Source organism: Eucalyptus grandis, chromosome 11 (assembly GCF_016545825.1).
Source record: "Eucalyptus grandis isolate ANBG69807.140 chromosome 11, ASM1654582v1, whole genome shotgun sequence".
NCBI classification, from domain to species: domain Eukaryota; kingdom Viridiplantae; phylum Streptophyta; class Magnoliopsida; order Myrtales; family Myrtaceae; genus Eucalyptus; species Eucalyptus grandis.
In genome coordinates, this window is record NC_052622.1 from 22,969,567 (window position 1) to 23,040,064 (window position 70,498).

The 70,498-nt window shown below is 38.3% G+C and overlaps 6 protein-coding genes and 1 long non-coding RNA gene across 12 annotated transcripts; 3 read left to right on the forward strand and 4 right to left on the reverse strand.

Annotated features, from left to right (window-relative positions):
* The first annotated feature begins 6,490 nt into the window (after positions 1-6,490).
* On the forward strand, positions 6,491-26,592 carry LOC104425470 (DNA-directed RNA polymerase I subunit 1). Its single transcript, XM_039304245.1, is given in 23 exon segments — positions 6,491-6,611; positions 6,764-6,933; positions 7,100-7,182; positions 7,185-7,265; positions 7,490-7,806; positions 9,208-9,483; positions 9,602-9,772; positions 11,959-12,115; positions 13,088-13,278; positions 14,794-15,057; positions 16,165-16,253; positions 16,346-16,493; positions 16,575-16,787; positions 17,002-17,349; positions 17,453-17,591; positions 18,111-18,319; positions 19,802-20,004; positions 21,653-21,851; positions 21,935-22,206; positions 22,958-23,098; positions 24,612-25,261; positions 25,264-25,376; positions 25,760-26,592. Coding segments are annotated over 23 exon segments (5,046 nt in total). The 5' UTR covers positions 6,491-6,596; the 3' UTR covers positions 26,357-26,592.
* On the reverse strand, positions 25,900-27,460 carry LOC120289404. Of its 2 annotated transcripts, none has more exons than XR_005547367.1 (3): positions 27,436-27,460; positions 26,732-26,828; positions 25,900-26,335 (listed from the first exon to the last, which is right to left on the reverse strand). It is a non-coding gene; the product is annotated as an uncharacterized LOC120289404 (long non-coding RNA). The 2 variants fall into 2 exon arrangements; XR_005547366.1 differs by lacking the exon at positions 27,436-27,460 and adding an exon at positions 27,084-27,429.
* A 4,462-nt stretch (positions 27,461-31,922) lies between these two features.
* Positions 31,923-34,152, forward strand: LOC104425472 (zinc finger A20 and AN1 domain-containing stress-associated protein 8). 3 transcript variants are annotated; one of them, XM_010038156.3, is made up of 3 exons: positions 31,923-32,084; positions 32,256-32,304; positions 33,295-34,152. In XM_010038156.3, exon 3 carries the CDS (start codon positions 33,321-33,323, stop codon positions 33,837-33,839), a length of 519 nt encoding a protein of 172 aa, XP_010036458.2. In that variant the 5' UTR covers positions 31,923-32,084; positions 32,256-32,304; positions 33,295-33,320; the 3' UTR covers positions 33,840-34,152. The 3 variants fall into 3 exon arrangements, with proteins under 3 accessions (XP_010036458.2, XP_010036457.2, XP_039160787.1); XM_010038155.3 differs by having other exon boundaries at positions 33,309-34,152; XM_039304853.1 differs by having other exon boundaries at positions 33,317-34,152.
* A 3,130-nt stretch (positions 34,153-37,282) lies between these two features.
* On the forward strand, positions 37,283-39,427 carry LOC104425473 (zinc finger A20 and AN1 domain-containing stress-associated protein 8). Of its 3 annotated transcripts, none has more exons than XM_010038159.3 (3): positions 37,283-37,501; positions 37,634-37,680; positions 38,543-39,427. In XM_010038159.3, exon 3 carries the CDS (start codon positions 38,569-38,571, stop codon positions 39,085-39,087), a length of 519 nt encoding a protein of 172 aa, XP_010036461.2. In that variant the 5' UTR covers positions 37,283-37,501; positions 37,634-37,680; positions 38,543-38,568; the 3' UTR covers positions 39,088-39,427. The 3 variants fall into 3 exon arrangements, with proteins under 3 accessions (XP_010036461.2, XP_010036462.2, XP_010036460.2); XM_010038160.3 differs by having other exon boundaries at positions 37,305-37,501; positions 38,565-39,427; XM_010038158.3 differs by having other exon boundaries at positions 37,310-37,501; positions 38,557-39,427.
* Positions 39,428-42,022: 2,595 nt separating this feature from the next.
* LOC104425474 (probable polygalacturonase) lies at positions 42,023-44,945 on the reverse strand. Its single transcript, XM_039304164.1, has 3 exons — positions 44,284-44,945; positions 43,260-43,591; positions 42,023-42,710 (listed from the first exon to the last, which is right to left on the reverse strand). The coding sequence occupies exons 1-3, from the start codon at positions 44,889-44,891 to the stop codon at positions 42,226-42,228; spliced, it is 1,425 nt and encodes a 474-aa protein (XP_039160098.1). The 5' UTR covers positions 44,892-44,945; the 3' UTR covers positions 42,023-42,225.
* Positions 44,946-48,714: 3,769 nt separating this feature from the next.
* LOC104425475 (exopolygalacturonase) lies at positions 48,715-51,644 on the reverse strand. Its single transcript, XM_010038162.3, has 3 exons — positions 50,941-51,644; positions 49,938-50,269; positions 48,715-49,390 (listed from the first exon to the last, which is right to left on the reverse strand). The coding sequence occupies exons 1-3, from the start codon at positions 51,552-51,554 to the stop codon at positions 48,906-48,908; spliced, it is 1,431 nt and encodes a 476-aa protein (XP_010036464.2). The 5' UTR covers positions 51,555-51,644; the 3' UTR covers positions 48,715-48,905.
* Positions 51,645-55,832: 4,188 nt separating this feature from the next.
* Positions 55,833-56,342, reverse strand: LOC120289838 (tubulin beta-5 chain-like). Its single transcript, XM_039305198.1, has 3 exons — positions 56,184-56,342; positions 55,982-56,117; positions 55,833-55,897 (listed from the first exon to the last, which is right to left on the reverse strand). The coding sequence occupies exons 1-3, from the start codon at positions 56,340-56,342 to the stop codon at positions 55,833-55,835; spliced, it is 360 nt and encodes a 119-aa protein (XP_039161132.1).
* Between the last annotated feature and the right edge of the window lie 14,156 nt (positions 56,343-70,498).

The following is a 70,498-nucleotide window of genomic DNA, read 5'->3' on the forward strand; positions in this document are numbered from 1 at the left end:
CTGGTTCCGCAACCGCTCATTCTTCGGTCACCGTCGCCTCTGGCGATTCACTGTCGCAGTTCCTCCTCATCGGCCACAACTCAGTTCACTTCCTAATCCATTTTGGCTTGTTTTACATGGTAGGGTGTTGAGATATGGCTTTTGAGACTGCTGGACGATGGAAAGTCCTTCATGTGAGTTTTCTCGAAAAGTTCTTTTTATTTGTTATGTCCGTGCCCCCATCTATCTATATCTTTTTTTTTTTTTTTTTTTGGAATTTATTTATATGCTCATGCTCCTTATTATTGTGTTATTTTTGTACTTTTGCTTTCTATCTTTCATATTTTTACAAAAATGGGCGTTTAGATGAACGGTATTTTAAGTGTGAACATTAAGTTGCCCGCTTAGTTCTTGAAATGCTTAAGTTCCACTCTAGGATTCAAAAGGTTTAAGATTCCTCGTCTAAGAATTTGAAATGCCCAATCTTAACTTAAGATGCCTAAAATTTTTCGTCTCAAACTTTGAAACTAAGGTTTCTCACCTGGAACTTAAAATGCCTAAGACTACTAATTTTGGAATTTGAAATATCTAAGGTTCCACATCTAGGACTTAGAAACGAAAACCAACTGCTTAAGGCGTATGGTAAGGTTTATATTTCAGGAAATAATTTCTTTACATAAATAATTTTTTTTCTATTTTTACTCCCCGCAACAATTTTTGAATAAAACAATGCGTTTGGTAATAATACAAAATTTCTTTTCTTGAAATAGAAAAAGAATAGGAATGCATTTAGTACGATCCATAAATTTTTTGTATTTTTTTCATTTTTTCCTTCTTACTCACCTACCACCGCCATCTCGCCGACCGCTAGCTATTTTTCTATAGAAATAGAAAAATTAGTTAACGTTACCAAATGAATTTCTATTTTTCTTTTATTCCAAAGAATAAAAGAATAGAAATTTGGAGCAATAGAAACGTTACCATGCAGATCTTTAAATTGTTTGTACCACTTGACAAGGGCAACACTTAAGATTAGACCATGCGATACTTATGGTGCGTTTGGTTGGGCATTTAGAATAGGCAAGTGTTTAGAGAGATGTTTTAAGGGAGAAGGTGCACTATTACTTAATTATTGTATGGTTAAACGAGGGAGAACACTCTATTTATACATAGGTTATCTAATTATAACCATCGATTGCTAGTCAATCCAACAAAATCTAATTGCCCCATCTATCAACTATCTCGTCAAATACAAGAGATATTTAGAATATAAGTATACAATTCCTATATTGCCCTTAAGAGCATTCTAAATTCCTCAGGAAACTCTAGATCATTAGGCTACGTTAAGCAGTCAGGATAAAATTCGAGATAAGATAAAATTTATCTTATCTTGTGTTTGGTGTTTGTTCCAAACAAAATAAAGGGAGATATAGACCAGATAAAATTATACTATAGGGGTAGGATAAATGTGGATAAGATTTCTAACATTCATAATAAGAAAGTTATTTTCCTTGAATGACGAACTTTTTAATTAAAAAAAAATTAGAATTATATCTCAATACAAATAACATTTGAATTCTAATATAAGAAATTCAAAATAATAAAAAAATTAGCTATTAATTTAATCTTATTTTTATTTTATATATTTGAATTTAATTATATTTTATAAAATAATTTCGATATATAAATTTAAACATATATTTATTTTTATTATATACTTTAGGTATTTCAGTATTCTAGGTATATTAATACAATCTAGTATGTGATAAAATTTTATTAGAGAATGTGGGAAGGAAAAAATAAAAAAGAAATTAATTAATAAAAGAGAGGAAAATAAAATAAAAAGCAAACAAAATAAAGTAAGTAAGAGTGACACGGAGATAGTTATTTTTTCGAAGAATAAATTTGTAAATTAACAAAGTTAAAATTATATCTCAATATAAATAATATTTGAATTCTAATATAAGAAATTCAAAATAACAAAAAAATAACAATTTAGTTATTTTAATTTAATCTTATTTTTATTTTTATATATTCGAATTTAATTATTTTTATAAAATAATTTCAATATATAAAATAAATATATATTTATTATAAATTTGGGTAGTTTAGTATTTTAAATTAACAAAATTAAAATTACATCTCAATGTAAATAATATTTGAATTTTAATATAAGAAATTCAAAATAACAAAATAATAAAAAATTAGTTATTTTAACATAATCTTATTTTTATTTTTATAAATTCGAATTTAATTATTCTTATAAAATAATTTCACTATATAATATAAATATATATTTGTATTATATTTTAGGTATTTTAGTATTTTTGTTGTATTAGTACAGTCTACTATTTAATAAAATTTTATTAGAAAATAATGGGAGGGGAAAAATAAAAAAGAAATTAATTAAAAAAAAAAAGAGGAAAATAAATAAATAAATAAGCAAATAAAAATAAAGTAAGCAAGAGTGTCACGAGAGATTTTTAGTATCTCTGTTTGTAAAAAATTTTGTTCAATTTTACTTATGTGTCGTTTATACCAAATAATATACATGATATGATGTGAATATATTTGACTTTATTATTGTAATCACCAAACAATACATCAAAATCCTCTGGATTTCATAACCTATCTTATCTAGTCCTATATTAATTAGAAATGTGGACAACCAAATGTAGTCTTAGAGGTTTCAGGCTTGCTTAGTTATCCGGGCCATCTCCTTGGCCTATTGAGCCTTGAAGACCTCCAATTCAAGATATGCGCATGCAATGTGCCATTGTTTTTGCACCAAAAGTATAACAATGTTCATGCCCGTACTCTAAAAAAGTCACCTTTTTGAGATTGATTCTTTTAATTACACTGAAAATCGTTATAGGATAGGGTGTTTTCTATATTCTCTTTGTTTTTGTCTTTTCCCTTTTTATACAAATAGACAAGCGATGCAAAAGTTAAGGGTAGTACTTGTCCCGAATGATTTAATAAGTTGGGGTCTTTTAATTTCATTTTAAAAGATTTAGATGTTAGCTTCATCGATGTCATCAAAATTATGTGCCGTTTCCTTAGAGCTCACACCATATAGCTGAATCTTTGATTCAGAAGATGACGAAATAAACAACTTCGATGGGATAATGAAGCAAGAAGGAAGTTACTTTAAGAGAAAGAAACATGGGTTTAAAAATTGAAAATAAGTAGAGATGTTTTTGAGCGATTATTCAAGGAAGTAGTGGAAATTGCAACGGATTTAATTAATCCAACATGTTAGGGTTAATAATAAGCACTAACCTTTGCACACGCTCGCGCTTTGCACCACAACTAAAATAACCATCATGTTCGAGAAAATAGTGACTATTTTGATTTATTTTTGGCAAAAAGATACCACCGGATGTTAAATTTTCTTTTTCGAATTATTCAATCAAGTTTTGAACTATTTTTTTGTGCAATTGGATCCTCAAATCATGCCTTTTTGTTCGACCAAAAACCAAGCCGTCGATCATAGGGGCCATGCTTGGCCGGGCATCGATGGGTCACCAAACCCTGGTAAGATTTGGCCTTGGGTCACATAACTGTGGCATGATCTTTTTTCTTTTTTTTTTTAAGTTCCTTTTTCTTTTTCCTAATATCTATTTTTTTAATATTCCTCATTTCTAAGTCCATTTTTAAAGCCACGTAAGATACTATGTCAACATTTAAGGGAGACTTTATGATGTCTTCTTAAGGTATAAAGATACCAACTGACGCTTTTTCCAAGTTGTTCAATCAAGTTCTTGAACTCATATAATTTGGTCAATAAACTCTATGATCTTTCTTGAACATACCAAAAAAGTGTTATATATCCAGCATTGTTTATATTCTTTTCATTGTTTCCATTATTATTTTCTATACATATAAAAACATGTTGGAAAAGTTAAGCAGTATTTGTCCCAAATGATTAATAATTTGTGCTCCTTTAGTTTAACTCCAAAAGATTAGATGTTAGTATTGTCAATGTAATCAAACCCTTTAATGTTCATTTTCCTCATAACCATATATTTTCAAATCTTTATACACTCGAGAGATGGAGAGGAAAGTAATGGGATAATAAAAGAAAATCGTGTAAATTTTTAGATAAGTCAAATTTCCTATCATGTCAAGGTTAAATCTGGAATAAAAGTAAAATAAGAGGCAAATTCGTATGTTTCCCGAAATAATAAAATGTCGTGTGCCTATTTTTAAGGTCAAGTTCCTCCGGCCCGGCCCACGATTGCCGTCTTCTCCGTCAGATTATGATGAGATAAAGAACTTCCGTGGGATGATGAAGCAAGAACAAGAACAAGATCATTGATGCTTGACGATACCAAATTACTAATTGTTGCTATGTTCTTTTCATGATATCTGATATCATTTGGTTATATCTAATGATCTCGACAGACCTTTTCTTTCGCAAGAAAAGTGATGGTTTTACATGAAATGAAAAATTCATAAGCTTGTGGGTATTTATAGGCCATTACTGGCGAGCCTCCCGTGTAAGGCAATTTTCCCTCTGAGTCCTGCCACACTCCGCTGAGGGAGCCATTGCTCCTTGGAAGGCCATTGCAACCAACAACATAGCCACCACCATTACTGCATTCTACATAGAACTTTGCCACTTTTCCTTCTCAATTTCCAGTTCTTCACGTGGCCTCTTATTTGGGGTAGCGAAGGCCACGTTAGGCTCTCTTTTTTTTCTTTTTTCTTTTGAGAGATAAGTCGGGAGGCTTCATAATCGGACTTGGCTTTGCATGTTAATGTATAGAGATCTTATTTGAGAAGCTGCTCGTTTCCTTACAGTTGCTAATTTCCCAACACCACTCATTATGGGAAAGTGAGAATACCGGGAAAAGCGGGCGCCCCTTGAGAAAACCCGGAAAACCGGTGAATGGGAGAATACCACTCATCTCCTCGCAAAAAGAGGGTATCCCTCAGGACCATTAGAGGTTTTACGGCTTTCTCAGTTATTCCGGCCATCTCATTGGCCTACTGAGTAGAGCCGTTAAACAGGTGGGTCGAGTCGAGTTTGAATCGAGTCATTAATGGTTCGACTCAAATTGACCCATTAACCCATTTATGACCTATTTATGTTTAATGTAAATTTTCAACTCAAACCCGGCCCGACCCATACCCAACTCATACCTGACCCGACTCAACTCATAATAATAAAATATTTTCATATTTAACCAAATTTAAAAAAATTTATTCCTATTTTTTTAAAATATTATATTATTAAAATACTTCCAAGCTTTTATATATATATATTTTTTAAATTGTATTGCTAATATAGTTTTATACAACACAAATTTAATGGACAATTTTTATAAATTTTAAAATAATTATTTTAAAAAAATCGAAATTTAATTATTATTTTTTAAAAATTTTAATTTTAATTATTTTATTTTTATTTTTAAAATATAATTTTCTTTTTCTCTTTTCTTTTTTCTTTTTCTCTTTTTCTTAAACCAACCCATTTAAAAACCCACTTAAGACCCACCTATCTTAAACATTTAATTGTGAAACCCATTTAACCATCTTTTGTTATAAACAAGTGACCCATTTTAACACTTCTACTACTAAGCCTTGAAGACCTTCAATTTGTGACTTGCGCATGTGCAATGCGCCATTGTTTTTGCACCAAAAGTAAAACAATGATCTTGCTCGTGCTCTAAAAAGTTAGTTTCTGTGGTTTATTTTTTTAGTTACACTGAAAATTGTTATGGAGTAGGGCGTTTTCTAGATTCTCTTTGTTTTTGTCTCTTCCCTTTTTTAACAAATAGATAAGCGATGCAAAAGTTAAGGTAATACTTGTTCCAAATGATTTAATAAGTTGGGTTCTTTTAATTTAATTTTAAAAACTTTAGATGTTAGCTTTGTTGATGTGATCAAAATTGTGTTCTGTTTCCTTAGAGCTCACACCATATATTGAATCTTTTGAGTCGGAAGATGACGAAATAAACAACTTCGATGGGATAATGAAGCAAGAAGGAAGTTATTATAAGAGAAGGAAACATCGGTTTGAAAATTGAAAACAACTGGAGATGTTTTTGAGCAACTACTCAAGGAAGTAGTAGAAATTGTTTATTATATCAGGCCATTTTTTATATTCCATTCGTTGTTTCCTTATTATTTTCTATACAAATAAAAATGTGTTGGAAAAGTTAAGCAGTTTTTGTCCCAAATGATTAATAATTTGTGCTTCTTTAGTTTAATTCCAAAAGATTAGATGTTAGTATTGTCAATGCAATCAAACCCTTTAATGTTCATTTTCCTCATAACCATATTTTCAAATCTTTATACACTCGAGAGATGGAGAGGAAAGTAATGGAATAATAAAAGAAAATCGTGTAAATTTTTAGATAAGTCAATTTCCTATCAAGTCGGGGTTAAATCTGGAATAAAAGCAGAATAAGAGACAAATTCGTATGTTTCCCGAAATATAACATATCGTGCGCCTATTTTTAAGGTCAAGTTGCTCCGGCCCGGCCCACGGTCGCCGTCTTCTCCATCAGTGCCGCTCGCAAGCCTAAAGAAGCGTAAACCCCAAACGCCAAAGCGTCCCCCCTTAAACCCTCGCGCGCAGGAGCTCTCCGCCAAGAATCCCCACCGCCATGGCGACGGCAGAGGTCGCGCGCTCTCTCTTCCCTCCCTCCCCGCTTGTTCCGCCGCGCCCTAGCTGCTGCTGCTGCTGCGGCTGCGGGATTTCGAGTTTTTTTTTTGCCTGATTAGCTTCGTGCGTCGACGGCGTCGTTGAATCTCTTCGGGTGTTGTTTTGCAGGGGGTGTCGGAGTTCGTCGAGTCGGTGAGGTTCGGTTTCCTGACGGACGAGGAGGTGAGGAAGCAGAGCTGCGTGAAGGTCACCAACACGGTCTTGCTCGACAATGTGGAGAGGCCGGTGGCCGCCGGGCTCTATGATCCGGCGATGGGGACGCTGAACGACACAACGGCGTGAGTAGAGTACTCTGCTGCTTTTATTTACTTTCTGCTTCTTCTTTTTCGGATGAGAACTGCGCTAGTGACGGTGCGCCGTGCACCGGGGCTGTGTGCGTGGTGTTCTGGTGGCATTCGAGTGGTGGGGTGGTTGATGTTCGGAATGGCTTTCCTCTTTTTGCAGTTGTAAATCCTGTGGCCAGCGGTCGTTCAATTGCCCCGGTCATTGCGGTCATATCGACCTAGTTTCTCCGGTCTATAACCCACTGCTTTCAATACGCTCTATAATCTTCTGAAAAGGACTTGCTTCTTTTGCTTCCACTTCCGGGAAAGTAGGAGCCAGGTAATTCGTGGCACGTGAGTCTTGCTTTTACTCCTAATCACGGGAAAAGAGTTCATGATTAGCACTGCTGCTTGTTAATTTGGTTTTTGGTTTTTGGTTTAGGGGTGAGGGGTTGAGGGTGTTTAGGGATTAGGGTTTGGGGTTTGTTTTGATTTACATTATAGTCCTTAAATGTTCTTTTCCTCTGGACACTGTGACATGCTTCTTGATGCTGCTGTTTTGTACAAAAAGGTCGATGCATGTTTTCCAAATTGGAACTCATTGCAAAAGGCAATGTTGCTGGTGCAAAAGAACTGGATTCCAAGTGGGCTACCAATTCTTCACTGCGAGAGGCTAGTAATGGGGGTGACGTATCATGTTCGACTGTGAGATCTGATTCGCAGCATGACAGTCCTGTGAATCAGAAGCAAGGAGAATGGACCTCACTTCAGTTCAATGAAGCAATGTCAGTTTTGAATAAGTTTTTGAAGCCAACGTATAAGGAGTGTAAGAACTGCAAAGCTAAAAATCCCAAGATCAGTAAACCTACTTTTGGCTGGTTCCACATGGTATGGCTGTTGAGATATGCCTTTTGAGAATGCTTGATGAGGAAAATCATTTATATATGCGATTTTGTTTTTTTTCATATTTGTGGGTTATGACCATTTTGATTCGTCTGTTATTATCATGGGTTCATTGTGTATGATATGCTGGACTGTGAGTGGACTTATAGCAACTCTAAGATTTCCATTTTTAATCAAGAATAAATGCTGACTGTTAACATGTCAGAAAACATAAACCCTAGTGAAAAGGAATAAATATATGAAGCGGGCTTTGGTCTTCAATGCTAACTCAAGTAGTGTGTAGATACTTGGAAGTTTTTAAAGAGTCTGAGAAGAAGAAAGTGACCTGTCACCCCAAAAGCACATTATCTTGGTGGCTTGAGTTTTTGTATGGTCTCCATCCATGAGTCTATGAGCAGAAGTGAGTGATTGTAGTGTATCTTGTTTTTCCTTCAGTGATTTTTAAAGTCGATTGAGAATATTCAGAAGGTGAGTTGAAACATAGTGTGGAAAATACATTAGTGAGGGAGCCTTGTAGAAATCTGGAACCTTGACCGTCAAAAAATTTCTTTGAACAAAAGACTCTTGGAGAAAAGGTTTTAACTTTTGAGGCTACCTATGTCACTCTGACTTTTCTACATTGGTGATGCACTGATGGCTCTAGGATTTGACATTAGTGCGGTGTGCATATTGGAACATAAAATTGCGAACTCCACACTTGTAAGTTCATGTATTACTGTAAAAAATTACTAAAAATGTAAACCTCCCTGAAAATTACATGAACAAAGATTTTAAAACATGCGTCATTTGAGTTTTACATGCATATATGGCAAGTTCATGTCCAACGGTCAACATGTCCTACATCATGATAAATAGACAAATCAGACACCAAGATCCATATTCGTACTTGGGCACTTCTACTTGAATCTGAGTGGCATAGGAGGCTACCAATAACTTTGATCATTAAGCAGCTGAAGTTTGATGTTTTTCGTCTTAGTCTTAGCCATCCTCATTGAGCAACTTCTGTATGCCATGTCTATTGCCCTTTGATGACACATTTAACATAGCCTAATCTGAACGTTGTTCTTATCTGTGTGAATTTTGGAGTTCATATCTAAGTGAAGGCCAATTTCAGTCTGGGTAGGCCATGGCTGCATAGTTTCAATTGCTTGCACTTTTAAAATGAGCCTAATCTGCTATCTCTTTTTTAATGTTTTAATATGTTATGTGAATTTCAAGTTCTTTCTTAAGTGAATGCCAACTTTTGACTGGGTATGCATGGCTGCTAGATTTGTATTGCTTACATTGTTGCGTTCGGCTCAAATTGCTACCTTACTGTTTCTTGTATTATGACTGCATTAAAAATTTCCCTGGACAAGTAATTTTTACTTTTGGGTTGACCAATAGAGTGGCATGACTGGAGCTCAAACCAGAGGAAACATTATTAGAGGGAACAAGATGGATGGGCCATTTCTTGATGGAGATGGCGAGATGGAAAGTCTTGAAGGTGCCTTCCTCCAAGATGATGGTGGAAATGAAGCTGAAACTCAATCGTCCACTTTTGCATCTCCCGACAGTATTGGCATTGCCAAAAAAGGGCAGAAAAAAAGAAAGGGCCAAAGTTTGTCTGATGAGTATATTAAGCAGAAGAATTTTTTCTCAGGACCTTTATTACCATCAGAGGTATGCTAACTTCTACCATTGATATGGATTTGCTCTTGTCTGTCTGTATAAGAATTTTAGATTGTCCACATATGCATGGATTCTTCATTTTATTAATGTAGCCTACCTTTTTTCATAGGTTAAAGAAATTATGAAACTTTTGTGGGAGAATGAAGCACCATTATGCTCATTTATCAGTGACATACAGCAGCAGGGTTCTGGGAATAGTGCAACTCACTCTATGTTTTTCTTGGGGACTGTTCTTGTACCTCCAATAAAATTTCGTCCACCGTCTAAGGGAGGTGATTCAGTAAGTGATCTTCATTTCTTCACAAATTTTGCCATCGTTATCCTAGAATGGGGATCTCTTGCTATATGGAGCAGCAACAATAATGTAGCTTCTGATTTTGTTATTGATGAACCAAGAAAACCAATGTTTGTCATTCTCTGTTTTCTAGTTCTAAAATTTAGAATCTTGGTGGTACATACGAGAAGCTCATAATAATTCTAGTAGATATGGAAAGAGAAGGAAAAGGGGGTGGGAAAAGAAGGGAGGGTTGTTCTCTGTGCCTGCTTCCTCTTTAACTGTCCTATTTGTGTGTTGCACTGCCTGTTCTAGAGTGAAGAGAAGTCTGGCATTGTTTTGAGGCTTACGATGGAGATGGCAATGTTTAATTTCTCATTCTCATGGTTAAAATGACATGACCACTAAAAAATGGTTGATTGTGAAATCAATAAGCCTCTATGTGGTTTCCTTTTTTTCATTTTTTATTTTTATAAATTCCAATCATCAATAAAAAGAATGGTAATAGGAGTTCTCCAGGGTTTACCTTCATTCCTTATCAATCAATTTTTTGTCATATAGAACAGAATTTATGTAAGCAGTGAATTAGGAAAATGATTTTATTCTTGCGCAACTAACATTGACGCAAATTAAGTGATGCATCATGATGAGTAGGGACAAGTTGATTGAACTGGTGGACTGAGGTATTTATATTTTGCACTATGTTTATTTTTCTAGTATATATCAAATTAACCCTTTCAATTTTTAGTGCAAGTGTGGAGATATTGATAATTTTCTCACCCACACGAATTAACCCACATGGATGAAATGGAGAAGCACTTTTCAAATTTGTATATTGCATAATGCTTTTGCATCTTGTGGCACTTAAGGTAGGAGGAATTGAAAGGAGGGGAAAGGCAAGACACTTTCAGTTTTCCTCTTTATGTGGGGTAGATTGTAGCAAAATGAATTGAATTGAATTTTGCCTAACTATTGTCTTTTCCTCTATTTTTTAAGTATAGTAAAGAGAATTAAGGGTTTTATTACCTGGAAAGAATTGAAAATTCATGAATAGGAGTTTTAAGGGGCTACCATCATAATGCCAGACAAATAAGGTTCTAAGCCATCTGGCCTTTACATTTGTCTTGGAAATTTCCTCATTTATTGGTCAGCTTATGGTTGGTGTAAGGGATCATTATTGCTGCTCTCTGACCAGTCTAACACATCTTTATCAAATTTAGGAATGGACAATGATGGGTCCATCTAACTGTCAGATTAGTAATAAGTGTTTGACTAGGAAAGGAAAATACTACAGAGAAAATGCACATCCTCCAAACCTGACACTCAGTACTTATAAGTAGTGAGTAACCATCTTTCACTATCAGATAATCTAAATTATAAAAATAGTGATACTATATTCTATTTATTTTCAAGTCTGAGAAATACTAAAGAATGTCTAAATGGCTTCTTTCATATCTTCCCTGATCAGTCGATCTAAGTTATGCAATAGTGGTACTATTTGCCATTAATTTCCAAGCCTGAGAAATTCAAAAGAATGTCCAAATGGCTTCTTTTATGATTGAGCAAACTTGAACAACTCGAAAAGCAGGAATTGTTGGCTTCTAGGACTTCTTTCTGCTGATCGAAATTGTAAGATTTGGATTTGATTGTGAAGTTGTATCTAGCTAGACCTCAGACTCACTCTGCAACATGCTGGATGCTCACCTATGTCTTTTATCTAACAGAGTAAGAATCATATGTTCTCGTCTGCATGTTTGCCTGGTTGTGTCTTCCTGGAGAGGCTGGCTGCCTGAGATGACAATTTAATGATAGGTAAGTACTTGGGCTAAGAAGATTGAGATGCTGGATCAGCTTCCTAGCCCATTGTAGCAGTGGAAAGATTTATTTGCTTGGCCTTCATGACATCCCTTCATAGGTTAACTCAGTATACTGAATTTAGGAATGGAAAGGGTCAAATGGCAAGGCAAAGTCATACTGTTGTAGAATATAAACTATCTGGTCATGTTAGATCAAAAAAAAAAAAACTATCTGGTTATGCTCCTCTGTGATCTCTGTACAATAAGCACATGTCATAAGGCAATATCTGTGTGCAAGCTTTGTTCTATACTGGAATTCTTTCTTGCTTGAAAATTTTTTGAGCTAATTATTTTTTCCGTGAGATTCCACCTTAGTGTTTGGTCCTTTTTTTCCAGGTGATGGAACATCCACATACAGTTCTATTGGCGAAGGTATTGCAGGCCAACATCTCCTTAGGGAATGCTCATCAGTCAAATCGCGCAACCATCATTAGCCGATGGATGGACCTTCAACAATCAATAAATCTTCTTTTTGATAGCAAAACTGCTACAGGTCAGTGTTTTTCTGTCATTTTGTTTCCAATGTAGCTTAGCATCTGGAAGCCTAAGTTGGTAGACATAGCATTTCCTTGTTAAGCACTTTCTTTGAGTGCTCCAACAGTCTAATTGACTGTTCAAGTGCATGGACAAGAAAGAGTAAATAGTTCCTTTCTGTCGTTTTGTTCCCAATGTGGCTTAGCACTGAAGTTCCTAGACACAGCATTTCCTTGTTAAGCAGTTGTTTTTAGTGCTCTAACAGTCTTAGTGCCTCATTCCATGTTCAAGTGTATAGACAAGAAACAGTAAAAAGTTCCTTCTTTGCAACCATATGAAACTGAAGGAAGATTATGTCCAAGGTCTCCAAAGATTGATGATTTTTAAATTCAGTCCCCAGTCTTTGGTTTTTATTCCCATTGGTGACAAATCTAGATCACAGTTCTTGTATGACAGTTAAATCACAATCTAACTCCTTAGCAATATAGAGGTTACAAACTTATCTAAGCATATCCTTGGAATCTCAGTCATGTGCAAGACTTGTGATCCAACTTCAATGCATATGAAGATTGAAGATCAAAATCGCGCCAAAATGAAATCTTAGGGATCATAATCTTAGTATTAAAGACTAGGGAACATACTGAATTAAAGATCCAATCTTTGCAGACTGTGATCCTTTCTCAAATCAAATCATCCTCCTAGTGGAAAATGATAAATAGGACTCAGCAATGAAATTGTAAATAGAACTTTCTTCCAATTTTTATCAGCTTAAAAGAAATTTTTTTTTTCTTATCGCTGTCTTGCAGATTAGAGTCTCATTATTTTTTCATCTGGAAAGCACTATTGTATGCCCATTTAGGTTAGTAAGCATGCTGCAGAAGGAGTTCACACTGATTAAATTGGTTTTTTGGGCTAAAGTGCATGTTTGGGTTCTATTATGCACCTAATGAACTACTGATGGGAAATGAATAGATTTTCCACCTTTTGTTAGGTCAAGGTCGAAGAGATGTGGCTTCAGGTATATGTCAGTTGCTGGAGAAAAAGGAAGGCATGTTCCGGCAGAATATGATGGGCAAGAGAGTTAATTATGCTTGTCGATCTGTCATATCTCCTGATCCTTACTTAGCAGTTAATGAAATCGGTATTCCCCCTTATTTTGCATTGAGATTGACATACCCAGAGGTAAGCATGAAGAATTCTTCTTAATTGTTCATAGATGGTGTATTTTACTTCAGAATCTATTGTAATGGAGTGCAAGTTCTGCTGATATGCAGTGGATATGATTATTGGTCTAGTAAGGTGCTAATGTACCCAAAAGGAAACCTTGACTCCTTTTATGCTTAACTGACATAAACATTATTAGCACAGTGAGGTTGATTAGTGCTTGTTTCACGTTGATTAGCTTTATATGGATTACCAAATAATATGTTTTGAAGAGGTTTCCATATTTTGTCTGGGAAGTGAATCTATGGCTTGCTTGATGCATTGCATTAGGTCTTCATTACCTCTTGTGAAACCTCCCATTCTGTCTTTTTATTATCCGACTGCTATTATTGTGTATACAGACTTAAGAAGTGTGGTTGAAAATTCGTTTGTCCTTCAAATTAAGTTGTAAAATGGGGTTTGGTCTCATATTTATTGTGAAATAAATAAGATCTTAAGGCCCTTTTGCAAATTCAATCTAATTGACTTGGTGTAGCTTCGTTCATCATTAAAAAATTACAGTATGTTTTATGAAACTTTTAATATTTGGAGATATCTCTCTATTTCGGGGTTTTGTCTAGAGTTGTTACTACGAGGAGCAAGGAAGAGTTTTAGTGATGGTCTATCTTCCCAGGGAACTGTTTCCATTTGTACTTTCTAAGTAGCTTCATTCCCTTTCGAGCGGCAGTTCCTGATTATATTGTAAGTGGTACTCTTGATTCAATTCCACCAAACCCAAAAACAGTTCCATAGGAGCTTGCATTCGAGTCCTTTTCTTTATATATGCTATAACTTCTTTCCCCTGCTTTTAGTGAAGTTTCGAGCATGAGTTCAATCCCAAAACCAAAAGTCCATCCCAGCTGTCAAAAGATCTACGTGCGGATAAGGGATGAAGAATGCTTCAAATCCCGGTTATTCCTCTCCAAAGAAATCCCCGTATTCTATTCCTCGAGTCCCACATCGGCTTGATGCCATCTTCATGAAGGAGAATGCCCCAAAAGTGTCTGCTAAGATTAACTGTACAAAATCGGATGCTGTCAAATTTGCCTTAGTGCAGTTACTCTCTTTACTTTCTCTCAGTGAAGCTCCTATATCAGAATCCATTGACAGCTGCATAAATGACTAGAATTTGTTTTTCAATTGGAAGTGGTGCATATTGTGGTTGTTTCAGTACTTCTGTCAGCCTTGCACCTCTATTGAGTAATGCCTGAGTGGCAGCATCAAGTTCTGACCCGTGTATAAAGCAAAGAAATATTTCTCTTTCCATTCACTTTATTAGGAAAATTTGTGTTCAAATCACTAGGACTTTGGATCTGATCTTGAATATGTGGCAATAAAGAGTTTGTATCCCAACCATAACAAGATCATTGATGCTCAACAATACCAAATTACTAATTGTTGCTGCGTTCCTTTTTCATGATATCTAATTTTATTTGGTTACATATAATGATCTTGATGGAGTTTTTCCTTTTGGCTCAACGCCTATAATGACAGAGAGTGACTCCTTGGAATACTGTTAGTTTGCGGAAAGCTATTATCAATGGCGCAGATACTCATCCAGGAGCAACACACTACATTGACAAGTTATCTACTCTTAAACTACCACCAGCTAGAAAAGGTCGAATTTCGATCTCAAGGAGATTACCTTCATCGAGAGGGGTTGTCACACAAGCTGGGAGGAGTTCGGATAATGAGGTTGAAGGTAAAATCGTATATCGCCACTTGAGAGATGGAGATATCGTTCTGGTCAATAGACAGGTACTCTGCAGTAGTACATACATGACCAAATTTATCTTGTGTTGCTTGCTTGGATACTAGAAGAAATGTGGCCCTGCTCTGGAATTTGTTTAAAAATGCTCCTTTGGCTTGTTTTCTCTGGCTACCTTATTTTCATGGACTTATATATCACATTGTGCTTTTCTCATTTGTCATGGATAATGCACATTCCTGCAAGCTAGTACTTTGGCTCTAGCTGTTGTTGAGATGCTGCCTTAAGGATCTGTTGTATTAAAACTATCTGCCCAATTGTTATGGCAATTGCTTCCGCCATTTAATTGCTGCAGAGTGACCAACTCATGACCAGCAGGAAGAAAGATGTGATATTACTTGTACCAATTAACAAGCCTCTTTATATTTTTCTTTTATGCTTGGTTTGACATATAATTTTTGTGGCATAACATGGTAGTTATAATGGGGATATAGGTAACTCAAATAGATTTTCAGTCTTTGGGGAATAAATTTGCTTTTGCATTGAATTATTATTTTAAAATTGACTCTATAACTCATTAATAGTCAGTCTCACATTTTTGGAAGAGACATCGCTCTTATCATATTTATTTTTCAACATGGTTCAGAAAGGTGGGTCAAAGGCACCTCAGCATCATACGTCAAGGCCTCATTAAACAATTTTGGGTCCTACTGTATTTTTATGCGGATTGTATGCTGTAGATATGCATGTGTTACTTGAGCATTCTTCCATTAAGCATTCTTCCTATGAGTCTAGTCAGGGAGGCAATGCGCAAGTAATCATTAATAGTGGGTCTTCTCACGTTTGAAGGGCCAGAATAACTCTTAGGTACAGGGACCAAGAGCTTTCATGTGATAGAGTCCTATAGGGACTTGAGTGGGCCCAAGATTATACTGCGGGAATTAAGATGTGAAATTTCTTAGTATAAAGGCCAAACTATTTTGGGATGTAAGATGCATGGAGAAATGAGAAAAGTATAGCAGTCCTCATATTGATAAGACATGCTGATGCTGTACTACTTGTTTTGCCTAATTATTCACGACTTGAACCATTGTCTGTCAGTGAATGCCTCTGTCCTTCCTTGGCCTTGATGAAGTTTGATATTTTATGCCATGCAGCCTACACTTCACAAGCCTAGTATAATGGCACATGTTGTTCGTGTATTGAAGGGGGAGAAAACACTTCGGATGCATTATGCAAATTGCAGGTTGGCCAGATATAGACTGCTGAATGTTTGAAGGTTCATTTTTCAATTGTTTGTGAGACCTCATTTGGACATTTTTTGGGGTGTTTTTTCAGTACATACAATGCTGACTTTGATGGTGATGAAATGAATGTCCATTTTCCACAAGATGATATTTCACGTGCTGAAGCTTACAACATTGTGAATGCAAACAATCAATATGTTAAACCAACCAATGGGTCTCCTATTAGAGCATTGATCCAGGTTTCATTTTTTTTTGGGGTCAAATCAACTTTCCTTGTTATTAATTTGAGTTTGATGTAAGTATTGTCTTTATTCTGTCAGGATCACATAGTCAGTGCTGCAATTCTTACAAAGAAGGATACATTTTTGAATTACGATGAATTCAATCACCTCCTTTATAGTTCAGGAGTTTCTACAGCTGGATCAGGTTCTTTCAGGAAACTTGGGAAAAAGGTGGCGATTAATTTTGAAGACAATTTGCTCTGTCCTGTGCCTGCCATTTGGAAACCAGAACCTCTCTGGACAGGAAAACAGGTCATAATATGTTACATGGCAGATTCTTTATACAAGTGCTTGAAGATTCATCAAATCAATCTAGATGGGAAGCAAAATAAATTAGAAATTGATGCACTGTTGTACAATAATTTGTCTTTTCCTTTTTTTCCATTCTATAATAGAAAATACATTGGAGACCTATCATGGATTATACATAGAAACTGACAATTACTGTTTCCTCCTTTCTTTGCAGTTGATTGCTGCAGTTCTAGATCATTTAACTAGAGGTTACCCGCCATTTACTGTGGAAAAGCAGGGGAAGATACCATCTGACTTTTTTAAAAGAAAACTTAAACATAAACCCAGTAAGAGAAAGGGTACTAACAAGGATAAACTGAGGGAACAGGACAAAATAGAAAGAAATGAAGAGCCTGGTGAAGATACTGTGTTGATATTCAAAAACTACCTAATCTGTGGAGTCATCGATAAGGCTCAATTTGGTGACTACGGTCTAGTTCATACATTTCAGGAGCTTTATGGCTCAAATGCTGCAGGAATTTTGCTATCTGCATTTAGTCGGTTATTTACAGCTTTTCTTCAGGTAAGTGGCTGTATAATAAGCATGCAAGTTCCATAATTAAATTTTAGTGGTGGTTTTTTCTATCAAGATTATGAACTTCCATAATTTGATCTTGATGATTCAGCTGCATGGTTTCACATGTGGAGTGGATGATCTTTTGCTGAGTAAAGATATTGATGAAAAAAGACAACAACAACTTGAAGAATGTGAAAATTGTGGAGAGGAAGTACACTGCGAGGTTGTTGGGGTTAATGATTTCATAGGTGTGTTACTTTCTTGCAAGTATTATGGAAACAATTACCTTATTTTCTTTGCCTGTTGATCTAGTTGAGCTCTTGTTCCTTTTTAAAACTTATCGTGCTTACAACCAGTAATATCTTATTTGGTATTTCTATTGATATCCTCTTTATTGGGCATAGTGATATCCATGTCTGGTGCTTGAACACTAATTCCTCCCTGCCACAAATCTAGCAGCAGGCTGCCAGATGCATAATGATCTTGTTAGATGTTAGGCTCTTTCTTTTAATCAAATATAAAAGATCGATTTTGTCTGTTCCATCTGTCTAAGTTCCTTTCTTCCTGAATGCTGTATTTTCAGTATCTAGCGATCAAAATGGGTTACAGGCTTTAAATAGCTGACTGCAAGTAGCAGTTTTCAGGATTTTGGCAGGCTTGGTTCGATACTTCTAGATTTAGTGTCGTCATCTTTGTCAGACTTTTGTGTGTCTGTGTTATTGATTATATGCTTGAGATCAGTGGCTAATAATGCAAATGTGTGACAGACCCAGCAGAACTTCAATTGAAAATTGAAGAAGTAATACGCAGCAATGGAGATTCAGCCCTCACCAATCTAGATAGGAGGATGATTAGTAGGCTAAATGAGTTGAGTAGTAAAAAGATTGAGAAGAATTTGCTGTCTGAAGGGTTATTCAAGCCCACTGGAAAGAACTGCATTTCACTGATGACTACATCTGGGGCCAAAGGGGGTACTGTAAGTTGCTTGTCTTCTCCACATGTTCTTCATCTTTGTGATCCTATCCTTGCAGTATCCGGTTAATTTCTCTGTGGAATAATGGTGACATGCATTTTCATCTGCTTCTATGCTTGGATTGATTTCACCCAGTTGTGTTTGAATGTTTTTGGAAGATAATTAGAATTCTTTTGCCTGTGGTTTTCATTGACTTGAGTCTTAGACATCGTGATAAAGATTGGACAGTTTGACTTGACTCGGTGACATACTCTACTCAACATGAACACAAGATCTAGGCAGCATTTTCTTCTTAATCATCTGAGAAGTGGAAAAAAGACTACTATAGGATTTTGGTAACAAAATATCATATGCATAAATAGGAATTGAGCATTACAATATCTGATGAGGCTACGTGCTGGCAGTTTAAAGACTCAACTCTGATTGTCTGGAATGTTAAGAGCTCCATAGGTCCAAGATGTTGGTTATCAACAAATTGGAAAAAATTATTTCTGCTAATAAGCCATTTGCATCACCCTCTTTCGAGTGCCGATGTTATTCTGTTCTATTGGATAATTCTGTAAGTTTACAGAGTGATATTGGGTGCATCAATATAGAGACAAGCAGTTCCTGTTGCTGTTTTACATGTGATCCAATCTTGAGCCTGACCTAGACCAATTCTTTTTCTTTTGAGGGCAGGACATTAGAAGTGTCAAAAGTTGTGTACAGCACTCACTTTAGTGCTAAAAGTTTTCGCCGGCTCACTTAAGTGCCAAATTGGAGAAAAAACAATCACTTAAGTATAATTAAAATTTTATGTTGTTTTTTTTAAAATAGAAAAAAAATAGTCCATGTGCCATTTCCATATGCACATTTCTACCTCCTCGCTGTCCACATCATTTTTTCCTTTTTTTCCTTTTTTCTTCTTTTTTCCCTCTTATGTGCCCTTGCCACTCCACACTGTGCATGCAATGGACTACTCTCACCAGCACTCCCCTATCGCCACCCAGGCCTACAAGTTGCGCTACAACCTCGGATAACCCCTCTTCGACCCTGGCTCCTTGTCATGGTGAGGGTGTCACGAGGCTCGGGTGACCCAAGATGTAGGGTTGTATGAAGACAATGTCAGATTTGAGTTCAATGATGTTGAATTTGGTGTACCGACCAGCTCAATCTTCTTCCTCAGCTCTCTCTAAATTGCCACGTCGGATTTGGTGATCCAAATCAGAGTTGGCACTTAAGTGATTATTTTTTTTAAGAAGTAGCATTTAAATGATCCGAAAAAAATTTTGGCACTAAAGTGATGCCATACACAACTTTAGATACTTATAGTGTCCTCCCTTTTTTGAGTGATCGAGATTGATCTTTGCACATTGCAGGATCATGCCTATGATTGCAATGCTGACAACTAAGCTTATAACTACATATATGTTCATACAAGGATGCTGGGATGGAATGCATTCATGAAATTAATCTCTTAGAAATTCCTTGTTTTGCCTCAAACAGGCGAATTTCCAGCAAATATCTTCTCATTTGGGTCAACAGGAGCTAGAAGGCAGACGAGTCCCTAGAATGGTCTCTGGAAAGACTTTGCCCTGCTTTCCTCCTTGGGATTGGGCATCTCGGGCTGGAGGCTTTATAATTGATCGATTTCTTACTGGTCTGCGACCCCAAGAATATTACTTCCATTGTATGGCTGGCCGAGAAGGGTAATTTTTTTACAAATCTCATTTGTTGGATAATATTTTCAAAAATCAATTGATTATACAATCTTGAGATGGTTATCTGGATATGTTGGCATGTTTATTTTTTGTTTCCCAGGAGTTGTAAGTGATCTTTGGACTTCATCTGAGAATGCAGTGAATATAAAGATGATCACATCATTTTCAGTTATCATTATCTTTTGCTGCAATGGATTCCTCTGTTGAAGCTAGGGGTGTCAATAGTTCGGTTCAGTTCGGTTTTTTTGAAAGACCAAACCGAACTGAACCAATAGAAAAACTTCCGAACCGAACTGAACCCAAACCGAACGAACCAAAATTTTGTTTGGTTCGGTTTTCGGTTTTTGGTTTTCAGCTTTTAGTTTTCGGTTTTTGAATTTGTTTTTTTTCTGTTGCATATATTTTTCGTTTCCAAGAAATAAGCTCTTATTGGTTTGTTGGTTTGGTTCGGTTCGGTTAACCAATAAAAACTGAACCGATAAAGAAATTTCATTTTTTAATGAGAATCGAACTGATAAAAAAAAAAACCAAATTTTTCAGTTCGGTTTGGTTTGTTCGGTTTGGTTTTTGGTTCAGTTTTTGACACCCCTAGTTGAAGCTCATGGTGACTTTTGTTTCCCTTAGATAATATGATTAATAGATATATGTATTAAGATCTAAGAATGAAATATTCATTAAAAATGCTTTTATAAAGCCTTATTTGAAAACGACATGCAATTGCGGCGTAACGTATCACAATAAAATGTGACAGCTTGAGCTGCCGTTTTTAGTGCAAAGCAGTTCTGAGGATTAACCTTTAGTTCTTACCTTGACAAAATCATCAATGTCAAACTGTCAAGGGGCACAGCTGCATCTGTGGCAAAAACTTGTGCTGACAAATCCTTGGAATCATTTCTAAGAAGTCCTTTGGTTTGGGAAGTAGCCTCCACATTATGTCCTGTCTGGTGGCATCAGACATGAAATCCTTTCAAATGGTTCAAGTTTCAGTGCTGTAAAAGTGAACCAATTGGTAGTGTGATTTTTTTTTTTTTTTTTGGGGGGTTGGTGTTGGGGTTTGGTGTTTGGTGTTTGAAACCATGGATCTTTTTGCAAATCTATTTGATGGCTCATGGTACAAGGATTATGGACTGTATTGCTGATACAGAATGTCTCATCTAATTAGTTATGAAATGCAAGTCTACTCAATGGAACAAAAGGGTTCACCAAGTTGAGGTTTTTTTTTTTTTTTGGTATCTACTTTGAGCTTCGGCTAGACCTTGCTTTTAGTTCTGTCTTTCAAGTTTGGCTACATGCTTCCAGATTCCTTTTTCCGCCAGTGAGTAGGAAAAAATGTCATTTGTTTTTGTCTAATATGTTGTCTATTCGGGTGATTTATCTGCTCTGTGACTGCTGTCTACTAAGGCATGAATACTAATTGAACAATTGACTACTTCGAGGACAAATTGGAATGCACATGGGAATTCCTGTTAACCAGAGTTGTATAGTGGGAGTTATTCATAATATTTGTTGAAGGTTGGCTTGAGATGGGCATGCAGATGCATACTTTGAAACTTAATACAGACTACTTACAAAATTTCTTAAGCAAGTGACGTAGTGTCCAATGAAGTTGACATTAATCTTTTTGGCTTTTCCGCAGGTTAGTTGATACAGCAGTCAAAACATCTCGCAGTGGGTATCTGCAGAGATGCTTGGTAAAAAATCTCGAATGCCTAAAAGTTTCTTATGATCATACCGTCCGAGATGCAGATGGGTCCATCGTGCAATTTTATTATGGAGAAGATGGCATTGATGTCCATAAAACAAGCTTTGTGGCGAAATTTGATGCCCTGTTGGCTGTAAGAGCTTTGATCTGGTTGATGTTTTTGTGAGATCTATATTTTCTTTTATCATTGATAATAGCTTCACTGTTATCACACAGAATCATGACATTATGAAGGCGAAGTATTCCACTGAGCTTCGCAAATCTAATAGCTATATCACAGATTTGCCAGAAGCTCTAAAGGACAAAGCAAATAAATTCATTTGTGATAGGAATCTTTCAGTTCCTAGATTAGCAAGGAATGAGATATTAAAGCCAGAAGACTTTGTGAAGTCAGTGGAACAAAAATATTTCTCAAGTCTTGCACAGCCTGGAGAACCAGTTGGCATAGTAGCTGCTCAGTCTGTTGGAGAACCATCAACACAGATGACGTAATTATGGTTTTTGGCTTTCCATGATTTGATCATTCTTGAACAAATATCATGCAGGCTATTTTATTCTTGCTTGCTTTTGTTAAAGTGCATATGGCTGGGGATCTAGGATAATTCTTGCTTGATTAACCGTATTGTTGATTTATGTAGAATTAACTTAATGATCTTTTGTAAAATTGACATAGGATTTGAGATTGAGACTGAGATTGTAGTAGAGTCACTTCAGAAGCTGAAGCTTAGTGTGTAGAATCTAATGATGGTATTGGATTTGTGTCTTGTTGAGATCAGCTTCGTTGTGTCTTATTGACATTAGCTTTCATCACTCTCCCTAGTTTTATATTTGGTTTCTTCCTCATTGAAATGATTTCTCCCATTTTGCTCTGAATAACAAACTCCTGATAAAATTAGAACAATAGAATGAAAACTTATCTGATCTGAAAGCTCTGTGGTTCAATATTTCTCTGAATCCTACTCCCTTCTTCATTTTACTTTATAGTGTACTTTTAGAGAATCTGTTATTAAACTTGCATTTATGCATGTTTAGGTGTAGGCTGATACGGTTTTTGTTGGGGCTGTCTACTAAACGTAGGGAAATTTATCGTCGTTTTCCAAATTAAGAAGAGGAACATTGAATATTTTTCTTACTTGTATATAGACATGATTGTGTATTGTTCTTATTGTCAACACTTGCATTCATCTTGTTTGCTTCTCTCTTCATTTTCTGATGACATGGAACATTGTGGCTTTCCAGATTGAACACTTTCCATCATGCTGGTCGAGGAGAAATGAATGTGACACTTGGAATTCCACGCCTACAGGAAATATTGATGACCGCGTCCACTGATATTAAGACTCCAATTATGACCTGCCCTTTATGGAGAGGGAGGTCAAAGTAAGCTGCTTAATTTAACCTCTATGCTTTAGATAAATATAAAATGTCATGACCTAGAACTTCTCATTGCATTAAACCATTAGAAACTTGGATAGACATTAGAGTTTGGAACTACAAAGAAAAGGTGGGCTTGTCTATTTTTTACGTATGAGACATTCAATGGGGCGGACAGAGAGTGATGGGACAAAATCCTTTTTGCACCTTCGTTTATTTGGGTTGCCTTCACTATGGAGTTCTCACCTCTGTTATTCATATGCATCTTTGTGTTGACCTGCAGTTTTTTTTAATTATTCAGCCCTGTTTCTGAGAAATCAAATTATCAATAGGAATGTGAAGAGAACAATTATCTGTGTCTATGATGATTTACTCATCTTTTGCAAATTGCAAGGGATAGTTGAATTTGTTCATAGTCCTGTCTTTAAGCAAATATTCAAACTTCAATCTGCTGCACATAGCTTTTGCCCCAATTGCTTCTGAGAATTGAAGAGAATGAATTGTTGCTCTGATTATATGTCAGTGGTCCCTCTTACTAGTTTGAGAAGCTGTAGGTTGAAATTTGAGGTTTCTTTTTTTTTTTTAGTTTGAGTGCATGTCACTGGTCACTTCCACTTGTAAGCTGCAGGTTGAAATTTGAGGTTTTGTTGTTTGGTAATAATTCAGGGTCATTTATGGCCTAACCTCTGAATTTGTTGATGTAAGTTTTAACTGATTTACTCATAGTAGAGAAACATCATATAGAAAAGACAGAGGTGCCTATGAGTGAATCGGTGTACTGCTTTCCCAGCTGACAAAATATCCATTGCATTTCCACTTTCAAGCTGTTTGTTGTGAGAGGATATTTAGAGGTGGTTGAAGTAGATACTTGAGTCAGTGAGTTGGTGAAGAAACATGTGTGTATGAGTGTGTGCACTCATGTGTGAGAGAGACAGAGAGAGAGAGGGTTAAGAAAATTGCAGAACCTTTCACTATTTTAGGACTTGAAAGCATTTTCTCCCTGTAGAAATAATTCAGTGGTCTTTAAAGTTTGTGCTTGCAAGCATAGTTTAAGTGTTTGATGTTACTTATTGCATCTTAATGCGTATTTGTTGATTTTTATGCTTGTTCCTTAAATTTAAAGAACTGTCATATCTTCTCAGTATGTAGTCACCTGTCTTATCTACTAATGGAGCATACTCCCTGCTTAGCCATTTAAGTTATTTCTGGGGTTCAATTTGTTATGAACGACTGCAGCATGCATTAGCTAGTGGCTTAATTTCTGTACTCATAAGTGAAATTTTTAATGTATTCCCAGTTTAGGATAAACATATATCATATAAAGCTCTGCTGCTTTTTGTATAAGTTTTTAGATGTCAAAATTTTTAGATGGCACTGATAACAGGCTGATTGTTGAAGCCTCAAGCCATTACAAATTGAGCGGTTTTATGCTTACTTTCTGTCCCTTGATTCGAAATATTTTGTATTACCTACTATTTGCATGAGAATGTGCATTGATAATGCTTCGTGTCATTTGTAGGCAGGATGCCAATTCTCTTGCTGAAAAATTAAAGAAAATCACTGTGGCCGAAATGATTGAAAGTATGGAAGTTGCGGTTGTGCCATTTGCAGTGAATAATCACCAGGTCTGCAGCATATATAAGCTGAAAATGAAGCTTAAGAGGCCTAAAGTCTTTTCAGTAAAACACTGTGAAGAGATCTTAGAAGTTGTATACCTTAGGGAGTTGGAAGATGCAATGCAGAATCATCTTCTTTTGCTCTCCAAAATCAGTGGGATAAAGAATTTTACATCAGATTCAAGACCCAAGACATCAAGCGAGACTGATGAAGATGCATCTGGTTTGGCTTCACAGCATGCTGAGGAGAGGACCGTAGATGACGATGCTGATGATGGTGATGATGATGGCAATGACAATGATGATCTTGGTTTTGATGGGCAAAAACGTAAAAGACAAGCTACAGATGAAATGGAGTATGAGGATGGTTATGAAGAGGAGCGGAATGAACCGGAGCTGTCTGCTGGATTAGAAAGTGATGGTGATCAGGCTAATGATGTTGATATTGGTGAAGATGGTGATGGACCGCCTGGGATAGCACCAGAGATTGTGAGCCCTTCTAAAACAAAGAAAAGTAAGAAAAATGCAAAGTCGGATGATGAAGGAAAGAAGAGGTCAGAACAAAAGTGATCAAGGAATTTGACAGAGCAATTTTTGTGGCAGCAAATGGATTGGACTTCGAGGTCCATTTCAGATTTACTAATGAACCTCATGTTTTGCTGGCCCAGGTAATTAACAGATTGTCCCCCATTATTATTCACAGACTCTTGGAACATGCCATGCTTTTATATAGATGTGCTATTTGTCTACCTTGACCAGCTTTAGGAATGGATGTTCATTTTAGTACTTGTACCCGACTGTAAAATATTGTGTAGCATATTTCTTCTTCTTTGACCTCTCTTTTGATCAATACTATCCTGTCGATGACCTTTTCTAGGACATGCTACGTCCTGCTTCTTAAGGAAGCAGCTTTGCCATATATAATTTTTTATTTTTGCTCGTGTCTCTTGTGGAAATTTCGGGAAATGAGATTTGCTTCTGGACTTGATCTTTGTGGCTATATTATAGTCCCTCAATTATTGTGAAGGTGACGCTCTTGTTTATTATGCAGATTGCTCAGAAAGTGGCCAAAAAGGTGTACCTCAGGAGCTCTGGCAAGATCGAATCTTGTCAAGTGATTACTTGCAAAGAGAACCAAGTGATCTACTATGGGGAAGATCCCAAAAGAAGACAGAAAATTGAGGCCAAGGATAAAGAAGCAATTCCGGCAATTAATACAAACGGAGCGGATTTTTGTGCGTTGTGGCAAATGCAAGATCAGCTGGACATTAGATATATATATTCGAATGATATCCACGCGATGCTCACTACATATGGGGTGGAAGCTGCCAGAGAAACCATCATACGGGAGGTGCAGAATGTCTTCGGTTCATATGGAATATCTGTGGATATGCGTCACCTCACCTTGATTGCAGACTTCATGACCCACGCAGGTGGGTATCGTCCAATGAACAGACTTGGTGGTATAGCAGAGTCCATATCACCTTTCAGTAAGATGTCCTTTGAGACAGCTTCCAAGTTCATTGTCGATGCAGCATATCATGGGGTGGTTGACAACTTGGAGACCCCATCCGCTCGGATATGCCTCGGGCTACCTATGAAGATGGGTACTGGTTCTTTTGATTTACTACAGAAAATTGAGTTATGAGGCGCATGATTTGATAGGAAACTACAATGAAATGGCTATGGAGTTGTTAATGTATAGAGAGTACTGAGGTGGGCAATTTTGTCTGGACTGCTCGCCCTGTTTTTATCAGATGTTGAAGGTCCATGTTAACATTATTGTTGATTGTTTCTCATTCATTGTGATAAGTGCATATCAGTTTAGTGCATATTCTTGAACTTTGATATCCTTTATGACAAAATCGACTTGTTATCATTCAATCTTCGATGTTCACTTTAGCGGAAAAGCGTAATCTGTTTCACAAGCGTGTTTGATGTGTCTGATACGACAATTCACTCTATGGTAATATAATAAAAATCACTATTGAAAATAGATGGCATTCTTTGGGTTGTAATTTACCTGGTGTTAAGATCAGAGTTCAGGTGATCTTATGGCCGTATGCCCTAGTCGAGTTGGCATGTTTGGAGTGTAGCCAATTGATCATCACCATAAAATTCTAGCCAGCACAAGGAAAGTGATCATAAAAAATCTTCAGTCAATGGCATCTCAGAATCTTAATTAGTGCAAAATGAGTACAAATAACAAATCGATCCAATACCCACAATGATTTTCTGCGAACTCGACTAAACCGGCACAGAAAAGACATGGTGTACACAAACATACTTGTTCATGCCAACTCTAAGCACACGGTATCGGTAAGTACACGTCGTTTTATGCTCCAAAAATAAGAAATTCTTCGTAGTAAGTTCACGTGAGCTGAAAAACACCATGAACCAGGATGAGAAGCGCAGTGCAGCAGACGAGAACGCAAGGAACAAGAAGAGCGAAACTGGCTCCGGTTAGCATTGCCGGTAAAGGCGCGATTTCAGAGTCCTGAGCTGCAGCACCCGACATGGAGAGCAACACCACAAACGCAGCAACTTTCATGCCAAAACCCGACATTTTGCTTCGCACAGTGAATTTGTATCCGCGAGAGGGAGAGATCAAGAGAGGTGAATGTGTGGCCGCAGGGAGACAGCAGGAGCACGTGAACATGAACATACATAGAACGAGCATGTTCTTATAAACATAAATGGCAGCACAGAAAGAATCAGATGCAGCACCTACTCATGGAAAAGATCATGGCGACGAGTCATCGAGTGCAGCGCCACGCGCAGTTGGGGACTCGCTTTAGCCAGCTAAAAATCTCTGGAGCACGCACCCGACTGACGTTACCCATCCAACTTAGGGGGACGTACGCACGCTAAGGAAAGATAGGGAAAACACACCATGTGGTTCTACTGGTTTCTTGAAACAGGTGCATCGAAGTTATCACACACTACCATACCTGAAAGAGACTTTTTTCTCTCGTGCGCAGTCTTGTAATGAGGTTTCTTGCCGTTGTAAGACGCTCTTATTGGGAAAGATTTATGTTTTGCTCTTGCATGACTTTGTTTGCCCCGGTTAGCTCGATGGAAGACGCTCGGAAACACTATGGTGAAGTCGGACTTGGCACCGAGTTAGGTGCAGCTTGAAACTCTGACTGTCTCGGCGAGCAAGGGTGGATATTACCGTCAATTTCGGAGGTAGATTGACCTCTTCAGTTTACCTCTTGAGAGCACTGAGGCCAAGAAAAAAAAATTCATCTCAATTAGACATCTTCTGTTCTAGTGCGCAGCCACGAGATGCTCACCAAGTAGGACATATGAACTGCCGGGGAAATCATCACAAAGGGAAGGGCAGAGTGAGTGTCCGAAAGAGGTATATAACCTGTTCAATTTACCTGTCGAGAGGTGGGAACGGCTCGACCCGACCCCCGACCTGACCGAATTCAAGACCAAACTCCCGATGGCAGTATTCAAAACTCACCTATCAATCACCTTACCTGAGATGATATCCTCATTAATGTCGAGTCATGAAGTTCTAAATTACGCCAAGCCCTAAGACACTATATCATTCGTGCTTCCGCCATCAATTGAGACAGTGATTGATACATCATTTATAGCAAAGGTGATCTGAGCCAGATTAGGCCCGAAGATCAAGCCTATCGTATTTCTCAAGCCTGCCCATTATATGTATCTTGCATAGAAATGTTGGGGGCAAACTAGGGCCAAATATGAATGGCTGAACTTTTCCATGGAAGCCTATTATCTAAACCCGCCCATTTGCCTTGCAAGTCTATTCCGGCTGAATTGCATCCCAGCCTGTTGTTCAACCTCAAATTTGTAGTAATCCACACTTCATCCACGTGAACCAAGCCTCACAAAGAATCAACTGGAGACCATCTGGCTATAGGTTTCTACCCATGAATTACTTCCCAAAATCTCTACGATCTTGTGTGGAACTTGAGAAGTTGCAAAGTTCGAAATTAGTTTCTCATAGATATAACAGTCAAATGTCGACATGCTTACTCAATAACAAATTTCGACCCAAAACTTTATACCCGAGAGCCAAAACCCTAAGTCTTTTTACTAGTTAAGCAAAGAATAATGTTAATGATGTCTAAGAAAAATGTATCAAATTGATACAATGAATAATGTGAAAAATGTTCAATAAATATTTTAATTCGTAATTGTACTAGATACTCAATAAGAATGAGTTGCATTACTAATTTTAACATAAGTCTTAGGGTGTGTTTTTTCATAGAAAACTCAAGATTTGGAAAACATTATACGAAAAATTATTGGTTACATCTCTTAGAAAAATTATCTAATGGAAAATTTTTTATTACCAACAATAATTTATGCCTAACTATTTTTTTATTGGTGATGAAGATATTTTGCATTCATTTATTTTTATAAATGATACAAGTGATCGTTTTTTGGAAAATGTTCTTCAAATTATAAGTTTTTTGTGAAACAAATACACTTTCAGTCTACGTTCCATTATTCTTATGCAAAATTTTGGAGTCGGTTGAGATAGAGAATGGAATACATTCTATTATCAACACTCATCAAAACAAATTATAATTCAAGAAAAAAAATGGGACTAGGGCAAAATTTCGATTTGCATTCTCAAATGACATATAACAATCTTATAACAATCTTAACATAAACGATAATTGAGGTCACATTTATCATAAAAGATTAACCGAAAGTCCAATTTTCTTGTCTACGAAATGATGGTCGAGAAAGTTCACTTCTTAGAAATGAATCAGGAAGAAAACTCTGCAACACAAAGAAGAGAAAATAAAAGAGCAAAAAAGAACATGCATCCTAACTCAAGGGATCGATCAATGGACAAATGATTGGAACCATGTACGTTGGATATAATATAAAGCCTCAAATTCGCTCCCTATTCAATAAATCTCATCAAGTATGGACCATAACCAAGTATGAACAGAAAACAGGAGGGTTCAATTTGGTGCGTGAAAATTGTCCCAAGATATCACCAATATTTTTCTTATTTGGAAGCATTGATCGTCTTGTTACACACGAAACATGGTTTGAAAGGACCGAAACGATTTGGGTTTCAATTCTGTAATTTAAATGACAACTCTATCATTGAACAGGCTATCGAGTGAGAGTCTTTACTTCCTTTTTATAGGACATTGAACCGGATGAAGTTTTATTAAGAGAATTAAAAGTGTAATACTCTGGTTTTGCCCGTTTTCTCTACAAAAAAAAATAAATAAATAAATAAATTATATATGAGCTATCATATATATATATATATATATATATATATGCTAATTTATTGAATGCATGAGTGCTGCATCCTCCGCATGGCCCTGATAGACTGGATTTGCACCTGGCCATCACAGACAACTTTTGATTCGATTATAAGATTTTTAAAAAAAAAAAAGATTTATTAGCCAAATGGGACACAGGAGGAGTCAGAGACACTCAATTTAGCAGCATTCCCCCTTTGTCGTGCAAGTGAAATTATGAAAGTTCCCTGGATAGTAAATTCTTGACTAAATTTACTCCTTTAAAAAATTAAAAATTCTAAAACTTATTAAGAAAATATAATTGATACCTAAAACTTTCAAAAATATAATTAATAAAATGATATGATTCGACCAATTTGATAAATTTTAGTACTCGATTGTAATTTTAAGATTTAATTATAATTTTTGACTTATTATACTTTTTTACTAGTTTTAAGACATGTGATGCACTTTTTGAAAACTTTAGAACTTGAGTTTATTTTCATGATAAGTTTTAAGAATTTTAATACACTTATAAAAAAAATGAAGGTGAGTACAAAAATAAAAGGTTCATGCTGTCCAAGAAAAAGGCAAAAAAGTCTGAAAATGCCAGTTCAGTTCGGCAGCTTGAAGTTTGGTCCGATCCATTAGATAAATTGAACTTTCTTTTAAAAATTTCCCCCATTTGTAATAATGCGTTGCGTACTATTAGACGGCAGATTTTGTCTATTTGTTCGATCAATTAATTTTTTTTATTTTTTTCACATAAAGATGAGTTTATTCGGTCAATGAATTAAGTAAATGAAAATAATTAATTAGCAATGTTCAAGTTGGTATAGAATCGAGTTGACTAATCTGATCTGCTATGCTCATTCAACTAGTTCTGGTTTAATCCTGTACAATATCAAATCGATTCCATTTGGTTCTCCATGCATACTCAAAATCATAATAACCAAATATACTGTCATTAAGAGTCTGTTCATTTAAAAAAAAATGTTTGGAGAAATTATTTTCCAACTTTTCTGTATTTAAATCATGAAAAATAATTGGTTTGCAGAAAACGCCTTTCATGGACAAAACAGCAAGCTAAAATCGGAGAACACGACTTCTACTCCTACTCCTAGCAAGAAATAAAACGCTTTTTAAACCACTAAATAAATTAAAACTAGCCATTTTTTTCGAAAATGATTTTTATGTAAAATAATTTTTTTTCATTGCGAAAATTTTTATGAAACAAGCACGCTTTAAGAGTTGTTTTTATTTCAATTCAATATCCCATCAGTAATATCAAATTATATTATGCATTTATTTCACGAAAAGTAAATAATTTAAAAAACATTTTTTTAGAAACGATCATTTGCATAAACTTACGAAATAGATGAAAGAAAAATAATTTTATTTTTCACGATAATATTTCAATATAAGTTATTACTGATGATGAAAAAATTTATTGACTAAATATTTCATGCAGTATAAAATATTATTTTTAAGGAAAAAGAATATCTGAATAATTATTATTTATTTAATTTTCTTAAGAGGGAGGAAAACAAATACGAAAAAGGCAAAAACATAAAATAGCCTACAAAAGGGACAGTAGCATCTCCTGTGAACCTTAAACCAGCTCGTGCTTATCCATCCATCGGACAAAAGACCACGGACTTGCCCCAGGCTGGCAGGCCCAATCTACCGAACCGACCGTGCGCACGGCGGGGAGAGCCCGTCGCATCCCCACCGTCCGATCCACCGACCGCCCTCCGCGACGCGACAATCCGACGGTCGGGACGCAAGCTCGCCGCGGACGGAGAGCCAACGCGGGCCCCAGGGACGGCGGCTCGGCCGGGGACCCGGGGCCGTAGAGCGCCACGTCATCGGAGCGGCGGTGGCAGAACCGCAAATAAGGAGGAAATGGGAGGGCATTATGTTGGGCAGTAAAGGCTCAGTGGAGGGAGCGTTTGTTGGCAAGGAAAAGAGAACTCCTTCCTCTCCCTCTCTCTCTTAAATACTGCTCATCGAGGCGATAGAGGGAGAGGAGACTCGCTCTCTCTCTCTAGGTCGCTCTCGATTCTCGCTGGTCTCGCCTTCCTCGGACTATCTTCGCGATCGCTTTTGGAGGATCGTTCGGGGGTAAGTCGTGTTTTGTGAACTCCGTTCTTCGATTTCCTCCCCCCGGATTTTTCTGGGTTTCGATTTGACTTTCGTTTAGCTTTTGTATTGGGGGTGTGCGTGTTTTTTTTTTTTTTTGTTTTTTTGGCTTTGTGTGGCTCGAATTGAATTTGGGTGTTTCTCGTGTTGCAGAAATTGGACCGAAGTTTCGATTTTTAGCAGGCGAGATCAGCTGAATCAGGTAAGCTGGCCCCCTCTCTCTCTCTTTCTCTACCTTTTGAATGTCTCTGCTTTCCTGGTTTTTTTTTTTTTTTTTTGGAGATTATGGTTTGTGTTGGGAGGGCTTGTGGGGGTTGATTTCTGGAATTAGGGGTGGAAGTGATTCGTGTTCTCTTACTCCTTGAAGATTGTAAGCATGTTGGTTTGTGGAGGAGTGCTGTCTCCATTTTGCTCACTGCGTCTGGTGGGTGGGTTCAATAGTCACGTCTTAGGGTGCAATTGGAACATGCTGTTGAACCGGCTCGTGGGTTTGGTGGTTTTGGTGGGTTGGTGACGTTCTTGGGAAAAGCTACTTTGTTGGTGTTATTCTGGGTTTGGGTTCTGTTTGTTCTGCTGTTATGTGGTCATTTAGGTGTTTCTTTTCTGTTGTTTTGGGTGGGATTGCGATGGATTGAGTCCCTTAGAGGTATGTATGGGGGATGTACTTCACAGTGTGATATTTGAGAATGAACCCATGACCTGGTCTGCCGAGCCTGTGGTGTAAGCTGGGCCAATTGGAATGAATACGTCTTGAGACTTGCCAGTTGCTTCCTTTGGGTGGTTTGGTTTATGTCAAATGGTGATGATATGTTGCAACAACAGTATTCCGCCCTGGATATTTGTTGCCGAACTCTGACCTGGTCTTTTAACCATTAGAAGCTTTACCTCAACTTGCTTGTGCTTTGTAGTATTAGGATTTCTGTGCATGTTTTGGAGCTAAGCAACAGGACTGATGGACTCTTCCTTTTTCGAGCTTCTGCTGGTTGATGATTGCTCTTAGTTTGGCAGAACGAAGCTGCAGAGTGTGATTTGAACATCACAAACTAACTTAATGCTGCTTTTGACAAAATTAGTTTGTGCAAGGGTCACAGTCATTTCCTATTCTTGCAATTGCTGTTCAATGTTTTTGTTCTCTTTTCTATATTTTTGAATTTCTGTCCCTCTTCTTCTGTTCATTGTGGTGGAATATAAGGTGTCCTTTTGCAGGAGATCAGAATAATGGAGTCTCACGATGAGACAGGATGCCAGGCCCCAAAAGGCCCAATCCTCTGCATTAACAACTGTGGCTTCTTCGGAAGTGCTGCCACCGCCAATATGTGCTCAAAGTGCCACAAGGACGTGATATTGAAACAAGAACAGGCACAAGCAGCTGCCTCCTCGATTGAGAGCATTGTCAACAGAAGTTCCAACGAAAATGGTAAAGGACCTGTGGCAACTGAGAAATTGGATTTGCAAGCTGGTTTGGTGGATGCAAAGGTCATTTCGACCGAGCCCTCAGCTGGTTCATCTTCAAGCAAAGATGTTGACATGAAAGTGAGCGACGGTCCTAAAAGGTGCACCACCTGCCAGAGGCGGGTGGGGTTGACTGGCTTCAACTGCAAGTGCGGCAATCTCTTCTGTTCGACCCATCGCCACTCTGATATACATGGTTGTCCGTTTGATTATAGAACTGCTGCTCGAGACGCCATTGCCAAGGCCAACCCGGTGGTTAGGGCCGATAAGCTCGACAAGATCTAGATTTTGGGGCCTGAAGAGATGGCTTATCTACTGGAAACCCACTTTGCCTTCCATAGGCATCGAATGTCTAAGTTTGGCTGCATAATGTCTTCACTGTCCTACGTCTGGTAGAAATTGCAGTTCATGTTGCTTGAGGGCATCCTTGCAGCCTAGATAACTCTCTTGTTCATTGTGATTGGCAGTGATTTCGCTATTGGCTTGGGTGTGTAAGTCACTATTCGTGGTGGTTTGATGGACTCCGTCGTTGCTACTTCCGTTGATATGAATTTCTAGTTGTGTATGGCTTGTGATCAGCATTCGGGTATTGCGTCTATAGGGTCTTGTCGTTTTCATTAGTCTAAACTCCTTGGTACATATGTGAATTCGCGCAGTCTTTTCTTGTAGTTATGTCGGTCTATTGGGAATCTGAGATGCTCGTCTGTTAAAACGTCGCTTGTTCTTCAAAGCTCATTGATGAAGATTTCTTCACTCGTCTGATGCTTGGAGCTCCTGGTTCAATGATTGGGTCAAGAAAGAAAAAAAGTTGACGCTGGAGAACTAATGAATTGCTACAATCTTTTTCCACTATTTTCAGAACGAGCCGAGGAGAAAAGAAAGAGGGCTTTAAATGTTATGTATTGTTTGGATGGAGGGAAGGAGATACGAGGGAGAAGAAAGGAACCGATTGGTTATGTTAGAGGTGATCGGTCTTAAGAGTGATCGGAAATTTATCCTGTCATTTCTTAGTTTTTAGATTCAACAATTGAAGTAGTCGATCGATTCGGACAGTAATCACACTTTTAAGTAATATAATTATTATTTTAGAATAATATACCACGTAAATGGTGGTATAGTTGTTAAAGTATTAATGGATTTCTTCGGCTTTTCAGAAGATCTCTGCGCCTTTTCAGATTCCATACTTAATTTCATGTTTTGTATTTTTTGTTGGTAAAATAATATAAATGACACTTAAACTTTGGCTCAAGTATCTAAATTTTTAATTTGTTTAATGTGCTTCCTAAATTTTATATTAATGTGTAATGTTCTTTTGAATTTTTAACTTGTTTAATATGGATCTCAAAATTTTAGTATATGTTTAATTTAACATGTGTATTATATAAAAATGTTTAATATTATTATTTCATTAATTCAAGTTAGATTTGTCAAATGAGTCATAAATCCATTTCTTAATCTATTTTTAATTTACTGAATTGTTGTATGGGTTAGTTATGATCATAAAACTCATTGATTATGAATTGAGAACAAGAATTGAACTCCATAAAATTTAATCTTCCGTTGTTCTTTTGTTGCTTAGTAGCAGAGTGCTTAATTGTTAACTAATTGATGGTAGGCTCGAATCCTACTTGAGGGGATCTGGTTGATTTCCAGTTAAAGTAATTTCAAGATAAAACAATTCAAAATGAAAGGGTATGCTTCACACACACAAATTAAAATGGTTAGACTTGATTTCTTAGACAACTAAATGTTAAGACTAGGCGCATAGTCATAACGAAATAGAGAGTAAATCTGAGAAAGATACATTGAGACGCAAGGTTTAAGGGAAAACATGGATGTAGAGTAGAACCTAAAAGTAAAGAATTGAACCGGTGGAAATTTATCCGATTCTAGGTTTCAAGATATAGGGAATCTGTTTTAATAGGTAGGTCCTAGATAGGTAAAACTTGAAATCCAAAACAAGGTTTTATTTTTTTCTTAATATATATCTTTGCCTAATCCTACGGTATTCTATAGATTTCAATGATGGGTGTATAATTTAGAATCATTAGTATGGGTTTCCATTTTATTACTGAGAATTTTACTTCGTTAACGTTTCACTTTTCCATGTCTAAATATAGGTTGTGATTACTGAATTGTAGTAGTAAGTGATAATTATAAAATGTGATAATTGATTGCAATCGTTTAATCAATAATATTTCATATTTTTTTTTGTATCTAATATAATTTGTGGTCGGTGGATTATAAAAGCTGGTAATTGAATGTGATGATTCATTGTAATTGTTTAATTAATAACACAAGTGAAATATGATCAAAATCTGAAATCGACTTTGGAACCTAAAACAAGATAAGTTCTAGATTTCATCATATGTAAGGTGAATAGGTTCTAGGTTCTATGTGAAACTCACCGTTAAATTAGTCTAAACAAAGAATTAATTGTAATTAACACATCTTACCTCTTTGCAATAATCTTTAATTACAATACAGGGATTATATATAAACGGTACAAGTTAGTAGCTATTTATAAGTCAAACTACAATAGTCCTCTTGCAGCTTAGGGGAGCTGCCCCCTACAACCCTCATCAAGCAATCCCTAAACCCTTGCTTGCTCACCGAAGAGGGAAACCCTCGTATCTTCCTGTCGACAGAGAGTATGAAACACACACCAACACTAGAGTTAGAGATTGAGGAATTTATTAGCACTCTTTGTCCTCATTAGTTAAATTCTAATTTCCTATTATCATTACTCATGGATAAATAAAAAATGGTGGAACTAAATTGAAATAAACCATTTGCTTCCGTCTCAACAACTTATTTATATTCCATCACGCAAAATGAACAATTTGTTTTGTATCTTTAAGTAGATCTCTATGTTTGAAAATCGTTAAGTTTGGTCAAACTTCGAGTCCAATTCCATCTTTCACTATCGTCTTTGACTATTTTGGGTCCATCTAATATTCAACTTGATCAGATACAGAATTATCCAAAATCCAATCGAACTAGCTCCATTTTCTCATGCACATTTGAAATCACGTGACCATACAAATCGACATGTCTCTAATTTTGCTCATTGATTCAATATCATACCTTTCACCGTATTAAATCACATTGAATCGCGCATATTTAAAACCCGATTCAATGAACCTCACGTCGACATTTAAGCAAAATGAGAAAAGGCAAGGAAAGGAAATAATCGACCATGTACTGTTTCCCCCGTGAGGAGAAAAATGCATTTTCTTTTCAAAGGGAAGAAGGGAGGGGGGGTTTCTCCTCATGTCAAAAAGAAAACAAATTCAAAGAAAGCCCAAAAAAAAGGGAAGAAAAAATTAGGCACGTCTGTAATCTTTGCGAAAACCAGGCTTGTGCTTATCCGCGCCACGCAATCACGCACCAGACGACGCACAGCCCACGCGAGCCGTCCGTTCGCCCGTCGAGATCCGCAGGCCACCGTCGGATTCGGACGGGGGGGGCTGGCGCAATCTCGCGGCGCGACGTCCGACGGCTCGGATGCGAGCGGGGCGGGACGAACGTATAAATCCTCCCGCCGCCTGGCCGAGACTACGTGCGCCCGCTGGCCTAACCCCACCGCCCCAGCCCCGTGGCGGCGCGACACGTGGCGGGCCGCGTCATCGGGGAGGGGCAGAACCGTGAATAGCGGGGCGGGGCGGGGGCTATTGGGTTAGGCACTAGGCAGCAACCCGGCTCGGTGGAAAGCGTCTGTTGGCAGAGAAAAAGCAAAGAGAAGTCCTCCTGTCTCTCTCTTCCTCTCTCTCTTCCGTAGTTTCTCTCTCTATTGTATACTCCATCGTCGAAGCGATAGAGAGAGAGAGAAGAACCCTTCTTCACAAACCTCTCTCTCTCTCTCTCTCTCTTCCCTTGTGTCTGTCGATTCTCGCTGGTCTCGCGTTCCTCGGATTGTTTCGATCGCGTACGCTGAATCGCGCCGGGTAATCTTCTTCTTGTTCTCCTTCTTCGTGCTGAAGCTTTTTTTCGCTTTTCATTTCCGGGTTCGATTTGATTTTCCGTTGCTTTTTTTTTTTTTGGTCAAAATTGAATTTTGGGTATTTCTCGTGTGGCAGGAATTCGGCCGTGGTTTCGATTCGTCGAGCGAGATCAGCAGAATCAGGTTGGCCATGCTTTCTCTCTCTGTCTCTCTCTCTATATCGAAGTTTGTAGTTTGTTTGATTTTGAAAAATCCGAGCTTTATGTCACGAGGGCTTGTGATGTTTGTTTCGTGGAATTACCCGTTTGACGTTATTCGTTTTCTCGTCTTCAGGGCTTGTCGTGGGTTGGGTTTGTGGTGGTCTGAAATTGCTCGCTGTGTTTTGGGTGGGTTTGGTCGTGACGTCTTAGGGTGATCGGGACGTATTGCTGAAGCGGCTCGTGGTCTTGTTTGGGGGGTTTTTTGGCTGAGTTGCTGACTTTGGAGGAATAGTTTGTGTTCGTGCTATTCTGGGTTTTGGTTCTGATTGTTCTGCTGTTATGCGGTCATTTAGGTGGCGCTGCTCTTCTCTGTGTGTGCATGCGTGTGTGGGTGTCTGTCTGTCTGTCTGTCTTTTGCAATCTGGGGTACTAGCTGCCTTAATTTTTCTCAGCATCACTAGTCACTCCCTTTGATATGTCCTTTAGCTTGATGGTTACGGATGGTGTCTAGGCCTTTTTTTGATTGTTAAAAGTTTTCTCTTGACTTGCCGGTGGGCTTTGGGGACTGAGAATAGCAAAATGCTCTTTTGGAGCAGAGCTGTGGAACCGAGAGGTCCTTCCGTTTTAGTCCACCATTGGTGGGTATTTGAGGAACGAAGTTTTGAGTGTGATTTGAACATCTCAAACCAACTGGGTTGGTGCTTTTCACAAAATTTTCTGTACAGTGGCCGTGATCATTTCCTGTTTGTGTGAATTCTGTTTGATGTATATGTGCTTGCTTACTTTGATTGGTGAATATTCCGGGATTTCTGTATCTCTGCTTTTGTATATATGAGGGATTATAGGCAGTCTTTTTCAGGAGATCAGGACAATGGAGTCTCACAATGAGACAGGATGCCAGCCTCCAAAAGGCCCAATCCTCTGCATCAACAACTGTGGCTTCTTTGGAAGTGCTGCCACTGCCAATATGTGCTCGAAGTGCCACAAGGATGTGATGCTGAAGCAGGAACAGGCACAAGCAGCTGCATCGTCACTTGAGAGCATTGTGAATGGTAGCTCCAGCGAAAATGGGAAAGAACCTGCAGCAAGTGAGACTTTGGACTTGCGAGCTGGCTTGGTTGACACAAAATTCATTCCAACTGAACTCTCAGCTGGTTCATCTTCAAACAAGGATGTGGAGACAAAAGTGAATGAGGGTCCTAAAAGGTGTGCGTGCTGCCATAAGCGGGTGGGGTTGACTGGGTTCAACTGCAAGTGTGGCAGCCTCTTTTGTGCAGTACACCGCTACTCTGACAAACATGATTGTCCGTTTGATTATAGAACTGCTGCACGAAATGCCATTGCCAAGGCCAACCCTGTCGTCAAGGCTGACAAGCTCGACAAGATTTAGATTTTGGGGGCTCGAGAGGTGGCTTATCTACTGGAAACTGTGCGGCGATTCACCTGCGCGCGATTTCAAATATATAAGTTTGGCTGCATAATGTCTTAGCTCTCCTATGTCTGGTAGAAACTGCGGGTCACATCATCGGGGGCCAGCTTGCAGCCAAGCGAACTCTCTTATTCGTTGTGATTGGCGGTAATTTCGTTGTTGGCTTGGTGTGTAAGTCATTATTTGTGTCGGTTTGATGGACTCCATTGTGGCTACTTCTGTTGGTCTGAATTTCCAGCTGTTTGGCTTTCAATGCAATCGATCTGTGATGATCAATGTGAGATCGGATGTTTTGACTCTACGAGGGTGGTTTTACCTCTTCACTGCATCAGCGTTGCGTCCTCCGGTGCATATGTGAATTTGAACCCTTGCACGTCTTTTCTGTTGGTTATGCTGGATAAGAGCTGTTCTGTTCGTGAAAATGTAACGAATCGCCGGTTCATTGTGAAGGTTTTACAGTGGTCTGATGCACGATCTCATGGTCTATCAGCTGAGCAGTAGAATCATTTTCAACGTTTTGAGTCGTGACTTTTGCATTGCGGCAGGGACTGCTGCTCCTGATTGTCGAAAATTCCTTAAGAGGTCATTGCTTAAACTGAAAATGGAGCAACTCCCGCACAGAAGACACATTATGATAGATGACAGGAACTTCGAGCAATAAGGTACCAATTCTAGCTTTCGATGGTCTGAATGATGAGCTTGGTATAATTTTCCGAGGCACCCAAATAGGTGGTATCCTGTTAATATGTTAGGCACTATATATGGTCACGGTCGTCCCTGTGGATGGATAGCACCGGTTGTTCTCTAATACACACAAAGATTGTGGCCGCCAGGGCTTGCTTCTCGGTGTGTCCGACCCTCCAGCGATATCCGACTCTTATTTCTCAGTCATCTCTGCGCTGTCCCAACACTCTTAATTGCCGGGTCTAGTCGGAGCACTGACGGTTGCCTTGGAATACGACGTTGTTTTTCTCCATTACTTTATGGCCTTAAATTTCCCGTGTTTCACTCTATATTTTGATTGAGAGGACTCGGAAGTGATGCATTCTTAGTAAAGGTTCCATTGCTAGCTTTCATCATCATTGGTGAGGTGAGGTGCTCAGAATCTCTTTGGTGTTAAGAGTAACCAGCAATCGTAACCGGAATCCCTTCCCGGCAAGGTAGGATTCGAAAGTACCCATTTTGGTTTTTTTTTTTTTTTTTTTTTTTTCTGGAACCACTATACAGCCAACAGCCAGGCTGTAAACCAAGGGAAACATTAGCGCGGGACCCACCTCCCATGGCACTCTACTTTAGTTGCACAATGGGGCGCGAAGTTTCGAACTCCTCTCCCGGATGAGGGGGCAGGGCGCGAACCAATGCGTCCACCCCAGGGTGGGTGTACCCATCTTTGTTTTGTCCATGGTTGAAAATAAAGACTAGCATCTTGGTTCTGTTGGTGTGGAAACTGAATAGCATTGAAGTAGTTATTGACGATTTGGTATGAATTTCTACTCATGTGAGACTATGGAATCGAAACATTGCTCTAGTTTTGCATATCAGACCCTAAGACGCTTACCATGTGTTCGACGAAATGCCGAAACCAGATTTGCATAAACTTGTCTAAGATTCTGGATTAATTTGAAGGATAATTCAGCAAACGAACCCCGCGCCAGCTGTGTGCACCGTCGCAGCATCCACAGAGAAGGGGTAGGATGGGGCCCTTGCGGCGTCGTAGGTCAGGATGAACCAGTGGAGCAGCTGCTTCGTCATTTGCCATAACATGGCAGATCGACGTGGGAGTTGCTTATCAAAGGAATTGAAGAAGAGGATATTGAAAAATTAAGTGTTTCAGGAAACTTGATTTGTCCAAATTAGGGTTTATAATTTGGGCAAACATATTAACCGGTGTCGTTTTGAGTCATTAATGCCGACGGGCATGAACTATGTAGGTATAAGAATTTAATAAAATATAATTACGTCAGATTTTCAATAACTGACATCGAAATTAATACTTAAAAGATCATTTTTTTTTGGGCACTTCAGTAATTTAAAAAACACAATGTACATCTTTTAATACTTCTAATGTTCTTCTATTTCGTAGGTCAAAGGGGAACACAATCTCGTGTGCCATGAGTCTGCTTACCTTTTCACTGAGCTGTTCAAATTCAAAGACGTCTTTCCATTCATGTAACTAGAATACTTTTGTCAATTTGAAAGAAGTGAGTTCACAGACCGTGAGAGAATTTTGGAGTTGCCTGAATAGACCAAACCAAAGGTCTTCCAAGAATGGCATTTTCGAAAACCGGTTTAGACAACTCGTTTATTTCATTGCTATACAATCCCTTTATCCATAGTTTAAAATTATGTTTGGTAACCATTTTGCTCCCCAGAATAATTTTTAAATATTTGAAGGCATTTAATAATTGCAAAAAATTTTATTCCCGAAATAGAATTGTGTTTGGCACCAAATTTTTAATCCAATTTTTTTCTTTTAATTTTTTAAATAATTTTACTACTTATTTATTTATTTATTTATTTTTCCATTCTCTTCTTCTTTAAGCTTTGGCTGACTACCTCTATGCAGCATTGCCGCCCTCATAAAGGCTGTGTCTCATCGGCCAAGCCTTGCTCGACTAGGCAAGGCTCGCCAATGGCAGGGGGAGGCTCAAGCAAGACTCGTCGGTGGCTGGATCGAGTCTCCAACAAGCTCACCGGATCTCACCCAACCGGTCATTGATGACTAGTGGCAGCAGTGGGCGGTAGTGATGGCGGCGGCGGCCGTGAAAGAAGGAGAAGGAAGAAGAACAAAAAGAAAAGAAGAAGAGAAAATAGAAAAAAGAAATTTAAATTTGCTTGATTCTAGAATTGTTTCCGAGGACAAAGAAATAACTTCTTTTTACTCATTGATTTTGTCCCAAATTCATTATCGGGAACAAATTTGCTCTCGAGAATAAAAAATTAACCAAATAGATTTCTGTTCCAAATATTCTCAAAAACAAAATAATAGAATTTGTTACTATTTGGCAAGTTGCCAAACACACCCTATCGTGCCGTGCATGAATGGTGTAGAAAACTTGTTATGGTTGAGCCTTGGTTCCTGGCCCCCTGATCACCTCATCAACTGTACAAATCTGAGCGGAAATTGCGGAAAGATATGCCGTTCACGGTTGAGGGCCTGAAATCCATAGGATTGTCCCACTGCCAAGATTTCTCTTCAGCCCATCTCATGTTCACGTTCTCAATTTCCAACCCTTTGATGTGTTCCATGATGATCCCAGCCATGCTGTGTTTCACCAGCCCTCGGCATCCAGGTCTGTAGTCTACCAATCCTCCCTCGTCACTTGTCCACCTCTTGTAAGTCACGTTCACATTACTAAATCTCAGATTTCTCAGCAGCCCACCCTTGGAACCTGAGAGGAACACACCATTCTCGGAATCGGCGGTGATGTTGATGAAGCGTATGTTTGATACCGCGCCTTCCTTGGACCAGGAATGGCGCGCACATGTTGTTATGTAGATGGGTTCTGCTCTTCCCCACCAAGACGGGTGGTAGTACCTAGTGGAGATCTTGATGTTTGAGAAGGTGATGTCATTCACATTTCCTGCACAGACAGCACAGATAAGCTCAAGATTCAGCAGCCATTTCAGGCTAAGAGAGATATGAGCTTTGTCAGAGGAACTATGATCTTCACACACAGTTTTTCTTAAAGGCGCTTATTGGGCATTTAAATCTCTTGACAAAAAAATCAGACCTATATGCTCTCCCTGCACAAAATAGCTCCAGTTAACTTAGTAATCACGTCAAAGGAAGAGTTCAAGGTCAAGGTATATCTATTTTCTAGCTCTCCATTTGTTTGCGGTGCGAATAAGTGCATCCTAAAACAACCTGTTGCCACACCTAAAAGAGAGATCTAAGAGAAGATGAAGAAAGACAACACCCTTGCTAAATCAAAGAACAGGTTCCTCTGTAAACACAATCCATTTTTTGGAAAAATTTCTGCAGACAACGCCTGGCTAATGAGCAGTTATTTAATATCCCATTAATGAGAACAAAGAGAATCAGATGGCCAGAGTTTTCTTCTGAGCATTTCAGTGTTCACTATACAGAATTGTAACTACAGCAGCAGAAGAAAGAAGAACCAATATTGTACCTCCATCACGTATCTGCACTCCCAGTCCTCTATGAGATTCCACTATAGTGATGTTGTCAAAGACCAGACCCCTAAAATCAAACCAGCTTGCGCTACCAAGTTTGATTGCCGAGGACTTTGTTCGGATCCAACAGTCCGTTGCTGTTAAATTGTACAGAGGACCTGTATAAGTCTTCGGACAGATGGCATCATCTCCTGTATCAATCTTGCACCGCGTGATAACCGTGTGATTTGAATCATCTATGTCAATTCCATCATTGTTAGGAGTGTTAAAGTCTCCATAAATGGAAACATCATGAATGAATGTATTCACGCAGCGTACTATGTGCAAGCTGCAATCACCCCATGTAATGTTTCATCAGCAATCCACTGGAATCCAGATCAAATGTAAAGCGGGATACAATAGTAGACAGTAAAAGATCTTGGAGAGGTATAAAGCAAAGCAAACACAGAAGTGAGAAACAGGGTATTCATCTTGAACATGATGATCTAGATTTCCATGGTCCACACTCACTTCATTGATGATTTTAAGCTAGAAGATCTCAAACAGCTACAATCCCTGGCAATTGCCAAAAAGATCGAATTTTCTCCAAGCTGACTACGGTTCTACTATGTAATACTATATTGTCGTATTTGCAAAAATTGCAACTTGAAGGCCACTATAACTTCAGTAGCCGAAAGAATGACAAGCACTGTGGCATACAGACAGTGCCACTTTCTTGAATTTGATAATGCCATAGCAATTCTTCAGTTATCTACCAAGTGAGCAAGGTCCGAATCTCACCAAATGGCATTTGAATCTCGCAGTGACATTAGGAGTTTCTTTCTTCTGCAGAGACCAACGCAATTGCCAGTTTGGCTTTCTACCCAGTTCAATTCAAATCACCTCGAATGCATACTGACCTTTCAAAACCAGTTATCGAATTCTTGGAACAACATACAGTCGTAAAACAGTAAAGTGGACAAAACTGATGGCAGAGAGAGAGAGAGAGAGAGAGACAGAGACAGAGACAGAGGGACGAACCACCAATAAGCGGGCTGATTCAAGCTGACGTTCCAGACGCGGACGTTCGTGCACCCCACGAACCCGACCAGCCTCGGTCTACACTCGTCGCCAAGGCACGCCCTGGTCTTGTTCCAGCTGACCATCACGTTCTTCCTCTCATCGAACCTCCTCACGAACTCCAGCCCCTGCCCGTCCACCGCCCCGCCGCCGGTGATCCCGACGTCCCTCGCGCCCTCGGCCAGTATCACGTACCACCGGTCGGCCTCCGGCGGGTAGTCCCCGATCTCCGTGCCCCCAAGCACCGTCGCCCCACTCTGGATGTCCAGCACCACGCCGGACTTGAGCCGGACCGTCGCGGTCAGGTACTTCCCTGGGGGGAAGGCGACGCGGCAAGTGCAACCGGCGGCAGCCGCGGCGGCGTGGGCGTGGCAGTTGTCGATGGCGGCCTGGATCGCGGCGGTGTCGTAGCGGCAGCCGTCGCCGGCGGCGCCGAAGTCTTTTACGGAGAGGGAGGCGGCGGGGGCGGGGAGCGGCGGCGGCGAGGGCGACCGCCCCTGGGCGAAGGGGAGGAGGTGGAGGAGGAGACGGAGAGCCGACCGGAGGAGTGACGGAGGAGGTCCGGCCATCGGGGTGCGGACAAAGGTCGCTGATACGATATCGGATAGGGTGTCCTAACTTGTACGCCATTAGTCAACTATCGAAGTACTTCACTAGTGGGGTCGGTACCGTAAAGGTTTTGGGTGCATTCGTGCTATATTAATCTCAGTTAATTCGTGCGTTTCGAAATTCCTACACCATGCATCCGTGCCTATATTATTATTTATCCATAAATTATTTTTTTATGTTACAAAAGATCCAAACAGCTATTCTTGTATCATATTTACTCCAAACTGATCTTTTTATTTTTTGGTCAAATCCCAAGCTTATTTACACATACCATACTTACTCTAAAAAAATCCCATATTTATTGCACCCAGTTTGGAGTAAAAATGACATGAGTGTTTCAATTCAAGGAAAAAATTAGTTATGGATAAATGTGACATAAGTGTATCAATTTGTCTGACGTTGTTTAAGGCACCTAATTGCTTGCTTTATAGATAAATTATTGACAAGTGGCGCTCCTTATATTCATGGCATCCCACATCTATTGTGAGAGGGAAGAGAATTGAGTTAGATAGCAAGTTTTTTCCTTAGGATGCAGTTCAATCGACCAGGGAAGTGGAGGCAACAGCCAACGAGTAAATCCATGTAATGGTTGCATAGATCAAAGTGTCAAAAACCAAACTAAAATAATAGGGCATTCATAATTACAAAATGTACTACGTGGGACAGGAGTTTCTAGAAGTGCCAGATGCAAGACTAGCCCATAGCCCAAGAAGTTAGAAATGGAGAATACATAGTTATCAATTGCAATGGTGCCAGCGTGTTTGAATCCAAGGCATTGGATTCTTATTCATGAAGAAACTACGTCTAAGGCCTTGAATTCTTGTCTACCTACAGAGCTTCATTGTCCAGAGAAGCATGCATTCGTATGCATTCTCAACAAGTCGATGGACAGAAAAGGAAACACTGCAAGACTTCCATTCCAAATTCTAAACAATGTTGCTGGCAATTCCAAAAAACGACTTCTCATCATTGTTGTCGATCGCTTGGTCCCCATCCTCGCTAGGTCCCCGTCTTCGCTAGCCATTGCTCATGTGCCGTCCTTGCCACTCTCGCTCAATCAAGCTTGTCATCTTCTTTTGCCAGCTCAATTGGCTGGAAAAATTAGAGCTTGGAGGGAACAATTAGGGTTCTTGGTGCTGCCGTAGGGATGGCGGTCCTAGAGGAGGAATCGTGCGATAGTAAAGTTACAATTGTGGGGAGCTCATTTTATTTAATCCATTCAGTACTAACTTGTTTTATGTTCACTAAATGACAACCGCTGAGTCATTATTTAATCAATTAAGTACGATTGTGAGAACTTTCATGTAAAGTTATTGTTATTTTTGCATTGTGGGCTCCATAAGTTAAATTTTTTTTTTTTTGGTGTAATGTCGTTGTGGGATACGGTATTGTAGACATGAAGAGAATTTGTTATGGCATACTCGGTAACCAGATTTTTGAGATGGGTAAAGTGCCAATCCCAGAGCCATTTCCTCCACCAAGTGAATGTCATACTTGGCAAAAGACCACCCCGAGTTGTAGTTACTGAGTCTACCAATCTAGAACAAATCATTAATTGCAACACAATCAACACAACCAACACTGTCGTCAAGGCTGACAAGCTCGACAAGATCTAGATTTTGGGGGCTCAAGAGATGGCTTACCTACCGGAAACTGCGCCGCGATTCACTAGCGATGTCGATTAGATAAGTTTGGCTGCATATCGTCTTAGCTCTCCTATGCCTCGTAGAAATTGCGGGTCACATCATCATTTGTGTCGGTTTGGACTGATGTGAATTTCCAGCTGTTTGGCTTTCAGTCCAATCGATCTGCGATATTTAATATGAGATCGGATGTTTTGACACTACAAGGGCGGTTTTCCTCCGCCTCACTGCATCTGCATAGCATTCTCTTGTGCATTTATGAATTCGAACCTTTGCACATCTTTCCATTGATTATGTTGGATAAGAGTTGTTCTGTTTGTTAAGAAGTAACTAATCTCCGGTCCGCATCTTCAAAATTCACTCTGAAGATTTTTACAGTGGTCCGATGCACGAACTTCATGGTCTATGAGCCGAGCAATAGAATCTTTTTAGAAGTTTTTGAGTCATAACTTCTACTTCGCCGCCGGGACAGCTATTCCTGATTGTCGAAAATTCCTTAAAGGTCATTGCTTTAACAGAAATAGGAGTAAATTCCGCACGAAAGACACATTACCATCGACCTGGTCAGTGGCTTATGGTAATAGATGACAGGAACTTCGAGCAATAAGGTACCAAATCTAGCTTGGATGGTCTGAATAATGAGCATGTGATGATTTTCCAAGGCATCCAGATAGGTGGTATCCTGTTAATATATAGGCCACTTTTTCCATGTTTCTGTGTTATTCGGATGCTCCGAAAGAGGATTTTTCAGTTGTCAGTCGTAGCAAGTGAATTGCAGAACAACTGGTTTTGAAGGGCAACGGTCATTCTCTGAAGTAAGTGATCCTGAATTCCAAGTTGTGCAAGACCTTGGTTTAATTGTTTCTTGTATGTGCTTTATACTACTTCTACCGTGGATGTTGAGTTCTTCCAACTTCCTTTGCAGACCTTTGCCATAACAACATAATTCACGTGGAACAACTAAGCGACTTATATGATAGTTTTTCTTTTCTGGAGGGGATTTCGTGGCCTCTTGGTTTAATCCAAGTCTTTGGCTAGCAGATATGGCTGGCGCTGAAATGGGCAGAGATGTTTGGTTCTCGGGGTAACCGGTTTCGAAACCTTGGTTCCCGTAGGCAGAACTCGAAACATTGAAATTCGAATTAAGCACTACCAACGGCTGCTGCTGTCGGACCAGCCTCAGCGACAAGTCGAATGCTGATTCGCAAAAACCATCAGAAAAGAATGTCAATATCGATCGATATCGAATGATATCAACACTAGGCCGGAGAAGAAAGCAAGACGATGTCTAGTCCCCGTGTATGATCGGCACGATGGTCGTCATATGATTGTAACTCCTCCTTGTGTCATTGTGTGCTTTGAGACTAAAACAGCTTATTCACATGTACGATGGAAATAGTCTGTTTTTGAGATATTGAGGCGTCCATAATAAAAATTCTGTTTCAGAAATCAATTTCTGATTATAAATTGATTTTTTTATTTTTATTCATTACAAAGTTTTTAAGCAAAAATGCGTGTTTGATAATCTTATAAAATTAGAAGTTAGTTTAATAACGATACAAAATTTCTTCCTCTCAAGTGATAGTGAGAGGTGTTTTGCATCCAATGCTTGGTGGGCAAATCGATGGTGCGCGGGCAGCACCCAGTGGGAGGCGAGCCTGTAGCGTCCAGTGATTGGTAGTTGGAGGCAAGTTGGCAATGGCTAGCAATCGATGGCCTATGGCTGGCGGGCAATGAGCAAAATGAATGATAAAAAGAATTTTAATTTCCTCCTTTTATTTTAGAAATAAAAAAGCTAAAAATTTTCGCTTTTGATTTCTAGTCCATATATATTTCTTAAGTAGAAATTTGTTTCAGAAATAAAAAAATGAAATTACATTAACAAACAAATTTCTATTCCAAATCTATTATGGAGAATAGAAAAATAAAGAAATATCATGATTATCATGCCCACCCTAAACAAACATTTTCCCAGAAATTTCGTAGGCGTTAGGGGAATGCCATTTCGTGCCGCCTAGTGCCAGGAATCCACTTACCTTTTCACCTCCGCACAGAACTATTAGAATTCGAGGACATCTTTCTATTCAGGTGGCTAGAATTACTTCTGTCGTTTGAAAGAAACAAGTTGCACATGCTGAGAGAATTCTAGATTTGCCTGAACAGACCAAACCAAAAACGCTTTTGAAGAATGGCATTTTCGAAAACCGGTTCAGACAACTCGTTTCTTTCGTTGCTACACAACCCTTTATGCACAGTGTAGGGTGCCGTACACGAATGGCGTAGAAAATTTGTTACAGTTGAGCCCTGGTTCTCAGCCCCCTGATCACCTCATCAACTGTACAAATCCGAGTGGAAATCGCGGAAAGATATGCCGTTCACGGTCGAGGGCCTGAAATCCAGAGGATTGTCCCACTGCCAAGATTTCTCGTCAGCCCATCTCATGTTCACGTTCTCAATTTCCAGCCCTTTGATGTGCTCCATGATGATCCCGGCCATGCCGTGCTTCACCAGCCCTTGGCATCCAGGTCTGTAGTCTGCCAATCCTCCCTCGTAACTTGTCCACCTCTTGTAAGTCAAGTTCACATTACTAAATCTCAGATTTCTCAGCAGCCCACCCTTGGAACCTGAGAGGAACACACCATTCTCGGAATCAGCGGTGATGTTGATGAAGCGTATGTTTGATACCGCGCCTTCCTTCGACCAGGAATGGCGCGGACATGTTGTTATGTAGATGGGTTCTGCTCTTCCCCACCACGAAGGGTGGTAGTACCTAGTGGAGATCTTGATGTTTGAGAAGGTGATGTCATTCACATTTCCTGCACAGACAGCATAGACAAGCTCAAGATTCAGCAGCCATTTTAGGCTAAGAGAGAAATGAGCTTTGTCAGAGAAACTATGATCTTCACACAGTTTTTCTTAAAGGCGCTTATTGGGCATCTAACTCTCTTGACAAAAAAATCAGACCTATATGCTCTCCCTGCATAAAATAGCTCCAGTTAACTTAGTAATCACATGAAAGGAAGAGTTCAAGGTCAAGGTATATCTATTTTCTAGCTCTCCATTTGTTTGCGATGCAAATAAGTGCATCCTAAAACAACCTGTTGCCACATCTAAAAGAGAGATCTGAGAGAAGATGAAGGAAGACAACACCCTTGCTAAATCAAAGAACAGGCTCCTCTGTAAACACAATCCATTTTTAGGAAAAATTTCTGCAGACAATGCCTGGCTAATGAGCAGTTATTTAATATCCCATTAACAAGAACTTAGAGAATCAGATGGCCAGAGTTTTCTTCTGAGAATTTCAGTGTTCACTATACAGAATTGTAACTACAGCAACAGAAGAAAGAAGAACCAATATTGTACCTCCATCACGTATCTGCATTCCCAGTCCTCTATGAGATTCTACTATGGTGATGTTGTCAAAGACCAGACCCCTAAAATCAAACCAGCTCGCGCTACCAAGTTTGATTGCCGAGGACTTTGTTCGGATCCAACAGTCCGTTGCTGTTAAATTGTACAGAGGACCTGTATAAGTCTTCGGACAGATGGCATCATCTCCTGTATCAATCTTGCACCGTGTGATAACCGTGTGATTCGAATCGTCTATGTCAATTCCGTCATTGTTAGGAGTGTTAAAGTCTCCATAAATGGAAACATCATGAATGAATGTATTCACGCAACGTACTATGTGCAAGCTGCAATCACCCCATGTAATGTTTCATCAGCAATCCACTGGAATCCAGATCAAATGTAAAGCGGGATACAATAGTAGACAGTAAAAGATCTTGGAGAGGTATAAAGCAAAGCAAACGCAGAAGTGAGAAACAGGGTATTCATCTTGAACATGATGATCTAGATTTCCACGGTCCAGACTCACTTCACTGATGATTCTAAGCTAGAAGATCTCAAACAGCTGCAATCCCTGGCAATTGCCAAAAAGATCGAATTTTCTCCAAGCCGACTATGGTTCTACTATGTAATACTATATTGTCGTATTTGCACAAATTGCAACTTGAAGGCCACTATAACTTCAGTAGCCGAAAGAATGACAAGCACTATGGCATACAGACAGCGCCACTTTCTTGAATTTGATAATGCCATAGCAATTCTTCAGTTATCTACCAAGTGAGCAAGGTCCGAATCTCACCAAATGGCATTTGAATCTCGCAGTGACATTAGGAGTTTCTTTGTTATGCAGAGACCAACACAATTGCCAGTTTGGCTTTCTACCCAGTTCAATTCAAATCACCTCGAATGCATACTGAGTTTTCAAAACCAGTAATCGAATTCTTGGAATAACATACAGTCGCCAACAGTCAAGTGGACAAAACTGATGGCAGAGAGAGAAAGAGAGAGAGGGACGAACCACCAATAAGCGGGCTGATTCAAGCTGACGTTCCAGACGCGGACGTTCGTGCACCCGACGAACCCGACCAACCTCGGCCTACACTCGTCGCCCAGGCACGCCCCGGTCTTGTTCCAGCTGACCATCACGTTCTTCCTCTCATCGAACCTCCTCACGAACTCCAGCCCCTGCCCGTCCACCGCCCCGCCGCCGGTGATCCCGACGTCCCTCGCGCCCTCCGCCAGTATCACGTACCACCGGTCGGCTTCCCGCGGGTAGTTCCCGATCTCCGTGCCCCCGAGCACCGTCGCCCCACTCTGGATGTCCAGCACCACGCCGGACTTGAGCCGGACCGTCGCGGTCAGGTACCTCCCTGGGGGGAAGGCGACGCGGCAAGTGCAGCCGGCGGCGGCCGCGGCGGCGTGGGCGTGGCAGGCGTCGATGGCGTCCTGGATCGCGGCGGTGTCGTAGCGGCAGCCGTCGCCGGCGGCGCCGAAGTCTCTGACGGAGAAGGAGGCGCCGGGGCCGGGAACGGGTGGCGGCGGCGGTGGCGGCCGCGGCCACTGGGCGAAGGGGAGGAGGTAGACGAGGAGGCGGAGAGCCGACCGGAGGAGCGACGGAGGAGGTACGGCCATCGGGTTGCGGACAAAAGGTCGCCGGTACGATGTCGGATGGAATGTTTGTTAAGAAGCTCGGTGATCGATATCGGCTGAACATCGTATTTTGTAATATCAAATTATTAAATATTGGTTTTTGTTGATACTGATGATTGGAATTTTCTGCCTGACGGAAAGAAGAGAGGAGGCAAAAGTGATAGTTTTTAAAAATCAAATCTTTGTTTCCCTTTATTACGTGAGTAGAGTACTTAATTTCTTTGATCGGGTATTTTAACCTTATTATAAAAAAAAAATTTACTCGAGGTGAGATATCCATGAAATAATTTATTGCATCGTGTGATTTTGCTTGCTTCCTTAGTAAAATTTAAGTATAATCAATAAGGTGACTTTCTTACTTAGAAATAAGTGTATCGTTTCTATTTAGATATATATCTTTCCTTATGGGGCATTAACTCAAGAGACTATGTTGCATGGTGATGTCGATAATTAATGGCAATAATGTCGAAGTTGCCATTTTCCATATGCAATTTTCACAGATGTCTACCCACATTTGAAAAATTTAGGTACTTGATTGAACAATATATATACATACATATTTGATCATAAAACAGACAAAAAAAATTCAAATACTTTGCAATTAAATTATTGCCCATATTATTGGGTTTAAGAAAACAACTTAAATAAAAGAAAGAAACCCTAGTGAATGTCTGAATCCTCTAGTTTTCTATATTGCTTCAGTTTGGCTGTTTTCCATTTTCTTCTTCCTTACACAGCTTCCGATCTCTCTCTCTCTCTCTCTAGGCTCTGCAATTGTTTTCGCTTCAGTTTGGTTCTTTTGTTTGGTCGGATTTTCGATTTGGTTCTCGGTGCTCTTTTTTGACTCTCCATCGGTAGAAATTGCAGTCTGAGAGAGAGATGAGATTCTATCTCTGTTCCCGTGGATTTGGAGTGAAATCTGATTCTACAAGAGCTTTTCATGGCTTGGTCTCAAGAGAATAGAGTTTATGCTACTTGTTGTAATATAATGGTGCATCTCTAATCTCATGTTTTGAATTCAGAGTTCACCTTGAATCTATTGGTTTATGTAGAGCCAAATTCATGGTTCATCTCCTTGAAACCAACGGTTTCGAACATTCAACATTTGACTTGGAAATCAAATTTCGAACCACTGGATCAATCGCCTAATTAGTGCAATTTGTCCCTATAATAATCAGTTTTAATGTTTGGATCGTGCTTTACTAACGCAAGTGCGAAATAACAAACTATTCAAGATAATGTCATAATCAATTGGCACACGTATTCAATTGGTTGAGTGATAAATGATTAGTCTAAGATTGAATACACAAGGCGAAATGAACCTGATAGAATAAAAGCCCAACTAACGATGAATTTTAATAGTTCTAGAAAAAATCCACTCTCGACTCACTTTTAGTCCGAAATAATAGCTGATGTTATATATATATATATATATATATTTTTAAATTCCATATGTGGATTTTTACACATATTATATCCGACGAGACAGCGCTATGTGTCCAAGATGAAGACTTTACACTTGGGACTTCATGCCGTGCAAGAAATAAATTAGAGATCACGGGCCAATCTTTATTTCACGTGCCTCCGCCTAACGTCAGACAAGGAAACAAAAAATTTAGTCAATCATCTGACAAATATATCCAATTTGTCCTAAGCAATGAATTAACATAAAAATATATATCATCAACTGATGACAATCTTTCAGTTTTCAGTGCAATTTTTCAGTATCGTGTGCATACACATGAGAGATCATTTTTTTTTTTTTTACACATTAGATATTTAATTGATTTAAAATAGAGAATTTATTCATCAAATGCACCTTTCTTGATCAGCCACAGACAAGTCTCAAGTTCAAAAAATGGTGGGTCAAACATAATTAGTTTAATTGAGTTAGACGTGCTTTTGGCCTGTAGTTTGAAATTTCAACATATGAATTGCACAAAGAGACGATTTCGACCACAATTGGATTGCATACATTTTAGGTTCATTTCAATTTTACCTCTTGAAAAATCTAAGCTTGTACAATCATCGATTAAAAGATACACATGAACAATTACTTGGCCAAGAGAAGAAATAATCATTCCAAGTACAATCTATCAATATATTGTATTGAATTTATATAATAAATACCTTCCGAGGCACAATCTATCTAACAAATTAGGTCAGATTAATAACACCGGAAGAGATAATAGGAGATGCGTTCTAGTGACAGTTCATCAAGTCCTTTTTGTCTTTTAGCAATTCCCTTAAATTCTAATTTTCTTCCGTTCTTAATTTTATTTTCAATCGGTTAGCTTTTATAGGGTTTGCAAATTTCCATATTTAAGGGGAGAAATTGCTAAGAATTAGAGTCCGAATAAAATATGTATTAAATTCTGATCAAGTATTATTACATAAAAATGGGGTCAATATAGGTTAAATGCATCAATTTATAGTGAACGATCCATCCAAATCCGACTAAATCGGCCATATTCATATGATAGGTCCACTCGAGTTCACATCATGACTATTTTCCCGTTGTTATACAATCCTTTACGCTTCGTTTATGCATTTGCCCTAATTTCTACACCAAGAATGGTGGATATGGGCTCCCCTGATGCACGCGTGAGAACGGAGGCCTAACCAAAATTCAACGACCGAGACGAGACCACTTGGCTCGCTTTGAATTGAATCTAAGCAATAATTTCATAAAAATAAAATGTCAGGCCCTCCCTTGAAATGGACATGTCACCTCACAGGGGCTCCCTTCCCAACTAAACGTGGACTTTTCGCAATGTTTACAGTGTTATGTGTCACATCAAAGTTTAGTCATCCATCCAAATACTTAATTAATTGGATCGGCACCATAAAAATCCTTCTATTAATATATTTATATTTCTTTTATCTCGAATTAATTTATGTGATCACAAAAGCTCCTGGACTTGTGCACCAATACCACATTTACTCATAAATTAATTATTTATGTTGTAAAAAAATTCTAAATGGATGCGTTCGTACTACATTCGGCCTAAGTTTCATATGTGTCATATTTGCTCCAAAAAATCATAGATTTATCGCACCCAATTTAAGATAAATATGACATAAGAGTTTCACTTTAACATTTTTTTTTATAGATAAATGTGGTATGAATATACTAATTTGTCCAATATGTTTGCTTTACAAACAAATTATCAACAAGTGGGGCACGTCATGTTCATAGCATCCCCCATCAAATGTGCAAGGGAAGCGAATCAGGTCGACAGCTAGTTTCAATCGACCAGGGAAGCCGAGCCAACTGGTAACTCCATTCAATGTTGCAGAGATCGAATTGTCAAAAACCAAGCCAAGATTATAGGGCATTCATCATTTGACAAATTGTTCTGCGTGGGACGGGAGGCTCTAGAAGCGCCAGATGCAAGACTGCCCCATGGCTGAAGAGGATAGAAATGGAGTATACATAGTTATCAAAACAACTGCTACTTCATTCATTTAAATAGAATAGCAGGCTAAATAACTCGAGATAAGGATATCGAATGGTAAATAGTAAGCAAGAAATTCTAGACGATTTGGCCAATTTGTTCTTTCAAATGCACATCAGCATGCCAGATGTCGACCAAATGAATCAAATAGAGTCAACCATGAAGAAACTACATTTAAGGCCTTGAGTTCTTGCCTACCAACAGCTAGGGGTTGTCGGGTCGAGAGTCCGAAAACCGATATGATACCAAGCTTCATTGTCCAGAGAAGCGTGCATTCCTCTGAATTCTAGAAAGGGTAGAATCGTAAGACTTCCATTCTAGATTCTAAACAATGTTGCTGACAATTCCAAAAAAACTTCTCATCATCATCGTCGATCACTCAGTCCCTGTCTTCGCTTGCCATCGCTAGTGTGCCATCTCTGCCACTCTTGTTCAATCAGGTTTGTCATTTTCTACCAATTCAATTGGCTGAACAATTAGGGCTTGGAGGGAACAATTAGAGTTCTTCCGTGGGGACGGCAATGCTCGACGAGGAATCATGCAATAGTAAAGTTACAATTGTAAGGAGCTCATTTTGTTTAATCAATTTGGTACTAGCTTTGTTGATTTTTATTCACTAAACGACAATCGTTGAATCATTATTTAATCAATTAAGTGATTGTTGGACCTTCATATAAAGTTATTGTCCTTTTTGCATGGTGGGCCCAAAAGCTTTTTTTTTTCTTGGGTATAGTGTCGTCGTAATAGATAGTATTATAGACATGAGGAGAATTCGTTATGGCATACTCGGTAACCTGATTTTTTAGATGGGCAAACTGCCAACCCCAGAGCCCGTTCCTCTACCAAGTGAATGGCATACTTGGTAACCTGCATAAAGACCAACCCGATTTGTAATTACTGGAGTCCACCAACCTACAACAAAGGATTAATTGCAACACAATCAATCTTTACCTTGAAGATAGTCGCGGTTCTCAGTCTCCTTCCTCGCAACATCATCAAGAACTCTCGGCGCCTTCGCACGGTGCCCTTTGTTCCAGTTATTCCCAGCACCAGATTGCCCAAATACGAAATCAATAGGACTGAAGATCTGCCCACAGCGACCGGTTCAAGATCCATCGATGTAGCCCGAGGAACAAATTCTACCGCAAGATGCCTCATTGGAGTAGACACTGAAAGGTTCAAGCTGCAGATCGGATGTCCCGATGTAACGTCCAGTCGGATCTATCTCAGGTTCATCATGGACGACTTCCCAAAATTTGGATCCACTCCGGTTACCACATTTTCTACCTTGAACAGGAAGGATCTCCCTCATCTTTCATGCATTCGTTACAGCTAAAATCAGTGTCGACGGCATGGGACGGCAAAATTCAAGTTCATATTGTTTATAATACCTAACTTAATGGAATGCAATTTAGACGACAGGCACGACGGATCATAGAAATGACAAACAGAGTGACTGAGCTGGCAATGCAGATCATGACTGTCTAGGCATTTAGATCAAGGAATTCTCTTTCCCTGATAAAAGAAAAAAAGAAGAAAGATCCATATGACCAACTCAATCTGAAAAACAAGCCAGTATGCTCATGAAACAGGACAACCTCAGTTCTTTTATGAAAACGAATCTCCAGTTGCATCGCTGATTCTAGAAGACGAAACTCCACTTGTCTAAAAAGAGAAAAGAAAATGGTCGCCATGGTACGAAGCAATAAAATATTTTAACGTAACAAATACGAATCTGTGTTTTAAGCAGTTCCTGCAGCCAGATGGCATTTGTCTAGACAAATGCAGACCGAAAAATCATGATTAGTACACCTAATAATCGAAGAATTATTCTTGCATCTGCATGCGGGTATTATAGGGTCCAACCCACTTAGCCCATCATCTTCAATTGTAATGTTAGAAGATGTTCACACTTAACTCATGATCTTCAAAAATTAGTTTGGTGATGGTATCAGTCTTTATTAATATGATGGAATGTGGACTGAGGTGATAAATTAGGGGCGAGCATTGATCTGGTATTAACCCTGAACTGGACTGAACAATAATGATTCCAAAATTGTCACAATGTGTTAGGCCTTTGGAGTGCTTTTGAATGACGAAGGACCATGAACATGGTCAGGAGGAGGTCGGTAGTGTGATGATTGCAGTCTTGAGGTTCAACTTGTTGTGGCCCATCGAACCCTATCTCGCCATTCGACCAAAAAAAAAAAAAAAAAAAAAAACTTTCGTGCCTGCTTCGTGCTTTGTCGTTTTGGACGTTGAACATTTTAATTTTCGTACAAACTTTTGCCCTCCCTTTTGGGGAACAATGGGCAAAAGCAAATAGAATAACATAAAATCTCCATTTTTCGAAGGTTGGACGTTTTCGTTTAGGCAATTTTGGGCTTAGAGATTGATTTTTGACATGACTAATCTCATTGTTTTAGGATTTGTAAATTCTCCCGTCTTGAAAATATAAGAATTGGATTGCGTTACCCTGCAAGCAAGCATATCATGGGAAATTATTGTTATTGGAAAGTGAAATTATTATCTACAAGACGCTGGTTACAAAAGTTGGATCATGCATAAAATGCTATTTGAATTATTTGATAACATCAAATTGCTATTTTTGGGAATCATAGTAAGCGAATATATTACGTTGAACACAATGTAGGTCATGTATTTTGGCCTGACTGGCAAGTGCACTCTAGCGGTTAAGAAAATAAAAAATGAGAAAATCGAAAAATAAAAATCACACATAAAGAGGCAAAGTAAAAGTTTTAGATCAGGGGTTTGACTCTTATAATTTATAAAGAGGCAAAGTAAAAATTTGAGAATGAGTTAAAAGTTAAAGCAAAAAAAAAAAGAGAGAGTATTTTCTCATGTCAGAAGTGCCATTTCATGTTTCCTGGCTACTTGTGCACCCCTTGGTGTGCCACGTGTATTTTCATGCCTACAAAGCTCACTATGCAATGCGTGTACTCCACTAGTGGCAACAAGAAATTAAAGAAGTGAAAATAGCCACAAAAACTAAAGAGATGCTTCTAATTGTTGGAGAAAACTTCCTTATCGTTTTGAAGTTGAGAAAACGTTTCCATTAGTTTAGTCTGAAGATTTCCAGACTCAAGTGTTAAAGTCTGACAAACTCCAGACTTTGTCGTTAAAGTCTGAAGACCATAAGACTCAAGACTCAAAATCAACCCTCACTAATAGTTTCCAGACCGACGAAGAAAAGATTTATCCAGACAGATTTTATCTTGAAGGATTTGGTTTGTACGGCTTGTAGAAGATCTTACGGTTGGAGATGGCACATTGAGATCAGTTATTCTTATTGGAATCAATTCGGATAATCAGATCCGTTGAAAGATGAATTATACTTAGACTTCTACTTATAGAAACCTAGATCTTGATTGTATGAGCGAGCATGATTGGTGGGCTATTATCACATTTCCTAAATAACTCGAGATCTCCTTGATTGATTCTGTTCAACAGGTAGATTGGAAGAACTCATTTGGAAAGTGCCAATAGTCGTGAAGGCATGAATGGGTATATAAGGAAGACACTCAAGTTATTCAAGTGTGTGCGTGAAAGAAGAATTTCAAAGTTTAAAGCTCTTAGTTCTTTGCTATTTCAGTCGTAGAGTTTTATTTGTATTCAAAATAGAGATCAAACACTTGTGAGACTTTGAAGAAGTGTAGTAGAGTCTTTCTACTGTAAAGTCAAAGACTTAAGACTATAACATCTCTTTTGATCCTTAGTGAAATCCAACTAGTGGGCTGTCAGCATAGGAGAGTGGACATAGACTTGATCTAAGCCGAACCATTATAAACATCGTGTCTCTATTATCTTTCCCTTAAACTCCTTATTTCATTTTACAGCTTTATATAACTGTTTACTACTGTTTTTATAGCTAGCAAATTATTCTGAAGTTTCATAAAAAAAATTTTATCACTTATTCACCCCCCTCTATGTGATCTTACTAGCCCTTTCAATTGATATCAGAGCTTGTGTGCTCGTTTTATTGAAGTGTTGACACCTAAATTTTGGCGATCCGATCATTTATTTTATACATAAAAGTTAGGGACTAAACTTTAGCCCCTAAACAAAAAATATTAGTCAATTGCATATAGATGTTTGAAGGGTTATCATCAATTCACTGCACCCACGTTAGAATTGGCCTGATATGAGAATGGTCCTCATGGGATTCGGTTACGGAAATCCGCAATTGTGGGCTCCTTGCCCACTCACACATTTGCTTGAGTAAAGTCCAAAAGTTGACCGATTTATCCGTCGAAGAAGAGAAAGGAAGTGAAAATCCTGGAGAAATTTGGTTGATTCGATGGACACGAAATGAGGGGGATTGCTAGTGAGGGGATCGGCAAACATAGATGGAGAGAAACCGGAAAGGTTTTGCTGAAATTTATTCTTTCTATGGTTGAAAAAAGGGCTATTGCGGGAAGTGAATATAAGCAAAAGGATCAGCAGATTGTTTTTTCGTATCTTCACACCAAGGGGGACGATATATTCAAAACAAAAAGGGGAAAGTGGAATTTCTTCTTCACTGGCATGGTCACAGAAAAAATCACAAGAATAGGAAAGAACTAAAACATAATATGTAGATTTATTCTCTTTCCTTGAAAGCCTAGTTATTCTTACCTATAAAAGGACCATCTATAGACAAGCAACGGGGGGCACACAATAGAATACACGGCCACAATTCAGAGCAAAGAGAACGAGAGCACCTTCGTTCACGAGAAAAGAATAAGATATATAGAGCCCACCGTTGAAAGAAGCTCACGGCCAAGAGGACATTGGTGCCGATTCTTCATCAAGAGCTCACCCTCACTTCCTGCGATTACTTTCTTTCTTCCTCAGATTTACGACCAGGTGAGATCTTCGTTCGCTGCTTTGGCAACACCGGAACCAGCGCAATTCGAATAACAACGAAGCAGTTCCCAGTTGCTACGTGGTCACGTGACCTTGTCTAACATCAACGTTGCTTCCTTCCTGGCCCACGACGAAGCACTTGCTGTTCCCGTTCCTGCTGCCGCTGTGACAGCGACGCCACTGCTGAGCCCAAATAGAGAGATGCTAAGCTTGTCATCACTTTTCAAGACCTGCTGCACACAGCGAGCTGTTGCTGTTGTGATCCATCGAGTTGCAAGCTAAACTTAGACGATCAGCTGCGTCGTCTTGTGCTGCTAATTGTTCCACCCGAGTTCTTGTTTCCACAGGTCCATAAAGGTTCGTCCGTGTCCACCAAACCGAGAGCCCCAACCTCAACGACTAAGCCGTTGACCCGATAAGCCACGAGCTTTACGCTCACCGTTAAGTTCCAGCAATTCCAGGCGTGGTTCTTTTGCCGAAAGCACTCACGTTGAATATTATCGGTCAAGAAGACAATTCCACTTGCTGCATGAAGAAGATCCACTGACTTTGACTTGAAAAAAGGTCAGAGCCAACGTGGTGAAATCAGAACTACACATTCAATCGTGTGCGTTCGAGAGATTTGGCCATTGAAGACCCACTGCCAAAGTAACAAAATCTAGTCAACAACAGAGATGGTCAATCAGTAATTAAGGGTCTAAGTCTACCGAGACCTACTTGCTGTCCATGACGTTCGAAGACTTGCGGGTTATTGAAGCTCTCGCTGGCCGCATCGGGAGTATCATCATGCACCATTGACGACGAAGCTGTTCTGTACTTTGAGCCAGAGAGCTAGAGTTGCTGCCCAAGTCCCGAGCCGCGAGTCCTCACGTGATTTCGCTGATCATCCATGAACCATCACCATTGACGCCATCGAGGAGCCGATCGCCACCACCGGTCATCCGTTGAGCAGATTCCATTCGATTCAAATTTGACAATATTATTTGCGGAATTAGGTAATTATCTTATCTAAATTTGATTTGGATATTTTATTGCCTAATACATGCTTTTCAATATCTTACGTGCATATTTGAATTATGGACGTACTTCCGGTTAGGATTTATTGCCTAATTCGCAACCGCACACGGATTTTTTAATCTATCTATAAGGCTTTAGATGGAATAATTATTCACGCGGGAGTAAAATTGATATCTTGATCTTTAAAATCAATTTATCGGTTTTATTAGCGAAATAATCAAGTTTGATTTAGATATTGTTTCCTGATTCGGACGATGTGTGATATCTTTGATAATTCTGAATAATTTTGTGCTTATCTTTTAATTGTTTTATCTATCTCAAAAATACAAAAAAAGATTGCATTTGCGTATCATGTAGATTATATTTGATTTCCTATATAGAATTGCATGATAGAATAGTTAGGTACATTTTTAATTATATTAGAATGCATGTTTAGATGATATCTAGGTTAGATAATATCTTGGAATTAAATTGCATGTCAAGATAAATTTCTAAGTTAAGATAGGATTCAGATTAGTCTATTTCCTAACTTAAAATAGATAATATCTCACTTTAGTTAGATTTTTATTGTTAGTTATTTTTAATTACGAATTTTTATTAAAAAAATACAAAAAAAATCATGCGCATGTCATAGAGGATTAGATTAATGAAATGCACGTCATTTAGTGATTCTTGCTAGGTCCATTTAATTAGAAATTGCATGTCATTAGAATTAGGTCATTTAGTTAATTTTGAATTGCATATTGCATGATTTTCATTAATCAAGTGAAAAAAAGAAAGAAATTGCGTGTTAATTAGAAATCATATCTAGGGTTGTTGATGCGGATTTTAATTTAACATTGCAGATGCTTTCGTTACTTTGAGGTAATTTTTTTTTTTTTTTGCAATTTATTTATTGTTTATCTGGGTGTTAAATTGGTGGATTGCGCACCCGCATGATCACCTCACATGTTTGGAAAATAGATTTAAAATCAATTTAAGTTGCCTGCAAAATAAAAAATTTTGAAAATAAAAGAATGGTACCGAAAAGGGCATTAGAGAAATTTAGTGTAACCAAGTCCCCATACTCATAGTCTCTGGTTCATAGGGGTTACTTGGGTTTCTAATCGATCCACCAAAAATAGATTAGTGGCGACTCCTAATTGAAAATCAATTGCATGTTAAGAATTTGAATTTAAGTCGCGAATTGATATGGGCTTGGGAGAGCTCAAGTTAAGCCTAGTCTTAACAATCCATTAGCCAAAACCTAGGTGGTTTACACCCGAAAATTTGGTCGCGACATGAAGTGTTTTTACTTCTGAGCTAAAGATCTATGGCTAGTAGTTTGGCTATAGGTTTAGTTGAAGGCCAAGGTAACATCAGACCTCCTTACTTTGATGGAAATGAATACAATGTTTGGAAAAATAAGATGAATGCATTTCTAAGATCGAAAGATCCTCTGGAATGGGATGTGGTAGAAAATGGAATCATTCCTAAAGCTGCATCAGTCTTAGAAAGAGGAAAAGAAACTGTAGATGCTAGCGAAATGACCCAAGAAGAAATAACCAAGAGACAAGCTCTTGATGCTAAAGCAATCTACTCTTTTTACTATACTTTATCTCCTACTGAATATAACAGAATTTAATCTTGTGAAACAGCCAAAAAAGTTTGGGATAGGTTGCATGTTACTTATGAAGGAACTGATCGAGTTAAATAAATAAAAATCAATATCTTAGGTTACATGTTACTTATGAAGGAACTGATCGAGTTAAATAAATAAAAATCAATATCTTACTCGAACAATGTGAAGCCTTCAAGATGAAACCAAGAGAATCCATTACTGACATGTTTATTCGCTCCACGGAGATTGTAAACAGTCTATCATATCAAGGGCAGCCATTCTCAGGACCAATGAAGGTCAATAAATTGCTGCGTGGACTATTCAAAGATTGGAATCACGTAAAGACTTCAATAATAGAAACCCAAAGGATCATGCCTCTTACAGTTGGTGAACTTGTAGGCACACTTCTGTCATACGAAGTGGAGCAACTCAATGAAGAAGAAGATCCCAAAGGAAAGAAATCAATTGCTTTAAAATCTAACGATGATTCTAATGATATAGATTCTAAAGATGACATGGATGATAAAGAGCTAGCACTCATGATAAGGAGATTTAGGAAACTGAACAGAAATGGAAGAAGATTTAGCTGGAAGAAACAAGGTTCTAAAAAATTCCAGAACAAATCAACTGAGGATGACAATGTCAATAAAGATGTGATCTGTTTTGAATGTAAGAAAAAATGATACATCAGACCTAACTGCCCTTTGTTGAAGAAAAAGAAAGTAAGAACTGAAAAGTTCAAGAATGCTCTTAAAGTAGAAACATGGAGTGATACAAAATGTGAGGAGAGTGATGAAGAATATGCCAACATATGTTTAATGGCAAACTCAGAATCTGACTCATATTTTGGAACAGATTCAGACTCATATTCAGAAAGTGAAATCGAGGTTAGTAATTTAAATATTCCTACTAAAATCTCGAAGTACATAGATAAACTTTGTCTTAATCTCAAAACCTCTCTTAAAAGGATCTCTGAACTAAAAAGGGAAAAGCAATAAGAAATCTCTTGGAAAGAAAAGTTTGAAAATCTAGACAAAAGTTTTGCTATTTTAAAAGAAAATGCAGATTCTATTTCAAAGGAAAACACGTTCTTGAAAGAGGATGTTTCAACTATAACAAAAAGGTTTTCAATAGGATCTGAGAAATTGGAAAAGATTCTTTCAATTCAAAAACCATATTTCAACAAATCCGGTTTGGGTATGACATTAGAAACTATTCATTTAATTGATTTTCCAAAAGTAAAGGAAAGAATCAAACAAAGACCTACAAAAACATTTTACATAAATCATTTTCAAAAGGTTTTTGTAAAACATGTTGGTCAAAGTACTCTCAAATGTTTAAAGTGTAATAACTCAGATCATTTTGAGAAAGAATGTCCTATGGTTTGGAGACCTGTTAAGAAGGAATGGACAAAGACTGTATATTGCACTAACTTTCCTGGACCCAAGAAAATGTCGGTACCAAAGAATGCTTGAGTTCTTTTTATAACTGTAGGTCACTATCAAGAGAAAGATAAAGTGATATTTGGATAGTAGCCGCTCGAGACATATGACAGGAGATCCTAGCTGTTTTGTAAATCTTATACAAATAAAAGGAGAAAAAGTTTCTTTTGAAAGAAATAGCAAATGAAGAATTGTTGGATGTAGAACTGTAAAAATTGGAAGTCTCACAATTAACAATGTCTCTTTAGTGGAAGGTTTGAATTACAATCTACTCAGCATTAGTCAATTGTGTGACATTGGATTTAAGATTAACTTCCAAGAAGGCATTTGTTCGGGAACTAGTAAAAATTTATCTCAATCTTTCATTGGTCGAAGACATGGAAATATCTATCTTCTGGATATAAAACCAGAAAGCTCTCAGTGTCTAATATCCATTCAAGATGAAGCAAACCTCTGGTATAGAAAACTTGGCCATGTCAACATGAAGCAAATGTGACTTATGCACACCATGTGTTTTGGGAAAACAGGTTAGAAGCTCTTTCAAATCGATAAATAAAGTTTCTACTAATCGAGTTTTGCAACTTCTGCATTTGGGTCTCTTTGGACCAACTAGAACTCAAAGTATTGATGGAAAAAGATATTGTATAGTAATCGTGGATGATTATTCTCGTTTTACATGGGTATACTTCTTGGCAAATAAGTTTGAAACATTTTCTTATTTTTTTAAATGTGCAAAGAAAGTTCAAAATGAAAAAGAATATACTATTTCAAGTATTAGGACAGACCATTGAGGTGATTTTGAAAACCAATATTTTTCAAAATTCTGTGATGACTCTAGTTTTCAGCATGTTTTTTCTTCTCCACATACTCCAGAACAAAATAGAGTTGTGGAATGAAAGAATAGATTTTTGCAGGAAATTGCTAGAACTCTCTTAATTGAAAGCAATATTTCTTCTCATTTTTGGGCTGAGACAGTTTCTACAGCTTGTTATATCATTAATAGAATATTCTTAAAGCCTATTCTGGAGAAAACTCCTTATGAGTTATTCAAATGAAAGAAGCCAATTGTTTCTTATTTCCATGTGTTTGGTTGCAAGTGTTTTATATTAAAGAATGCAAATGATCAAACTAGTAAGTTTGAAGAAAGATCGGATGAAGGAATTTTTCTTGGCTACTCAACCTCAAGTAAAGCCTACAGAGTTTTCAACAAGAAGAGTTAGTCTGTGGAAGAATCTATGAATGTCAAATTTCAAGATATAATGTAGAATCAAATGAATCAAGCTCAACTTGAAGAATCTGAACTTACTCCAAATTCAACAAAGCCTACTTCTCCCAAAGTGGCTCAGACCTCGCAAGTTCAACAACGAGATGAACCAAAAGATTCAACTGAAATAGTGGATTAGCAGACTCACAAACCAACTAGCAATTGGAAGCATAAGTCAAGTCATCCCAAGGAACTCATCATTGGCAACATCGATGAAGGGATTCGTACCAGATCCAAAAGGCGTGAAGAGTCTAGTGCTTTAGCACTTATTTCTGAAATTGAATCCAAAACTGTACAAGAAGCCTTGGCTGATGAAAGTTGGATTGAAGTTATGTAAGAATAACTCAAACAATTCAGTATCAATGATATTTGGGAACTTATTCCAAAACCTAAATGTAAGTATATTATTGGAACTAAATGGGTTTTCAGGAATAAGATGGACGAGAAAGGAAAAGTGGTTAGGAATAAAGCAAGACTCGTAGCCAAAGGATATACGCAATAAGAAGGGATAGACTATGATGAGACATATGCACTAGTAGTGAGAAGTTTATATGGAACAACTACCTGGTTTTGAAAATCCAAGAAAGCTAGACTCAGTCTTCAAATTGAAAAAGGCTTTTTATGGATTAAAGTAGGCACCTCGGACTTGGTATGATAGGTTAAGTAAATTTTTAATTCAAAATAATTTTGATAAAGATAAAGTAGATACCACCTTGTTCATTAAGAGAGAATGTAAATATTTTCTATTCATTCAAATCTATGTTGATGATATTATTTTCAAATCACCTAATGAAAATCTATGCAAGAAGTTTTCTAAATCTATGCAGAATGAATTCGAGATGAGTATGATGGGTGAATTAACCTTCTTTCTTGGATTACAAGTCAAACAATTGAAAAAGGGAATTTTCATTCATCAAGAGAAATATGCGAAAGATCTCATAAAAAAAGTTCGGTTTGGAGAATTGCAAAAATATTGAGATACCTATGTCAAGTTCTTCAAAGATGGATAAAGATGAAGAAGGAAAGAGTGTAGACTAGAAGCTATACATGAGCATAATTGGTTCACTTATTTACCTTATTGCATTTAGACCTGATAATTTGTTTAATGTTTGCATTTGTGCTAGATTCCAATCAAATCCCAAAGAATCTCACTTAACTGCTGTAAAGCGTATCATCAAATACATTGTAACAACTCCAAAGCTAGGACTGTGGTATCTAAAAGAAAAAGACCTTACTCTCCTTGGATATTCAGACGCAGACTTAGCAAGTTGTAAAGTAGACAGAAAGAGTACTTCTGATACATGTTAACTACTTGGTAACAAGCTGGTATCATGGTTTTCAAGAAAACAGAGTACTGTAGCTCTTTCAATAGCCAGAGCAGAATATGTGGCTCTTGGAAGTTGCCGTTTTCAAATCTTGTGGATACAACAACAGTTAAGAGACTTTGGAATTGAAGAGTCATGCACTGAGATCAAATGTGACAACACCAACGCCATAAATCTCATAAAGAATCCAATTATGCATTCAAGGGCAAAGCATATTGAGATTCGACATCATTTTATTAGAGATCATGTTAATTTAGTTCATTGACTAAAAGAATCAACTGGCAGACATATTTATAAAGCCATTGGAGAAAAGCTTATCTTTTATCGAGTAAAGTCTGGAAGTGTTCAAGACTCAAAAGCAAAGTCTAAAGGTATTCAGACTTAGAATGACTAGGAGTTACGACTATAAGTTATTTCGGTTCTAGCAATTTAATTTTCAGATAAAATTTTAAAAATGTGCGATTACTTTTTGAATCGCTATTTTCTTATCTTTTCAGTTTTTAATTATGGCAGTTTTTCATTTTCAAAAAAAAAAAAAAGGCAGTTATTCATTTTTAAAAAGGCAGTTTTATTTTTCCTTTGTGACGATTCGTTTACCTCGCTTCAATTGCTTTATATACTGTTGAGATTCGTCTTCTCCATTTTCACTCTCAAAACCCTAGAATACAAAAATCGCACTTGCTCTCACTTTCTCTATAGTTTATTCAAAAAAGTTTTCACATTTTTAAGCAAGCTTGAGAATTTTTCCCTTAAAGCGACAATGTTTTTAATAAAGTCTTCGAGAATCTCAAGCAAGAGACCACGGCACATGCCTGAGGGTCTTACCCATTTTGATTTGACTGAGGAAAAAGACTATTTTCAACCGTAGCGACCAAGTCGGTAATAACCTTCTTAGTATCGTCAGTCTCCTTCACCGACTCAACTAGAAGAAAATTTTTTGGAAGAAATTAAACTTGTAAGAACGCTGACACCCAATGTAGCTTTCAAGTTTTATTCTAAGTTGAAAGAAGGAGGTACTGCTATACCTTTGATCGATGAATATCTGAGAGAAAGAGGTTACAAGAATGAAACTCTATTCTTGCGTGATATTGAAAAGATAGGTATTGTAGAAAAAGGGTCGGCTGAAAAGGATTTTGCTAACTTTTCTAGTGACCCGCGTTTTGGCATGTTTAATCAGCCAGAAGAACATGATGATGACGAACGAATGTTCACACATTTCCAGCCTAGAACGAGAGTGGCTGCAAATGTTGATGGTGATGGAACAAGTCTATTAAGATCGAAAAACCACAAGAATGTTTATTCGAATCTGATGAAGAGAGGGGTTATGAACCCTAAGAGCGTTGATTTTGATTTTCTTGATTCTATGTAAATAAATTTTGAGGGAGAAGTTTGCACTTCTTCAATTAGAGCGTTTTTGTTCTGAATCTATAATTGCTTATCCAAAACTCACAGCCTACTTCTATTCAAATCTATCCTTTTTGGATGCAAACAGTTTCTCTTTCATAGTCAGAGATAAAGAGTTTTTGGTGGATATTGACACTTTGGCTGACTTGATTGGGGTGGAAAGAGTGTATTTCCAACCAATCAGTGTGTTCGTTGCTCACGCTACTTTGGCATTCGTAAAAGACAGGTTTGTTGAAGGCAAGATATCCTATTCTAGGATGAATGCCTCTAACATCTTGCTGCATAAAATCATGATCAACTGCGTCCGTCCAAAATCAACATCCAAGACTGATGTGTCTCTTTCTGAAGCAAAATTGATGTATGCCATCAATGCTGGCTACAAATTCTCTTTGCCTCACACCATTCTGTTTCACATGTACATGACAGTGGTAAAAGATAAGGGATAACTCTCTTATTCTGCTCTTATCACGTGCCTTTTTAGATATTTCAGAATTCACATTCTTGCATCCTTGTGTTTGACAAGCATTACTCTAATGGTGATTGAATTTAAAATGGTCACCAAGATGCGTCTGAAAGAGCTTAACAATGTGTTAGAGCGCATAAAGGAGAAGTCGCCCATCAAGGCGAAATAGGACTCTACAATGGCTAAAAGGAAAGGCAAGGAGCCCATTGAGGCTCCAATAAAGAGGAAGAGAACTCTCATTTTGTAGGATGAAAATGATGAGGACGGGATGACTCTTTCAGCCTTAAGGAACTTGAAGAGTTTTGTCAGCTTTCAAGAGATAGTTGAATGAGAGACCGGAAAAGAGACAGAAAAAAGAGAGGAAGGAGGAAGAGAAGAAGAAGAAGAAGAAGAAGAAGAGAAGAGGAAGAAGAAGGAAGAAGAGAAGAAGAGGCTCAAGATGACTCCTTTGAGCCTACCGTGGCTGTATCCTTGTCAAGCAAATCTGAAAAGACAAGGAGTGGAACTGTTGGAGTGAAAGGAAAAGAAAAACATCACCCTCTTACTAAAGTAGAACAGGAAAAAGAATTCACTTCTCCACCTGAAGGCACACAAACATGGGGAGCTACTGAAAAACGAGGTATTTCTTCACCTGTCATAACTAGTGATATTAGTCGTTCTGCAACAGATTCAGAGGACGTGTATGCCTCTCACCATCCAAAACCAGACCTTGAGGCATTCACTCCTAGTCATAGTAGACAAACTGTTGAAGATTCCTCCAATCTCAAGACTCTAGGAACAGATTTGGCTGGACCTAGTGTTGAACTAGCACATTCAGTGGACTTCTCACGAATAATGGATGTCTTGTTGGATTTAAAGAAGAGTCAATATAGTTTGGAGTATGAGATAAAAGATCTCAAAAAGGCTTTTTTTGGCTACTTCAGTTTCATTGCAAGAACAGTTACTCACCCTGAAGAATCAAGTGCAAGATACTGTGAAGGGTGAAGATTTACAGCAGTTTAAGGAGACTATTGGAAAGCTTGAGAAGACAGTGAGCTCTATGGAGGAATTACAGCTTGTTCGCTTGCCAAAATAGTCATGATTTTCACACCACTCTTTTCATACAACTCTTTTGCTTATTCTCCATTTTTTGCTGCTGACAAAAAGGGGGAGAAGTGCAGATTTGCCTTTACTTTTAATGATCTTTATGACTTTTAAACTTTTTGTCTTTGGTATTTTTGTTTGGTTGTAGACTTTTGACTTTGGATCTGGATTGCTTGACTGTTGTCGTGATTTGAACTTTTGATGCTTGCAATAACTTAGCCTGAAATACTAATTGTGGATGGATAGTTATCTTGCAAGATTAACATATTTCCTATGGTTGCATAATTGATGCTATCCATGTCTTAATTATCTTATTTTCATGAGCTATCATGTATTGCTTAAGTTTTGTTTTGCAGAACAAAAGTTTTAAAATCTGCAGGAAAGTTTTATCATCATCAAAGAGGAGGAGATTATTGGAGAAAACTTAATTATTGTTTTAAATTTGACAAACGTTTCCATCAGTCTAGTCTGAAGATTTCCAAACTCAAGTGTTAAAGTCTAACGAACTCTAGACCCTATCGTTAAAGTCTGAAGACCACAAAACTCAAGACTCAAAATCTATCCTATTGACAGTTTCCAGACCGACGAAGAGAAGACTTATCTAGACAAATTTTATCTTGAAAGATTTAGTTTGTATGGTTTGTAGAAGATCTTACGACTGAAGATAGCACATCGAGATCAGTTATTCTTATTGGAATCAATTCGGATAATCAGATTCGTTGAAAGACGAATTATACTTAAAAGGTTCTACTTATGGAAACCTAGATACTGATTGTATGGGTGAGCATGATTGGTGGGCCATCATCACACTCCTTAAATAACTCGAGATCTCCTTGATTGATTCTGTCCAACGGGTAGATTGGAAGAACTCATTTGAAAAGTGCCAACGGTTGTGAAGGCATGAAGGAGTGTATAAGGAAGACACTCAAGTTATTCAAGTGTGTGCGTGAAAGAAGAATTCCAAAGTCTGAAACTCTTAGTTCTTTGCTTATTCAATTGTAGAG

Excerpts from the sequence above, each read along its gene's own strand:
- LOC104425474 (XM_039304164.1), bottom strand. The coding sequence starts at position 44,891 with ATGGCCGGACCTCCTCCGTCACTCCTCCGGTCGGCTCTCCGTCTCCTC. Across the intron at positions 43,592-44,283 it reads AATCAGCCCGCTTATTGGTG|CTTGCACATAGTACGCTGCG; the intron begins GTTCGTCCCTCT and ends GGGTGATTGCAG. Across the intron at positions 42,711-43,259 it reads AGTGCAGATACGTGATGGAG|GAAATGTGAATGACATCACC; the intron begins GTACAATATTGG and ends CTGTCTGTGCAG.
- LOC120289838 (XM_039305198.1), bottom strand. The coding sequence starts at position 56,342 with ATGAGGGAGATCCTTCCTGTTCAAGGTAGAAAATGTGGTAACCGGAGT. Across the intron at positions 56,118-56,183 it reads TCAGTGTCTACTCCAATGAG|ATCTTCAGTCCTATTGATTT; the intron begins GCATCTTGCGGT and ends CGCTGTGGGCAG. Across the intron at positions 55,898-55,981 it reads GAACCGCGACTATCTTCAAG|GTTACCAAGTATGCCATTCA; the intron begins GTAAAGATTGAT and ends GTCTTTATGCAG.
- LOC104425473 (XM_010038159.3), top strand. The coding sequence starts at position 38,569 with ATGGAGTCTCACAATGAGACAGGATGCCAGCCTCCAAAAGGCCCAATC.
- LOC104425472 (XM_010038156.3), top strand. The coding sequence starts at position 33,321 with ATGGAGTCTCACGATGAGACAGGATGCCAGGCCCCAAAAGGCCCAATC.
- LOC104425475 (XM_010038162.3), bottom strand. The coding sequence starts at position 51,554 with ATGGCCGTACCTCCTCCGTCGCTCCTCCGGTCGGCTCTCCGCCTCCTC. Across the intron at positions 50,270-50,940 it reads AATCAGCCCGCTTATTGGTG|CTTGCACATAGTACGTTGCG; the intron begins GTTCGTCCCTCT and ends GGGTGATTGCAG. Across the intron at positions 49,391-49,937 it reads AATGCAGATACGTGATGGAG|GAAATGTGAATGACATCACC; the intron begins GTACAATATTGG and ends CTGTCTGTGCAG.